The sequence below is a fragment of the Metopolophium dirhodum genome, chromosome 1, assembly GCF_019925205.1.
Source record: "Metopolophium dirhodum isolate CAU chromosome 1, ASM1992520v1, whole genome shotgun sequence".
NCBI lineage: Eukaryota > Metazoa > Arthropoda > Insecta > Hemiptera > Aphididae > Metopolophium > Metopolophium dirhodum.
The window spans coordinates 113,595,167-113,652,880 of NC_083560.1; the positions used below are offsets into that span (position 1 = coordinate 113,595,167).

General features: G+C 30.9%; 2 protein-coding genes and 3 pseudogenes across 2 annotated transcripts; 2 read left to right on the plus strand and 3 right to left on the minus strand.

The window, feature by feature from the left end:
• Positions 1 to 7,184: 7,184 nt before the first annotated feature.
• Positions 7,185 to 8,052, minus strand: LOC132951683 (uncharacterized; annotated as a pseudogene).
• A 36-nt stretch (positions 8,053 to 8,088) lies between these two features.
• On the minus strand, positions 8,089 to 11,682 carry LOC132951685 (uncharacterized). The gene is made up of 5 exons (XM_061023546.1): positions 11,646 to 11,682; positions 11,017 to 11,202; positions 9,492 to 9,590; positions 8,955 to 9,415; positions 8,089 to 8,889 (listed from the first exon to the last, which is right to left on the minus strand). Exons 1-5 carry the CDS (start codon positions 11,680 to 11,682, stop codon positions 8,089 to 8,091), a joined length of 1,584 nt encoding a protein of 527 aa, XP_060879529.1.
• A 3,703-nt stretch (positions 11,683 to 15,385) lies between these two features.
• Positions 15,386 to 17,552, minus strand: LOC132951687 (uncharacterized). The gene is made up of 2 exons (XM_061023561.1): positions 17,082 to 17,552; positions 15,386 to 16,162 (listed from the first exon to the last, which is right to left on the minus strand). Exons 1-2 carry the CDS (start codon positions 17,550 to 17,552, stop codon positions 15,386 to 15,388), a joined length of 1,248 nt encoding a protein of 415 aa, XP_060879544.1.
• Positions 17,553 to 22,827: 5,275 nt separating this feature from the next.
• Positions 22,828 to 24,185, plus strand: LOC132951694 (uncharacterized; annotated as a pseudogene).
• Positions 24,186 to 24,234: 49 nt separating this feature from the next.
• Positions 24,235 to 25,244, plus strand: LOC132935840 (uncharacterized; annotated as a pseudogene).
• Positions 25,245 to 57,714: the final 32,470 nt, after the last annotated feature.

A 57,714-nucleotide genomic window follows, 5' to 3' on the forward strand; every position in this document is an offset into this window, starting at 1 on the left:
CGTCATTCATAAAATAAACTTGTAAATATTTATGATTTGTATTTGGTAAAGGCATTAACGATCCGGCTAAATGATACACTTGACCTCTTATTTTAAATGTAGGCATATAATTTTCGACAATAGTTTCTGCCACTCCAAATGAGGTCATATGAAATACATTATTATATTTATTAATATTTTCTAAAAAGTGTTTTGAAATATTTGTTGAATTTTCCAAAAGAGTTTTCATTGGTTCTGGTGGTTCATCGATATTTGGAATACGAACAGTTCCATTTGAACAACACATACCAGCAGATTCTCCTTTAATTAAGAAAATAATATAAAACGTTTTCAAAATTCTAAAAATGTATACACTAAGGTATAAGGTACCTTTAAATTTCATTGCATTGCAATATTGACAAATGACATCCATTCAGTGGCGGTTTTGGGGGTGAGGCAAGTGAGGCGCCGCCTAACCTAAAATTTTAAGTAAAAAATACTATTAAAGTTTTTTTTGGCCCACCGATAGCATATTCATATTTTGATATTAATTTTTAACGTTTTTATGATTTTATTTGAGAAAAAAATCTTCTTTGCCAAGTTTAACAATATAAATTATTATTTATTATATTGTAAATGGTAAATCATTATATTATATTTATTTAGTGTTTATTACCAAAAATAGTGATAAACCGATAAGAAATGTATGAAATAATTATTACGTAAACAAACGCTAGTGTTTCAACCGGCGGCAATGTTCCGATGACGTCAGTAAGCACCGTTTAACTCCGCCTCAGAGTATGTACTATTGTGTACATGAATTACACACACAAGCGTATGTACGCGAATGCACGCGACTATTAAATAACTGGAGTTGCGCATGCGCAATGATCATTGTGAGGCTCGACTAATATCGCCTTATGTACTAAAAATAGACTCGGTATACAGGAATATATAGTCAGCCGGCATTTCAACGTAAAAACACATTATCAATAATGATGTTATTGTTACAATCGAGACTCGGGACAGTTTTCCGTTGTAATATCTATTGATAATAATTTTATATTTATCATTAGTGATTTCTGTCTTGACGTCTTGTACGAATGGTCGCTTGTGTAGTTGTGTCTTACACTTTTTCGGTGATTCCGGTTCGTCTTAACGTCTACGTTAAAATATATGTGTGAGTGCTGCAGTTTTTTTTAATAAACATTATTAAATTAATTACTGTTGGAGTTATGACGTATCCAGTGACAGACGTGGTAGTTATGTTGTTGGAGACGCCGTTTCGACGATGGAATTCTGATAGTAAAAATGATTTAGTAAAAGTGGGTAAGCCTATTCCGATTTTGTCAGCTTTGGCTCCTGACAAGAAACTAAGTAAGGTATTCTGTAGGTCATTTAATCCAAATTTTTATCAACAACACTTGGTTATGTGGGAGTCATTATATACAAAAATTGTTTTGTTGGCCATGTTTGTTGTTGGGTAAAGTGAAGTCTGTTTGGATTTTTTTTATGTTTTTAAATTAGATTTATTGTGAATTCTAATTTTGTATGGGGGGGGGGGGGGGGGTGATACATAGGTTGCCTCACCAAAAAAATACTACCAGAACCGCCACTGCATCCATTACACCGATACAGGCATCATTGTCGTCATAATATGGATGCTTAGGTTGGTATAAATAGGCAGATTGGAATTTTACCCACTTGAACGGTATATTACCTAAAGTATATGCATTTATAATAATAAATGGTAGTGAAACATAGGCGAAGTATAATAAACAGATATGTCCAAGTTTCCGAGGGTTGTCTTTCTTTAATAAAAAAATAAATAAATAAACAGATATATTATTTAATAATGTATATACTATATATACCACATACCAAATAATGTGGGTTCAGCATTTGGTCTTAACCTCTTACGCTGTGTAGTAAAAAAACATATTGGTTTCAAAGTGACAATTGCACACTCTTAAGTTTTTATTATTCGTACGAATATTGGTTTCGCGTTCCAACAAATCGGTCCTGTTGCAACTATTAAGCCATTGTATTAACCTATAAATATTTAAATCATTAGGTGGGCACACTTTATAAAATTATTAATTAATAATTACAATTATTAAGTATTAGGTGTTATTAAATACCTCTCTCCTCCATTTGGAATTGCATACGATGAAATTGCCTGATTGCAATTTGAACGATTTTCACAATGTAAAACGATGCACCTCTTATTACTCATAATAATAATTATTATTATTGAAATAATTATATATTTAAATAACACTTGACAAAAAAAATAATGTATAGTTAGTATAATGCTATACGACAAACTACTGAACGATTGGAGTTGGAGCTGTCGATCTTATCGATCGAATAAATAAGGGAACGCGCATGCGTATTTTTTGTACATTATTATTGGTCAATGATTATAAAATAAATAAACAAAAAAAAAAAGAAACAATAGACATCGTTATTTGTGATTATATGAAAATAATTGCTAATCAGTTAATTATTATTATTATTATTATTATTATTATGAGGGTTCAAAACCGGTTTCCTTCGTCTCCAAAATCAAGTTAGATTCTTATTATATAGATTAACCTAGTATTTTATGCCGGTATTTTTAAAAATAAGTTGTTTTAATTCATGATAGTTTGAAAATGCACAAAACATGCAAAAGTATCCACTGTCCATTATATTAATCAATATAATAGCTATATTCGAATTAGTAAACCCGTGTATAAATTATTTTTATCATGTTTATAAACCTACTTATTTTTAATTTTTTCATTTCTAAAATTATAATATATTTTATGTATTTTTCAAAAATTATATAAACATTTAAGCATATTTCGATAATATTTAGTGCAACAAGTCCCGGACCTAAATTTATTTATATACGAAAACTTTAAAAAACTTGGTTTAATTTATATTTAACCCCCCCCCCCCCCATTTCATAATTCTGGGTACGCCACTGCTTCTAGTTGTAATATGCAATACAGTAATAGAGTTACTGTATTAATTTTTAAACTGTGAAAAAAATAGAATAACTTACCTACCCTTTCTCATAAAAAAATTAAAACTAAAACTTACTTCCTTTCGTTAATATTTTAGCTTATTTAATCCATTTTTCCATTTTATCATAGTATTTGATCCAATTTTTGTAGATTGTTTAGGATACACATTCGGACACATATATAATACATTGTCATCTTTGAAACAAACTGCCAACCATTCTAATATATTTAATATCAAATAATATAATGATAATTTATTTAGTTAAAATATCAATTAAAGAAGTATTACCTACTCAATATTTTTAATTTTTAATTAAATTCTGATAAATAACATGCAAATGTCGGAAGTCACCTTATATTATTTTAATTATATGCTAAAATTAGGAAAGATTGAATATGATGAAAATTAATAGCATTCCTTAACAAATAGTTCAGGTAGCTAATAAACAAGCCAAGTGAATTTCAAATTATTTTTATTATTTTCTGTGAGTTTTAATAAAATATAAATTACTATAGTAGATTTATTAGTAAAAAATTATTAGGTATACCTAGGCATTTAAAAAATATATAATATGTGTTATGTATAATGGACAGTTGTCCGCCTCCTTTAATAATTATTTTAATGCCTGCTGACACCCCGCAGTACCTACCTATGGCATAGTAATTAAAATATAGCAAAATTGGAAAATTTGTAATAATTTCGATTTAAAAGTTTAAATTATATAGTTAAATTATTAATATAGACTCAATGTTACAATACTATTACTATGTGTATATTATTATGCACACTTACCATGAATTTTGTCATTCGTTTTCGTAAGATTTTTACGTTTTTTTTCTTGTCAGCATCGTACTAATGAACGTAATAATAAAATTATCAAAGGTTAAACACTCACTTTCACAGTAAAAAAAAAAAACAATCAAATAGAAAATAGTATAATAAAGGGCAAAATATTTTAACACTCCGCAGTCTGCACAAGACAAGAGGCCAAATATGACTGAAAATGGAATACTGAATGTTATATTATACACCATCGAATTGGTTAACAATAACAACTTTTTTTTTAAATAATGAAATATATGTAAAACAATATAAATGTATAAGCATAGATTATAAAAAAAATATAGATATTATTTTGATTTGCATCGTTATCTTCATTAGTCGTCGACCAATCCACCATCGGTTTTAGGTTTGTCCTCACGACTCTTGTGCTGTTTATACCAACTAATATTATTATGAATAATATTATTTTTAAACTATTTTTCTGTTTTAAATAATTATGTATAGCTGTGTCTCCTATGTATCGTATAATATGTTTTAAAAATATCTCACAGCGTTCTTTCATTTTTATTTTTAATTTAACACTTTGTCTAGTAGTTGTATAATACTATTAAGAAGATCTCTTAACGTATTAATAATAAAACAATAAATCGTTAGCAGTTTTTGATATCTACAGGAATTGACTTGCACCCATGCTCAGATTTAAAAAAATGTCTACTTTAAAAAAAATATATCAGACCTCCGAATCATTGGTAGCAATGATAAAAAAACCTACTTAATTCTTAAAGACTAAGGAGACCTTCAACTAGAAATATTTAATTTGGTACCTAGGTGTTTTCCCGACCAAGCGTACCCCCGGTGAAACGAGGCTCACTTACGCCGAGCAGCTAGTACACTTTATGTCCTCACTCCACGTGTATTATATTATTTGTTCATTCTAACGCCGTGTCCAAACTGAATGCGTCCAATGCGTCGAAAAACAAAACGGCTTGTATTTCGCCGCATAGGATGCAATTGGAACAGCATGGTCAGAATAGAAATCGTTGGTATTAATTTTTCATGCATTGGATCTCACCACGTATACTTGTATTAATTTTATTAAACACACTTAGCAGTTGCTGTACCTATAATATTAATATTAAATGGATCTCGTAACGTACCAATGATAAAAACAATAAAAATTATATATTTTATATACCTTATTGTAAAAACCTTATGTTGCTTTTAAGAATACTGAATGTCCTCGTGTATTGTGTATAATGCATCTACATATCACCTATTTGATATTAATGCGTTATTATAATGTCCAAAAACACACACGGAGTTTACAGTTTATACAGATAATAACGGTATAGGTAGTAGGTACAGTATAAACTATACCTAGGTATTAGGTAATATATACATTATAACGGTTTGACTATTATATTAAAATGGTATCATTATTTAGAATAAACCATTATCAAGAGACACACAGCCATTGTGGTAATAACTAATATATAATATTATATCTAAACATAATATTACAACAGGTATTATAGGTATGTACATATCACGTATAACATTAAAATTTAACAATAAACTCAAACCATGGTGTATATTGTATAATATGAGATATTACGTGAAGGGCTCATTATTACATCATGGTATTAACTGTTATATTATAAGTGATCAGTGTAGGATATTGCAGCGTTGCCGTACTACAGGGTCTCGCAAAAGGCGTAAGTACCTATAATAGTGTGCGAACATTTAAACATTTTATTCTCACACAATCGATAGTGGCGCATTCTGCGTTGAACACTCCCATACTAGATACACACTAATTTCTTATTTTCCTAACTTTCCGAGATCCGCACAGTTTTTAATGGACTTTGCATTATATGACTTTTAGAGTCTATATTTAATGAAAACGTTTCGAGATCCGGCAAATTGGATCTCATAACGAAAAAAGATCTCGTAACGCTGCTCCATTTCCATGTGATGGATCTCGCTTCGTACTAAATGTAAACGCATACACACATACATACATACATACATACATACATACATAACGTATATTAGGAGATCCGTAAGTAAACCGGTACGTTATGGGATCCATAAGAAATATTAGGTATTAGGGCTTTGGACCAAATGCTAAAACTGTAAAATATATTTTTATATTTAATGTAATATTAATTTACACCATACACTCATGATAATGTAAGGAATTATTGAATCCTTCTGGGATCCAGTGTGTATAGGAAGAAATAACACACCATGTGGGATCCACAAGTTTGTTCATAGGTTGTAAAAGCACTTTGTTAGATCCACGAGTATGTTTATTGATTGTATAAGCAGTTTATTAGATCCATACAACGTTGCCAAACCGTGCAATAATAATTAATTATATAAATAATAAGTTTACCTACCATGTACAGTGTACACTATCAAGACTTTAATATTTCAAATATATTTTAATTTTTTTAAATAAACTTTACAGGAGAGCATAATAATTATACTAAGCAAATACTAACTTGTAACATAATTTTATATGAAACTTATTTCTTTAAATTTCTTAAAACCTGTAAAAGTAGTTGGGTAAGGGTATTATACTAACCAAAATCACGACTCAAAACTTAAATTATGAAAAATAAATTTAAGCCATTTAAGTTTTTCTAATGAATTATTTTTCACACATTTTGTTGATACCATTGCATAATAATATTAATATATTTTATTAAAAAGTAATTAATAAATAAAAATAATTTACCATTCTATAATTGCCATTTAATCTTCACAGTTAAAAGTATTGTCAGCTTCAGAAAAAATATGTTTTCTTTTATATTTTATTATTATGTATTTATAATATTACTTCAGACATCGTAGTACCTACTAAATAGCTACAAGGTTTTTTTAAAATTATATAGTTTTAAATTAATATTAACATTCATTATAAATACCTAATATATTACCTATATTCAGTACTCAAAACATGAGGGCACAAAGTACCTCTTCTTTCTTAGAAATATTTTAGAATACCCCTATGTAATATTATATCTTATTTAATTATATAATAATTATATTTGAGTAGGTATACAGATTGTTTTTAAACTTTTACACTCAATTCTATTTTTTTTCCAATTCAAGCACTGACTATATATTTTATAATCAATGATATTGATTACCTTTCAATTTTAACAACTAGGTAGTAAGATGGTAGTATTTTATAAACAAACAATTAATTTTAACTTTTTAAATTTATTATTAACTTCAATTTAATACAAAAAAAAAGTAACATCAGCAAAAAATGTTAAAAAGTAGTTAATCAACTAAATAGTTAATTATAAAAAGAAAGACTTTTTTTTTTTAAATAAAATTAATATTTTTAAAATAAAATTAATAAAAATTGAAAAGAGTAACAAAAGATTAAATATCTACTTATGGCTGTTGATGATGTTATGTATAAATGTTTTAATTTTTTTCCATGGTTTGTTTATCATTATTTCAGGAAATTGTTTCTTAAGGTTATCACACTCTTCTTTTTTTGGTACTTTGTTAAGTAAAATATGTTTTTGGAAGTATTCTGTTGTCACTTTCTTCTCTGCCTCTGTCCAAGGCACCCTTACAAACTTTTAAGAATCTGGAAGCAAATTTTTCTTAGGAAGAGGCACTGATTTAATTTTATTAGAGATTCTTTTTTTTATATGAACTTTTTCATCATTTTCAACTGTTTTATTTGCATCGTGACTTTCAAGTGGCTTATCTTCTTCTGATGAATAATCTTCAACATCAGATAGTAATGCATCAACATTTATATTAATTTCATCGAGATTTTTTCCACGAAATTCCTGACCTCGTCCATTCTCCAACATCAATAACAATCTGCTAACTTTAGCTACCTGAAAGGCGCTTTCTGACAACCTATAAAATTGCTTATGTACATCCTTGGAATGGCCAAGAAATGTGGATAATTGTTCAAGGTCACCATCAGATAAATTTAAAATTTGTGCGATTGGTAGCTACTTGCTTCCGTAGTTTAGTTGACGTGAGGTTTTCGGGATTTTTCGCTCCACTGTCGACACTTAGTTTTCGTATTGCGTCAGAACCTCTAATACAGTTTAATGAATGTGGCAGTGTGAATAAGTATGGGTTGTTTTTATCGATAAAATCAACTACTTCTCTAGTCTTGAGTAAAAATGTTATAGTGTTTTGTAATGTTGGAGTAAAAAGAATGGGTACTCCGCGACCTCTTTTTCCTCGTATGACGATTCTTTTTAATTGTTTGGTGAGCTGGCGTTCCATTTCGGATAAAGATGAATCAATTTCTTCTTGAGATATTTATGTTGGTGCTGTTAAATAAGTATTGATAAATAATCTCAGAACTTCTCCCGATCTTCTTCTATTAAGTAAAATAAGTTGAGCTACTATGCTCTCTAAATTTTTAAAAGACTTTTGATTATTAGGGTTATTTTTAAGCTCTTGTGTGCTTACATTTTGTACATGAATTAAATGGTTTCTAAATAATTGTATATCTGATGTTAATGGAAGAAAAGCAGGCTTGTTCCATTTTTTTTGTAATATCTCTTTAGAGGTGTTGGTTAAGACTTCATAAGACCATTGTTTTTCTATAATGGGCCTCATATTTATTATTACGTTTTGTGTACTGGATTGTGCTTCATCAAGTTTTAAATTATTACAATGTTTCAATAAAGTAAATTCAGCAATATCGCAGCATTGTTTTAACATATTTCCAATTGTTAAGACAACAGAAGGAGCTCCATATAAATCTTTTGAAATATCATATCCTGCAACAGTTTTAGTACATTTGACAATCAGGTCAAAATGTTTTGGTACGACACACTCTTGTAACGTTTTTATTGAAGGGTATTCTAACTGCATCTGAATTAGTAAACGTGCAAGCGTTCTCATTTTTTGAGTGACAACATGAACAAGGTGCTTTTCTCTGTGGTTTTTCAAGTATCTTGACCCAAATGCTTTGATAAATTCATCAGACTTTGCTACAAATGATATATTATCTACGGCCATTCTTGGAAATACTTTTGTCACTAAATCTTGGTCTGTATTTGAAAACGCGCGTAAAAGATTTTGAGCATTTGATTGGGCTCTATTTCTACCTAACTGTTTAGTCTTAGCACTTTTACATTTTTTTTCGTGACGGTACAAATATTTTTTTTTATACATACCATAGCAGTGTTTACATGGTAAATAGTTTGAGGCATCAGGAATTGTTTTAGAAAACTCATTTGGACGTCTGACTGGTTTGATAAATAACTTCTACCTCTCCAACATTGCATAAGTAAATTTTCAGCAAGTTCAGCTCTTTCATTTGAACCTTTAGGTAGTGAAAGGTACCGAGCAACTTCAAATTTCATAGAATGATTCCTTATAATATGCCTTGTAAAATTGGTTACATTTTTTTCACAATAAATACAATTTGTTGTTTTATCCCAAGACCTTTTATTACTTATTTGTTTGATTTTTGAAGTCTCAACTAAACCATTGAATCCATATCCCTTTTTAAGTATTTTAGTTGATTCTTTGACTTCATTATTGAGTATGTCTTTTTGATTTAATGTAGTATGTGAATTAGATGGCTGGGATATATCGGAATTATGAATGTCATTAAGCTGATCTATATTGAAGTCTGATTTATAAGAAATTTCATCACTTGACTCACAAGTCAAATTTATATTTGGTGGTAAATACAGAGTGCACCGAACTTTCTGAGTAAGATGATTGTTTCAAGACACAAGACTTTTTAGATCTAAGACCATATTTGGTTTTTGAACTTTGGTTACTTTCAGATGTTAAGATATCCACTAAAAAAACAAATTATATGTCATTAAATATTATTTTCCAAAATATAGTGAAATATTAATAATTGTTCAAGTTTTGTGGGGTTGATTATAAGTAAAAGATGATAATATAAAAATGTGATTATAAAAAATAATATTTATCCTTAAAAAAATAAAAAATGAGATGTCCTACAAACAATCTATTCTTTTAAGCTTAAGTACAAGAAAGCCATCATGTTTTTAGATCTATAAATGTATGTTCCTAACAAAACGCTTACTTATATAAATGCCCTACTACATGTTAGATCAGCAAGGTATCTTAAAAACATAATAATCTGTTAACATACAAAATAAATGCTAAAAAAAAAAAATAGGATACCATATTTAGATGCTATTATTAATTATTATATAATATAATATATAATATATTGTTACTTTATATTTATTTGTTATAATTTACCTATATAACTAACTTGTAGCATTAGGCATTGATACCTTTTTATTCATATTATATATTATCTATTTGAATAAAATATTATACCCCTATAAGCTAGATCAAACTTAAGAATAGTGACTAGAAAACTATATAAAAAAACATATTTGAGATCCATGTTTTTGTATTTATTAAATCCGAGTAAGCCAACTTAAGCAATGTGGATCTCACAGAGTATTTATTAGCTACCTTGTGTGTGAGAGATTGTTTATATGACATTTTTAAACAGATCTCGTAACGGATAATGTCGAAAAATAAATAATGTGGATCTCATAGAGTACTTTGGCTACCTAGTGTGTGTAAGATTGTGAATATTATAATATATTTAAACGGATCTCATAACAAATATCGAAAAATAAATCAATTAATATAATTTGTTTATAGTTATTCCTTTGGGGTGGGGGGGGGGGGGGGGGCAAACGTACGTGTGTAAACTGTAAGCTTGTTAATATGATAAGTGAAAAAAAGTGAATACTGAAAAGTGCGTATACGACAATAGATTAGTTACTCTGTTAGATTATATTGCCTATTAATGCTTGTAATAGCTAATTGTGTTACACGAAACAATTAACAAAATAATGTGATATAGGTAACTAAAATATTAAAACATTTATAATACTGTGAAAGTGTGAAAAATTGAGATGATAAGATTTATAAATTAAAATACCTATCTCATTTTCAATGTTGTACGGATCATTCTTCATTAGTTTATCAAAATTCCAGTCTTCAATGTTGATGATCTGTAAATAAATATAACATTCAAGAATGAATAGATAAATGTTAAAACATAAAAATAATTATACCTGTTTCACTTGGAGCTAAATCATATCTATTATTAAAATTGATCCAGTTTTTAAAAATTGGTTGAATAGCTAAAATAAAATTAAAAATATATTTTATTAAAAAAAAACCAAAAAATATTTTCTCAATTTAATTACACACTATTTTTTTAATTACCTTCAGTTTCAACGTTGTTCAGTAAATGTAAATCATCGGTGACAACCTTCTCGGACTCGTTTAATTTACTACTGTTTTCTATACTTGTCTTGGAAACATTTACTTCTTTATCAATTAAGGTGTCATCGTTCTTCAAAAGAAATGTCGACTGTCCTGAGTTTAAATAACCTTCCATATCATGTTTTGCTAAAAAATTATTAAATAAATTATTATTTAAAAATAGGTATTAACAACTTTCCTCCCATAAGGAATATTCTGTGGAAATCGCTAAATATCTTGATTGCAGAAACACCTTCTGGTATAAAAAGTAGCAATCAAGAACATAATATTTACTAGGTTAATTAATATACTAATACATTATAAACTTACTTCCTGTTTTTAAAACTTCTGCCAAATATTTATAACCGTCTTTCCATTTGACGTAATACTTTTGTCCAATAATAATTTTTTTTTTTTAAACTTTTTTCTGCACATAGTTGTAGAATATTGTCGTCAACAAAACGGACTACAATCCAATCTAAATTATAACAAATACTTTTTAAAAACATTGTTTTGCAGTAGTTAATTATTTCTAATTAAATAATAGTAAAACAATTTAAATTATAAATAAATAAATAAATAATGCTTACCTTGAGAATTGTTGATTTTTAATTTTCTTTTACCCATATTTGTGTATAAGTGTATGAGTCAATGCATAAAAAATTTAGTTTAATGTAAATATAAATGTGTTAAATCAATCAAGTATCAACATTCAACCGGATAGTGGCGAACGACGACGCTGGAGAGTTGTACGAGTCATGTCGTTCCCGTGCGAGAGCTGAGAGGACAATAATAATAATTATTATTGGACATGCTATATGAAGACGCAATAACAAAGAATAAAATATTAAATACGCGGGACTGTGAAACACTATATGCTTGTATGCAAGTGCAAGTTATACCAATGTGCCAATATAATTATGTGGTATCTGCAGTATGCACGAGTCTAGTAAATTAATAAAATAGCCTGAAAATGCCAAATTATAAATTGATAAGATAAGGAAATAATACCAATTCTGTACAATGAAATTACGATTTACGATCTATAAATAATATCCATTGCAGTGCACCGGGGTTTTAAAGCCTTGTTCGTGGTTGCCGCGGCCGGTCGTTAACGAGTGTCGGTTAACGCTAGAATTATATTTGCCCGTTGGGTGGATCTCACAATATAATGTTTTGTAGTGATTGTATGTTAGAAGTTAGAACATTGTTTACAAATTACAATTAATAATACGTTATGGGATCCAACGTACATTAATAATACACACATAATCTAAGTATGTCCTTGAATAATTTATCATTGGTAAGTTTATAAATAATCATTATCCATACCTATAGTAGTAAGGCCGCTCGCACGTGTCATAACCAATATCAGCCTGCAATCGAAATTCCGATAACGGATCTCCCTAAGTAGTACCTATGTTTGTAGGCAGTAGTTGATTCCTACAGACAAGTTGACGAAGACAATAAATTATTAAGGCTACATTACTATTTTATTAGGATCTCCCAATGTTGTACTTTAATATTTTATTCCAATGTTGTACAGTGTAGGCATACGATACGTCAATAGTAAGTACTCAATACACACCGGATCTCTGAACGATATTCTAAAATTTATATTATTTATATAAATCGCGGGTTTTCTGGTGATCGGCCTTATCGATCGAGTGTGACCGATCGTCGCCCGTATCCGGACGGATGTTATATAATAATTATTAATTTATCATATTGTATTGTGTGTGTGCGTACGCCGATCGGTCGGAAGACCCGCGTACGAATATTATATTGTAATTTGTTTTTCTTCTTAGTTGTAACTAAGATACGCGTTTCGACAACCGTTGCTGCCTACTGGCTCGCGGCGATGTAAAATAAAAGTACCTATAACTAAAATATTGTGTTTTATTCATAAAATAAGAATATCCTTTTTGGCCATCCTAAGGGTGATGTAATCTATTACATTATGTTAAGCTTTTCATACTACAACTTCAATCTTTATTATTTAATACTTATTAACATAAATACATAATATCATAGTGCCTATGGTAAGTTATATCGGTACTCTTGATACTCATATAGATATAGTTCATTCCTTTATTTTGTACAGTGAATCCCAATTCCCATAACGCCCATGATGTATGTTACAATATGGTATTATACTATATAGCATATTATAGCTTACACTTTTAAAAATATTTATTGGTGAATAATACGTTATCACTTATTAATTTTTTTTTTATAGTTATTAGTTATGAGGAACATATTATAGTTATATTTAATTTTTATTTATCTGACTAATTCACATTATTACCTATTAACCCTATTACTCTCCATGTATTATCTGATTACTGATAATATACACATTGCTAAGGACCTAACTACCCAAGATATATAAAAAAAAGCTCTAGGGGATATCAATTCCCAACGCCCACCCCATAACTACGCCACTATACAATAACTAGAGATTGGCTATTAATTATTTCTCATTCAGATATACCTCAAATAAACAGCTATTATGATTATATTATAATTTTAATGGCGGATCTCATAAGATGAGGTTCGTATGTTAGTGCGTAATTTTACATTTTAGTAGTCTTATAATGGTAAAAAAAATTATAATATCATGATTAATAAGAAATAATTCACGGATCTCTTTATGTCGTGTCTAATAGTACTCAAACACACAATTGCGACGTTGCCGTCATATGGATCCAACATAAGGTGTAATAAAAACATTCACCCAGACACCGAGTGTGTTTTAAATGCTTAAATTAACTAGCGGTGTACGTATAACGTGACCATACGTCCCGCTTTGGGCGGGACAGTCCCGCTTTCGAGCTAAAGCCGGGTTTACATTGGTAGAGTATTCGGTATAGTACGACGGTAGAGTGAGTACTCTACCGTTTCTAGCATAATGTAAACACTCAGGAATAGTATAGGTAGAGTACTAAAGATAGTAATCGGTATAGTAGAGTAGTTAACCACTGTGGTAAAGTACACTCTACTTGCTTTTACCCCCACCATCGTTTTTACTGTACTCTACCACCACTCTACTGGTGTAAACAGTCTATTTTTGGTATAGTAAAGTAAAATATTGTTGATATCGCCTGAACCGGCACATGGATTATATTTATTTTTAAACTTTGTAAACATTTTTAATTTTGTTTAATGTTTTTAAACCTTATAATATAATACTATTCTACATTTCTGATCGTATTGTATTACATCATTTTACTTCATTATAAAAAAGGTTTTAATAATTTTTAAAAATGAAGTGGTCTGAAAGTGACACGATAGCGCTGGTGGAATTGTATGAAAAGCATGAGTGTATATGGAATATTGGTTCTAAAGATTATAGAAATAAATTAATGAGAGACGCTGCCTACGAAGATATCGTCAAGACACTTAAAAAAGATAATTTTGGCGTGACTGAATTGAAACAAAAAATAAAAAACTTAAGGTGTACTTACAACCAAGAACTATTAAAAATAAAAAAATCACAGAAGTCTGGTAGTGGTGTTGATGATCTATATGTTCCAAATATAAAATGGTTCAAATTGATGGATTCATTCATGAAAAATGTCAAGTCTGTGAAAATTGGTTGTACACAGGACAATGCAGAAAGTGGAGGTAAGTAATATTTATTTTATTGATATTACTTAACTGATTTTCCTCTTTAATTTGAGTTTAATTGTTAATGTAACTTGAAGTACAGTCAATTTTACAAATTATGACTATTTTACCAAAATATGCTGTTAAAACAACTAGTTTTAAAGTTTTCATTGAATTAAATAAGTATAAATATTTAGACATATTATAAATGTATAATATAACTAACAGTATTTAGTTATAGTTTTAAGAAGATGAATGTTAAAATATTGGAAATACTAAAATTTTTAGAAATGGTACCGTTAACCAGGCCAACATGGGGCAGTTTTGAAATTCTATTATAAATAACTTTAAGTTTAATTATTCTAGAGGTATTTTCAATATAACATTTTTTTTAGGTAAGGTTTGATTTATTAATTTCTGTTGCATTTAAACTATACAAATTATTCCTTCTATGTGTTTTTTTTATTTTTCTGCTTGCCCCATGTTGTACCGAATATTTTTTCAGATGGTATAATACATAATATAATTGAAAATTAAATTAATTAAACAGATACTACTAGTAAAAACAGTTAGTTATTTATTAATTAATTAGTTTAATTACTTACAATAAGCCAATGCATTTTGGTACAATTTTTTCAAAATATTATAACATATTATAATATAATTAAACTAATTAAATTAACTAAACAGATACTATTAGTCTAGACTCTATACATATTTATTAGTATATATGCCTATATTGCCAAGGTACAGCTCCTTCATTTACAAAATAATTTTTCAAATTATCGCGTATTTTGTTGGCCAAGTCTGATGCTCTTCTTTCCCTATGACTTTCCAAATTTCGAAGCTCAATTATTTCCGTTCTCCAGCGACCTTCTCTCATTAAACCACTCGATATATCTTCTTCATCAATAGAGCCAGGTGGTAGGTATGTAGAGGAAGATTTTCGTAGAAAGTTATGAAGAGCGCACGCAGCTAGTACAAGTTTGTTCACTGTTTTTAAATTGCAATATATTTTTTTATCAAATACTCGAAATCTGCTAACCAAAATGCCAAAAGCATTTTCTACAATACGTCTTGCTCTGCTTAAGCGATAATTAAAAATTTTTTGAGGTACAGTTAGAGCTGTTCTGTAACATTTATATGGTTTCATCATATAATGTCGCAACGGAAATGCATCATCGGCTACAACGCAATATCCTAATGGAAGCAGATCTTTTTGCAAAAGTTGTCCAAGTTCACAATTTTGGAGAATACCACCGTCCGATGCTGACCCCTTGCTGCCGATTGATACATAAGTAAAACAATAGTTATGGTCAACCAGTGCCATCAACACTACACTGTTAGTCCCCTTATAGTTGTAATATTCACTTCCACAGTTAGGAGGTGCCATTATCAACACATGTTTGCCGTCAATTGCTCCGCAGCATTTAGGAAAATTCCATGTATCTTCAAAGCCTTTCGCAATGCTTTTCCATTCTTCATAAGTTTTTGGCATCTAAATATTTAATTATTATATTATTATTTGAATAATTACCATACAATGTAATACAACTGTGTACATTTATTTATTTTTGTTTTTTTAATTAACCAAGGTAACGAAGGAGGGCTGTTGGAAAATGTAACAGGTGAATACACAGAAATGTCTACAACGCCGGTGACAACAACTGTAGTTGCTGGAAACCCACAAGTGCCTACAACACCAACTGCAAAAACTCCAATAGTTACAAAAACATCAGCTAAAAAAAGGAAGCTACATCATTTTACAACAGCAATTACAGAATTGCGTAATATTCAAAATGATTTAAATAAAATGGATTCCACTGAAATAAGTGATAATGATGCTTTTGGCCAGTACGTTATTGCAGCACTTAATAAGTTGTCACCAAGGCAAGCTATTTTGGCTCAAAGTGATATACAGTCTCTTTTGACCAAGTATCGATTAGCAGAACAGTCTGGGTCAAACAGTTTTCATTCTACGTCACCACAATCTTTTTATGCAACTGATGAAGATACATCTACACAATACAATATAGCAACTGATCAAGATACATCTACACAATACAATATAGCAACTGATCAAGATACATCTACCCAATACACTCTACTATCAGCCAACACAGGCAACAAACATGATGAAGATAACAGGGACAATATCATCGCAAAAGCCTGGTCATTGATTTAAATTTAATTTTCCCCAAATGGGATTTTTTTTGTTTATCTAATTTTTCACTCCATAATGTTAAAATGTTTTGAACTTAAAAAGAATAAAAATCATTTTTATTGTAGTTGGTATTAGTTATAGTCTTAACATTGTCTCATTTTCAACTAATATAATATTGTAAATGTTCTATATTTTGTTAATATATAATAAAATATATTGTACCTATGTACGAAATAATTTTAAAGAAAAATACCTTAATATATTGTTCCAGGGCTTGATAAATGGCGTCACAAACTTCTGGTAAAAATTTAGATATTGCGGGAATTGACACTCTAAAGAAATGTTGTAGGGTTCGGTAACTATTACCAGTCGCTAAATAATTCAATGTTATTTGTAGCTTAATGCGCGCTGGTAGTGCATCTCGAAGAATAGTGTCCTGTTTTTGAATAGTTGGTGATACCAAATTCAATAATTGTTCAAAATTTTCATTTGTCATTCTTAAACACAGCCTGTACTCTTCTGGATCCTCTAAAGCTAGTTCAGTAAGAAGATTTTCTGATGCACCAAGTACTGTTCTTCTTTTTATCCACTCTCGAACCCAAATTCGTTTTTCTTCATTACTCTCATCAATGAATTCTAAAATATCGTTTACTAACGCAGTTGTAACCACTCGAAGGCATTTCTTTAATAATTTTCGACAATGACGACGACGTACGATATCCATATTTGTTTATTTGATGTTTTGAAGTTGATCAAACCTAACCGTGACGGCGTGAGTTTACACATCAACTGCACTCTCTTCTAGTACTAAATACTAGCTTCGTGTAAACAGTTACTCTACTAAAACTAGTAGAGTAGAGTGAGTAGACAAAATAGTAGGCTAGTGTACTCTACCAAATACTCTACCAATGTAAACCCGGCTTAAGTGTCCCGCTGTCCCCAAAGAACCTAAAAATGTCCCGCTTTAAGAAAAATCGACTTGTGGTAAGTATTTATTGATCACAAATCACAATCATACATTATTTATACATTTATACTGTATAGACGTATAGTATAACTACGTAATAAATATATATTATGTACTACGTAAAACACTAAAACCCATAGTCCATAGTACATAGATAAAAATGGTACAAAAATAACTAGGTACCTTATTGTTATTGTCGCTGCCACCAGGTCCGTTACCCCAGTACCACCAAACTAAAAATCAAAGTCAAAATGTATCCTATCAATTGTTATTTCATTCGTACACATTTGTAATCCTAATCAAAACATTTGTACACCTCCCCAAACTCTGGAAAATCAATTTTCCGTTGGCGGTACTGGCGTAACGTTACTCCAGTACCGCCATCGGCTTGTATTGGTCCCACCGACTCCAAACTAGTATCAACGATTGTTATTTCATTCGTACACATTTGTAATCCTAATTTTAAAATGTGTGTAACTGTTACACTAATTCCATGGTTATTATACAATCATTTTATCGACTCTAAAATGGTTCCGAAAATGGTCAGATGCAATTTTATAAAAATTAAAGGTACAAGAAAAATATTTTTTAATATTACAATATTATCACAAAATGTCTTAAGAGGACGTGATATCCGTAATATTTAGTGGTAAAAACAGGTCTACGAAAAACAAACGAAACGCTATTAACAAATAGTCTTAGAGCTAAAATACCTATTATGAAATTTATAGAGAACAATATTTAGGAGACAACCTCATATGCGTTTTTAGAAATATGAATTATTAAAAAAGTTACAGTTGATTAAAAAATGTAAAAAAATTGGTTTTTGTGCCGTTTATAACGAGCTGTATATTTAAAATAGAACAAAACCCATATGAGGTTGTCTCTGAAATATTGTTCTCTATAAATTTCATATTTGGTATTTTTTCTCGAAAATCACTTTTTAATGCTGTTTTGTTTGTTTTCCGTAAACATGTTTATGCGAATTAATTTTCATTGCCGTAATGTGCTGCCACCTGCCTGCCGCTGCGACATCGGACGCAATATTTTCCCCCACTACTCCAAAAACTGAATTTCCGATACGACGATCGCGCGGTGACGGTCTGTCGATGGTTATCGGACGTTTCCAGAAATAGACTGAACTAATATATAGACAATATCATTATAAGCTAATAACCTCGGTATAATGTAATAAGAATTATTTATATTTTTATTATAATAATCGGCATTGATGATTGACAGCATTCCACATACGATCTACCAACTCTTATTTGTATTATTATTTTAATTATATTATTACTATTATTATTATTATGTATTACGGACATAATAATATTTTCAGATGATAGGTACTAGGTACCTACTTCAAAAGTTCAAAGTATGCATTATTTGTAGTAATTCAAGTATATATTACCTACAAAAAAATCTGTGTTTTCCTACAGAATTTAGTTATAAATTATAATGGTATATTGCTGGTAAAAAATATATCTTTATATCAAAAATGGTCAAATATGCACTTATAAATTAAATATGATCAGATATGTAAAATATGCAGCAATACATTATGATTATAAGCTCGTATTGCTATGAAACAAATTTCTATAATACTCAACTATGTTTTGAATGATTATTGAACTCCTAGAAGTCCCTAGCCCTAGACTCATTACGAATTATGATAGCGAAAGTCATAATATGAGACTAATTATAGTATAGTTATATTTTCAATAATTTGTACAAAAATAAACATTCATTTTATTTTTAATTTACTTATGAAACATATTACACAACCGTCACAACCATTCCTCCTGGGTATGTGATCATTTCTTCGGGATTTCTGTGTCATCGTATTCAAATTCTTATTGTGAATTTTGTGTTTTAAATAATTATTTTCCATTTTTTTGACAATGGCAAATAAAGAAAATAATCTAAAACGGAAACGGTCATCTAAAAAAAAAATCTCAAATTCTCTGGTACTACGACGATACAAAAAAATAAAGTAAGTACCTATAATTAATATGAATTATATTAGAAATTTAAATACTTAATTTGTCTGTTTAAACGTTTATAGTAAATTAAAATAAAATAATAATATTTTGGGCTCTACCCATTCAATAATTAAATCAAAATAATTCTTTTATCCTTTACAAAAAACAATTCTGTTGGGGTGGATTAACTCCTCCGCCACTACAGATGTCAATATATATAAGTATATTTACTGATTATAATTATTACCAGTAGACACTCTTGTTTTCATAAAAATAATACCTTGAAAATAAATAATTTTGTTTTTAGTACCCCCCAGGCCCCAGGAAAATGTGGAAAATGTGCACTGACGGCGAAGATCTGTCAGCCTAAGATATTTTATATTGGGTATATTTACCTTTTTATATCTTCTATTTTTAAATTAGGAAAGGTTGTTGATTGCATACTGCAGGTTAAAATAATATAAAAATATTATAAAAATCTCATTGTCAATAATTCAGTTAAAATATGTACTTCAAATTAGGTTTCGGGGTGCCACGTGAATTTGGCACCCCAATGCTATGTTTGTCTGTAGCACCGTAAAAAATGTGTTGCAAATTTTTTAATGAGCGTTGCAAATTGTTGCAAAATGGTTGCAAAAAAATGATGTTGATTGGATTCTGATCGAAGAATGTCGGGGTGCCAACTTCACGTACGTCTTCAAATTTATATAAAAAAATGTGCGAATATGTATTTTATATATATTTTAATTAAAGTCAGAACAACTTATGTGAATTCGTTAACCGTACCTAGTAAACTTTCAAGTACATTGGCTGTTCATAAACATTTATAAAAAAAATCGATTACTTCAAAATACTTATATAAATAGTTTATAAATAAACGAAATATTTTGAAAAATATATACTTTGTAAAGAGAATACAAATTTAAATAACTTTAAAAAAAGATCTTAAACTAGATTCCATGGTTCATACTGTAAAAAAAATCTAAAAAATATATATGCACAACTTTTTTTACAGTTATTTTAAGTTCAGATTTGTACGAATTATTATTATTAAAACCAAGAATAACGATTTTAGCTATTTCGTTGTAATTTAAAAATGTTATTTGATAGGCACTGATATTTTTTCATTCCAACCGATTTTTTTCACAGATTTCCGCTGATGTGGTTACAACTAAATTTAAACCTAGCCTAACCGTGTTATACTAATATAAATATCATATCAAAAATTTCCTAGGCTGACAAACCGTCTCCATTCAGACACGGTTTTCGTACAAAATAATATTATTATATAGGTATAAGTATAGGTATACTTGTCACCTTTTTTTATTTTAGTTTTGAAGTTTTACTTCTAGGTACCTAAGTCTTATTATTTTAAAAACTTAAAAATTGAATTATAATTATAGCTCAAACACTATTTTACCCGATTTGAGTGTTGAAATAAATGTTCCACCAAATGATGTTGGTAATGATTCAGGAATTGTGTTGAGTAACTCAAATACTCCAGAATGTTCAACCTCAGTAAAGTAAGTCTTATTGTTTTAAAAGTCTTTGTTATTGATAAAAATTTAAAAATTGAATTATAGTTCAAACGCTATTTTGTCTGATTTTAGTGTTGAAATCAATATTCCGGCAAATTATGTTTTGAATGACTCAGGTATTGTATTGAGTAACTCAAATACTCCAGAATGTTCAACTTCAGTAAAGTAAGTCTTATTATTTTAAAAGTCTTTGTTATTGGTTAAAATTTTAAAATCGAATTATTATTTTAGCTCAAACCCTATTATGCCCGATTTAAATGTTATTTTTGAAAGAAATATTGATGTTATTGAAAGCGAAAGAATATCTCATGAAATTGTGGAAAACAAGTAAGTAATAAATTAAAGACTTTAAAATTTACCTCTTAAGTCTAAAGTAGGTTGTAACTGGTGTTATTTTTTATTTTTAGTGTTGGAGGTCGAAGAATAGTTGATGTAATGCATATTTTTGACCAAATTAAAAATGGTAATCATGGCATAGGATTGGGTTGCACTTTTATTGATTGTGAATTTTTAAAAGAGGTTCGTTCAGGGTATTTTTCTTCGTGGATATTTAAGTGTAAAATGTGTAATATGTTGACTAAAATTGAATCGGAAAAAAATGACCTGGGGTGTATTCCAATTAATAAGGCAGTGGTCAGTGGTACATATGCGATAGGAATAGGACACACTCAAGTGGCCGAATTTTCAGCAAGTATAGATATTCCATGTATGACACACACAACATACATGAAAATAGCTGAAACTTTGAGCGATGAAGTGAAAGAGACTGCTTGGAATGCAATGAAACTTGCCGGAATAGAAGAAAGGCGATTAGCATTAGAAGCAGGTGACGTAGATGAAGATGGTATACCCATGTGCCCAGTTAAAGCTGATGGTCAATGGAGCAAACGTAGCTATAAGACCAAGTACGACGCATTTTCAGGAGCGGTAAGTAAAGTTATGGTTGTAAACATTGGCCCCAGGGAAAGGGGGAACTGGGGAAGTATCTTGGGCGTAATTTGGAGGGAGTAAAAGTTGTGCATACATGTGCATTATGCGTCTTAACTAGAGAAAGGACTTTATTATAATTTAAATATTTTATCTAATAATTATTTTTCATATTTTTACATAGGTATTTGGTTACAAATGCATTTTTTACTTTCTATGTATGTATATTGTATATGCTGTTTCTTATTGCTACACTTAAAAATTACAATAGATTTATAATTTTAATAATTGTACTACATATTATTTTTTTGATTTGTATATTACGAACAAATCCGTTTCCTAGACCCTAATAATAAATTGTCATAATTAATTTATAAAAACAATTTTAAATATAAATTGATATTTTTTATTCCCTTAGCCCCTTTCCATATTTAAATTTTTACTGTTTTTTATTTTTAAAATATTAGGTATATTATAATTATTATATTATTGTAGGCTACAATTATTGGTTTTCGGACAAAGAAAATTTTATTTGTGGGAATTCGTAATCGATATTGTGTTGTCTGTGAAAGAGCCAAAAATATGGGCCAAAGTTCAAAAGCTCATAAATGTTTTATGAACTGGTCTAAAGGCGCAACCAGCATTGAAGCAGACGCAATAGCTGAAGGATTTTTAAGTAGCGTAAAATTGCATGGATTGAAGTATAATAAATTGATTGGTAAGTATGAAAATTATATAAATATTTATTTAATTTTATAATTAATATGTATTATTGTTGCATAATTTAAGGTGATGGTGACAGTAGTGTCACTAAACGTTTGAATGAAATATTGCCGTATGGATCACGTATGTTGGTAGAAAAAATAGAATGCAGGAATCATATATTGAGGAATTATGGGCAAAAATTAATGGCACTTACCAAAAAAACCTCTTATCCATGTTACATTCGAAAATTCATTAGAAGAAATATTATTAGATTTCGTACGGCAATTACAAAATCCATACAATATCGTAAAAAGTTAAATCAGTCTCTTTATGAACAAACTGAAGGTATTTATTAGTTTATATAGGTATATATTGTTTGTTAATGAAACATAAATTTTATATTTATTCTTTACTTATTTTTAGGTTTACGAAAAGATATTATAAATGGGCCGTATCATATTTTTGGACAGCATACATTGTGTGAAAAATATTTTTGTCGTGGGCCAAAAGAGTTCGAAAAAAATTTAGTTCCAGAAATAGTGAAATGCGGTCTCATGAATGAAATGTCAGCTATTCTTCGTCGTGTAATCGATAATGCACGTAGTTTATTATTTGATGTTGACATTAACTACTGTGAGCAATTTAATAGCGTCATCAACAAATATATTGCTGGTAAACGAATAAATTTCACCTAAAAGCAATCATACAATACTAGGGTACATGCAGCTATTGTATCATTCAATTCGGGTGGTCAATTTATTCGCGAAATCCATAAAAAAATTACGAAAAAAAGTCCAGGTACCTATATAATTTTGTTCACAATATAGGTAGTTAAAGTAATTTCATAATATTTTGAAATACTCTGTAAAATATTTTGTCTATTTTATTTAACTATAACTATATTATAAATTATTTATTATTTAACTAAACTATTTTTTTTATGCTTTAGGAATCATTGGGAAAAAAATTTTAAAATATACTAGAGACAAAACAAAAAGTCTGAAATATCGAAGAGCTCTCTTTGTTTCAAAAGGTGATAAACAAAAAAAAAAAAAAAATTCAAACGGGCCAGATGAAAATTATGGATTGGCCGAGCCATTAAATGACTTTTTATCTGACGAAGAATTTAAAATTAAAAAGCTTGAATTTATACAGTCGATAACTCTTTTGGAGGCATCTAAAGTACAGTTAGAGTTAGAAACTAGGAACCAAGCAAAAAATCAAAGGTGGTTTGAGGAACGAAGAAAACGATTATCGGCGTCAAATTTTGGAAGGGTGTGCAAAATGAGACCTTACACTTCATGTAAAGTAACTGTACATAATATACTTTATGGTTGTACAAACACCAGTGCTACAGAATATGGTATTCAAACTGAACAACAAGCACTTATGCAACTACAAATGAAAATTAAAAAAAAAATTAATAAATGTGGTCTATTTGTCGACAAAAATATTCCATTTTTGGCAGCAACTCCGGGTGAGATTGTTTATAATTTAGTTTATTATGGAGTTTAATTTAATGTTATGGAAAATAATAAATATTAATTTGAGCCTTTATGAATACATATTTTATTAATATATACCTTGGATCAGCATCGATTTCACATGCTCTATTGGATATATAACTAAATAAATATTTTTCAATTGCAGATGGTTTAATATAAGACGATAAACTATGTGAAATCAAATGCCCTTATTCTGTTAAAGATTATTGTAGTCTAGAAAAAGCTATTTCGGACAAAAAGGTAATGTATATGCATTTATTAAAACTTAAATAATTAACGGATTAGAATAATATAAATAATTTATTCTTTGGAAATAACTATAAAACAAATAATTATTATGTAATATACATTTATATATTCCCATTTCAGCTTCCTTATATGAAAATTAAAAATAAGTTACCAACTTTGAAAGAAGAAAGTCATTATTTTTACCAGATCCAAGGCCAATTACATGTGACTGGACGTAACATTTGTTATTTCTTTATATACACACCAAAATGGAATCACTTAGAAATAATAAAATATGATGACGAATTTTGGTCCTCAAAAATGGAATCAAGCCTAAAGTTGTAAGTTGTACTTACAGAATAATTATGGTCTATTCGTCTAATTAATTTATCTGAATTTTAAAATTTACTTATATTATTTTAATTTAGATTTTACGAAGAGTGCTTGTTAAGAGAGCTAATTGACCCTCAGTTCATTAAACGTATGTTGAAAAATGATATAATTGAACCTCCACATATCATACAAAATATTGAAGAATTCAAAAAAAAAATCAATAATTAATCAATACTAAATTCTAAAATTCAAATCTATATTATCTTTATCTATTTCGTTAATAATAAAAATAAATTAAATTATTTCTAATAAATTACGCTGTATTTATTTATTTTATTTAGATATTATAAAACTATATTTTACTATAGCCTATAGGTAGGTATTAGGTATATTTCAAAAAGTAATAATGCAATAAATACAAATCAAGCTAAGTTATAATAAAGTATATACGATCTCTATATTGGTACATATATTTAGATAAGCAGTGACTTAAATTATAATCGTTAGTTTATAGGTACGTGCGGAGATTTAAAATATTACTGCAGTAATTACGCGAATGAATTTTATAATGACGCGAAGGTCTTTAGACGAACGTTTATACAATAATAAACGGCGCTCCCGAACGAGACTCGTCGACCGGTCGCCGACTACGAGGAATGGGCGTAGCTTAAACGCCGCGTGCATGCGGATCGCGAAAACACTTAACAGCGCATTCTCTTAGCCGTTTTATACGTTTCACTTTGGGTATCACGTCCTCTTAAGTAAATATTTTATAAAATATGTACTATCATTATATTTCATAATGATAATGGTAATGATTAAATACTGTTAGATAAATAGTAAATAGAGTATTAACTTTTCAAATATTAATAGTATTAAGTATTAACTATTTGATACATTAGACACCACGACTCTTACCCCGAGTCTACTACTGTGTTCTTAATCATAATAATAATAGCTACCTACTTATTAGTATTATTTCTCAGTTTCTCAAATAATGGTGATTTTGTACATAGTGCATTGCCTTTGATCCAAACGCATGTGGTCATAAATCATAGGTACTATGGCGTATTACGTACCCATTAACGACGGTTTTTAGAACAAATTTTAAATAATTATTATAATATAATATTATTATGCATATTATGCGCTATTCGAGCCTGTCATTGCTTCGACAAAAATATATAACAATTATAATTTGTATAGACCTTTTAACAATAATTAAGGGTACGATAAAAAGTATTTTTTTAATATTTTAATATAATCACAAAATTTCTTAAGTATATATTTCATAAAATAAGTACTATTATTATTATATTTGTAATCCTAATTGTACCCATGATTGTTATTTTATTTGTAGCAATTTGTATAACAGGAAAAATTTATATAATACCATTTAATAATACCTTTAAAAGTGTTTAATTTATTTTTTAAAATAAAATTATAATTATTCAAATAATTTTAGTTAACATTAGCCTTTGTTAATAAATGATATTACACTTACCTATTTGATTCAATTCCTTTTGAATATTTTTTGTAATATTTTATAATTTAAATTGGTTGAAAAAAATAAAGTTAAAAATTATAAACATCAAATTGTATAAATTAAAAATTCTACATCGTATTCTTGTTTAGTTGATTGAACTGTTGTTTTCATATCGTCATAGGTTTCCCATTTCCCGTTGCTTCGAAAAGCGCTGGCAGTATAGTGGCCTGTGGCTGACCGAAGCCCTCGACGTTCACCACCATGGAAATTAATTACCCCACGTAGGTAATACATTTCCGAAATAGCTGTTAGGTTCTTCTCTATTTTGCATAATTTTATATTGTTTGGTTTCGCAAAATTTTGTTTCACCAATGTTACCGAAGATTTCTCAATATTAACTGTACTGGTCGATGCTTCTAAATCTAAAGGAAAATGTATTATATTATGTATTTTTGCACGACACGGAAAAAAATATAGATCATACATTTTTATAATATTTTCTATTTACCTTCGGGCAGTGAAATCAGCTCAATCAAAATATGTGTAGTAGGATTGACGCGGCTACGCCGGTGGTGGCGGGTGAATCCGCGGTGAGCCGGTCGGTGGTTGGTTATCAACTTATAATTTATAACAAACACAATTTGATAATGGTGGCGTTTATTTTCCTTTTTTTTGTTTATGACAGAAAAACAAAATATGAAAAAAAACTGAACAACGGACGGAACGGTGTATAATATGATATGATATCTTAGTGGTCGTGGTATCTTCGCACGGCGCATGGAAGGCTGTCAAAGGGGACAAGGGTTTACTTCCAAGTCTTCCAACTGACTAGTTTACGACGGCCGGTACTCGTTCTACGCGACTCGCCTTCCCGTCCCACCTTGTGCCTTTGTGGCGCGGTGGGGGAGTTGGCGTTGTCGATTTCGATGATGGTACCAAACCTAATTCTTCAAGTAGTTTTCCTCCATCACGGCATACTCGCATACGCACTGATCCAGGCGTTACTTTATCAATAAGACCCACACTAAGATTGTCCGCAATTTTTTTCCAAACGTCGGCATTTATACCAGCTATTTCTGAAGTAAGTAATAGGAGAATAAAATATAACTAATACTAAAGGTTTGATATGGAGTTACTGTAAGGTGACTGGCAGTTTTATGTGGAATTAACAAAAAAGTTAAGTATTCTAGGAAGGTCTTTATATATATTATTTATTTATTTGTAAATTAGTGTACTTACCACAGAACAAACAGAAGGGAATCATATTTCATTTAACATAGGCTCTTATGGGAGATGATAAAACCACGTCCGACATTTCTAGAATTTAAATGTGCTGCCACGTCCCGGGAATTTCCCTTTTTTTCTTTATATCGTACAGCACTGTTTATTCGTTCAAATTTCTAGTATATTATTATATTCAAACAATCAAACCGATTTTTTTTTAATAAATTGCATTTTTACCATTTATCTAAGTACAGAATCTAAGAAAAACAAAAACTATACATATTTTATTTATCATTATTTAGTAGATGAATGAACAAAAATGCATAGGTACACAGAAGATTACAAAACAAATTACGTACACTAATTTTAAATAATCTAAGCAGTACTAATTTTATTTTTTTTTTAAATAAAACAAATAACAGCAAATAAGAACAAATAACAGCAAATCCAAAAAACGTTTGGACTTAGGAGCGCAAAAAAATCGAAACGTAACCGTGATGGAGTACGAAAATCGACAGACGTGCTAGCCATGTGTTGTTGTTGTTGTTGTTGTTGTTGTTATGAGTGGAATTGCAGATTAACAGTGTAGCCACAAACCACAGAAAACTTAAAAAAAGAGAATTTCTCGGTACGTGGCAGCACGTTTAAAATCTAGAAATGCCGGACGGTATTTCGATAAGCCTTAGGATTCCCTTCTGTTTGTTCTGTGTACTTACTTTGACTATTTTGGCAAATGATTTCATCCTTGTATTTAATTATCTCGTTATTAATTATTGAACCTTTTACCTTCGGTTTTCTTCCCATTTTGATCTAAGATCCAGAGTATTTTATATGAAAATTAAATATATAATATATCGTACGATGATTGAAAATCTTATAAAAGTTATTGTATAGGTACCAGAAATTTTAACGAAAATACATTATCAATAAATGCCTAGTTTCACTCTTTCACTCAGAATCTTAATAATTATAGAATATACCATTATATTTAATATACTTATACGAATCTATTCATAATCTTACTGTTGGATAACTATAATGATGTCTATACCTACTGGGCACTGGCTAATTCATGCGCTGAAAGGTTCGGTTCCAAATGACAAATAATAGAATCATTTATAACTGTGGTAATTAATTTTGTACTATTTTTGATAGAGTCGATGTCGTCGACGATAATGTTCATATTTATTATTGATAATACTTATATTATGTTTATATTTAATTTTTATTATTAGTTTGTCTCTATGGTCTATACCTATGTACTGTCGACCGTCGACGTATGCCGATCGCGCAGCTTCGTGCTCTATTAATAGAATGACGATTAATTATTTTACGCCATGTATGATTTTATTATTTGTTTTCATTCCTTCGAACGGGGCCATCACCACATCATAAACAAATTATGTGAAATAAAAATATTTCCTTACCTTCTAAAACCAAACATTAAATAAAGACCCATAAAAAAATTACGCCCGGGGATCAATCCCCGGCTACCCCCCCCCCCCCCTCTAGTTCCACCAATGGTAGTCAGTACCAAAAGAACTAGGAATTTGTTAATATCAATATCATGTTAAATCGAAAAAATACAACAATATTCATAGGAAATGTATTATTTTCTTATGCATAATACTTGGATATTTATAAGCTGCATACGCCCACGATAGAAAATCGGGTTTGACTTATAATATGGTTACTTAAGAATAATTAGTTGGTACTAAAAATAGTTTCATGATTATTCAATTTGCCGATCTTGTACGATAAAAAAAAAAATTTTAATTAAAATGTATTTCAAAGATTTTTAGTGCAATAAGTACAATATTATCATGTTTATTTTGTTATCAAAACTCGATCGATGAACACCGAGTACCATTAGGCAAAAAAAAACCATGTTTTTACGTTCGATTTTTTTCTTTTGTAGAATGATGGCCTCCGAATAATAGGTAGGCACGTCATGTCTTTTATCCAACAGTAAATTATCATACAGTAATGAATAATATCAAATTAATAAACAAATGTAATTTTTACTTACCTCAGGTAGTTGTGTTTAAAATAAACTATAAACTCCTTTGATATTGTCTAAGAATAAAAATGAATACACGTTACAACCATTCGGTTCTAGACGTGACGGTAAAATGACGTAAATTTCTCAGTCCAATTATAAATTAATATTAGTATTAATCATAAACTATTGAGGGATAATTTTATTATTAGCTATTAGCTAACAATAACTATTTTGTATACAAGCTGTATCATCCTACATCGCCCAGGAATTCCAAAAGGCTGCTATTGCCATAGCCTGTTTTCCCATTAAAGTCCGTAAAATACGATCAAAATTACACACCACATATCATAACAGCAATAGCTGGTCTTATACACGTAATCACCTTTATTAATAATTGTTTTATTTGTGTATGTATTGAATATAATATCTTGTACAGTTGTACTCTTGTGAGTTGTATGTTATATATGTAGGTATCTACATTTGGACGGTTTTTATGAGAAGGGGCACAAGTCATTTTTTGACATTTTTTTTTTTATACGTTAATTTTGTGTGACATTTTACGCCCAATCGAATGGTAGCACTGTTGTGGTCGCACGAGGATTTGTTATCACAGTATTTTAAAATGCGATACGACACAAGTCAAAATTAACGATTTTTTTTTTATTCAAAAGGGCACAAGTCATATTATATTAAATTTTAACTCTTAATATAATGTTATTGTATTAGTTTATATTGTTTATAATCTTTTTTATTAGCTAACACAATGTCTAAAAGAACACTAAATTATTGTCTCGTGTTACAAGTGAGTATCTTTATATTATTATCTATCTATATTAGTTCTGTTATACCAATAACTAATTCAGAATAATAATGTAATTTAAAGCTTCAAAAACTAATCTGAAATACTCTGCAAAAAGGAAACTAGATTTTAATGGTCTTCCACAGCAGGAAATCCAAGTAATTAACAATCTAAATCCTAGAATTATTATATTATAATTAAAATTAAAAATATTAAATTGGCTCTTTATAAAATATATAGAAAAATACTATATTATGTTAATAAATATTTATGTAATACAAGTAAAAACACTTGTCATTGTAGACATAGATAACTGAATTATTTATATTATATTATATGAATTACAAGTTTGCTAAAATAAAATTGTGTATTGCTTCTATTAATTATTTAAGTTATCAAGTACCTATTATTAGATTTTTTTTCTTTTTACTTTTTGTTTAAATTATTGTATTTTATTATATCTTACTATATCAGTTATTATTTTTATAAACGTAAATAGATTAGGTATGTTTTAAACTAGTCTTAAGTATATTATACTTATTTATATTTCATCTATAATAGTGTAAAAATTCATGCTCTTTCGCATGGGTTTCCTCAGTGGGGATGACGCGGTCCCGCGTAATAGCTGTTTGAATTCAAATAGCCTTTTACGCGGAAAGCCGCGCTACGCTTCTCAAACAAACCGCCAATCGACGACGGACGACGCCGGCGCGCGACACCCGCGCTGTGAACCGTCGGCCGGCCGTTGGGTGAACCGGATTGTCATGTTATGAGTTTTCACCGACGACCCGCACGAGACTGACACACACGTCCCCGGCCAATCGTCTTTTTTTTTTTTCTCTTCTTTTGTTTTCCGTTTGATTTGTTTTTGTTCAGTGACCGACAGGGCCACAAACGCATTTCTGTTTTGTTCATCCGTGAAATAAATTTAACCCTCACATCGCAAAATTTGTGTTTTTCTTTTTTCGTTTTGTCGTGTGAACCTTCTACCTCAACATCACCGCACCCACGCGGCCTTCACTAGGCCCGCATCAACTGGCTCCCCGTACAGGAACCACCGGTAAGTGAGAACTTATTAACTTACCCCTTACTACCACCATCGTATACCCTTCCCGTTGCGCGACTTGGAAAAAAGTCCCCGACGCGATCCGACAAAAACGTGGTTAGCTGGCGAAAACGGAAAAACCGGCGTTACGTAATATATTACATAAGGACGTAACGACCAGCCGCGCCGCCCGATTTACGGACGCACCGACTACACCGCGCGCGACGCTCCAAAGTCCACACACACACGACGTAGGTAGGTAGGAACGCAAGAGCGCTTGAGGGCCACACCACCACCGCCCAGCACCACCACCGATAACGTCAACACGCGATTACCTGGGACGGAAATACCACATAATCGGACTGCCGCCGCCGCCGCCGCTCAAAGCGACAGCCGCCGTCTTTCTTAATCGCAGTAGTGGGCCGGATAACGCACACACGCGCATCCGCGACAACACTCCGCGAAAACCGGTTACTGTGATCGCCCGGCAAGCGCAATAACAAAACAATAACAACCCACTGACCTACATTCCGTACGCAAATAAACACCGATAAACGGTCAACACAGCTGATCGAAGGAACGCGACGATCGTTCCACCGACAACAGCCACATTTTATATTTTCCCGTAAACAACACCGGAAAAACAACCGGACGTCATGCCGGGAAAATATATTAATGAGTTGACTGCCGCGGAGTTGCGCTACGAATGCAGGCAGCGCGAGTTGTCGGATACATGCGCGAAGGATGATCTTGAAATCCGGTTGATACAACATTTCACGGACCTGAACCTACAGGCCAATGAAGTCCGGTTTCCGCCTATGGAACCCGCCGGACATACCGGAAACAACCTGACAACAGGTCAGATGCTTGACGCCGGACAAAGGGAAAACCAACCGGTCGAATCATCACCCGCCCAGCCACCGAACATCACCACCAATAAACCACCCACACCCACACACCAACAGGCTATGGATATGATTCAAGCGAGTCGTTCCATAATTAAGGAGGTACGGCAAGCGGCGGAAAACTCGGCGCATGGGCACAGTCTGGAATCGCGACTGACCATGCTCGAGGACTGCATGGCCCGCTTTGGCGACGACCAACGTCGCATTGCAGAGACAATGCGACGCCTTGAAATGGGTATGGCACGCCAAGCACCGGAACACCAACCGGAAGGGACAGCACCGACCCGCCCCCAACACAATGTGTCATCGAACAACACGGAATACGGTACGAGGTACTCCGCGGCACGCGAACCGCCGTCCGCGGGTAACCAACACGCCGAACGTTCGGTACGGTTCGATGACACGCCAAATTTATACCATGCCCCCTCCTCCACACACACCTATGCGTCACAACAATCGACGCTGATACCATACGACGACGTATGTGCAGCGAAACATTCGCTGCCGGAGTTCCTCGGAACAACGCCGAGGACCCGGTACGATTCATACACAAGGCGGAATCGATATTGTACCAAACGCGTATAGATAGGTCGGCCTGGACTAATATTGTCACGCAGCAGCTGAAGGGTGCAGCCAGTACATGGTGGAACACCATCAGACTACTGGACCTCACCTGGGATGAGTTCCGCGCCGAATTTTTAGAAAAATTCGACAACGTGGAAATACAATCACGACTGCGGGCCGAGATAGTATCCGTCCGACAAACACAAACGCAATCGCTTACGGAGTTCGTGACACAAAAAAACCAACTCGCGCGCCGCGTCAATACCGGGCTATCTGAAACACAGCTAGTCGGTACGATAGCTGGTCTAACGCGCAACGAATACCGCACGCATATCCGATTGCAGAGACCAGTGACTTTCGGAGACCTCCGCCGGGTCGCTGGAATCCTGGAATACACACCAGACGAAACGCCCACACAACAGCAGTAGAAACCGGCGTACAAATCACATTCCCAAACCCACCCGCCCCAACCGAAGCTGCAACCGCGTACACGGGACGGTACTGCAGGTAAAACGCAACCGCCCAACCCGTGCAGGTACTGTGGAGGTCCTCACTGGAACAGTGACTGCCCCGGGAACACGCCGCGTTCGGGAAACGGGAAATGAGTCGACGGACAATTGTCCACGCCGCCGCCTCAAACACACACACACACACAACCACGCCACCACACACAACGCTCGGCAATACAGACGGGGATATAACTATCAAACGCGCATCGATAAACTCGGCGTCATCAGATATATCACCCATCAAAAACATTAAAATTCCGTTAAGTAGCAGGTCATCATCACCACACACAACGACCCCTACTACGGAATTAACACGTACTCATACGGTACACACCCATAGCACAGAGGTAACCGAAACGGATGCTCTGGTAATGGCGGTGCAAACCGCCCCCCATAGTACCGATAACGCGGTTAAGAACCAGTTACCCAGCTATGCATCACAACCACCGTCGAATAACGCTAAACGTGTATGCCCCGACAAAATTCCGACCCCCGCGGTCGAACTCGAATTTAGGTCAGGCCCCGTAACAGCTCTACTCGACTCACAAGCACAAAAATCGTATGTAAGCCCGAACATAGCACATAAATATAGCACACCCCCACACGGACAACCAACTCAGGTACGAATGGCGGACGGACATACCACAATGACAAGTGGTACCTCCACATTCGTAGCCAGAATCGGAGACCTCACGGTCACCTTCAACGCAGCCATTCTGGAAAATTTGTACTGCGACATGCTCCTAGGTCACGACTTTTTCGTACAAAACGAAGTCACCTGGGACTAAACAACGAGCACTATCCATTTAGGTTCGGATAGGAGAACAACAGCGTGCTGGAAAGGGCGGACACCCACCCCAACCCCAGCACTAGATGTCGACAAATTAACAATAAACGGTGACCACCACACACGCGCGAAACTCGCCGAAGTAGTACACAACTACCCGGACGTATTCAACGGTAGGGTAGGACGCACCAGGTTAATTGAACACGACATCCTCCTCAAAAACCAAACACCCATAGCACTCAAACCATATCCCTACCCACCGGTAAAACAGGCCACAATCGACACCATGATACGGGACATGGAAGAGCAGGGACTGGTAGAACAGAGCACATCCCCGTGGGCCGCACCCATCGTCCTAGCCAAAAAGGGCGACGAGCGGCGAACCCGCAACCGCAATGCGGCTCAATAGGTCGCGCAGCCCCAGACGGGTGACCCGACCGACGGCCACGGCACGACCGGCGATCCGAACACGACCGGCGCCACCAACGACAACAAGTCGGGCGCCTGCGAGACTGCCACCCCCACCCACTGATGAAGAGCCCGGTACCAGCGCCAAGGACGTCGACCATCCCGCCATCAGGAACGCCCGTCAACCCGCTGCCAATAAGGGACACCACCACCGACACAACACCACCGGCCTCACTCAACGCCCGCCAGCGCCGGAACAAACAGCGGATGCGGGAATACAAGGCGAAGCAGACGTCCCAGCAACACCGCCTGGAAAAACCGGCGCCAACACCAGCCCCCGTCCCGCCACAGCCAGAGCCTGCGACACCAGACCTCACCGTGGTCACAGTACCGGAAATGACTAACACTACCGGAGCAACCGGAACCGCGGAAAAACTAACAGCCGCGAACCCTCAAACCGCGGATATGGAAATATCCCCGGAAAAGGAGGCGGACCTGCTAGGTGAGACGGACGCAGGCATGGCTGGAACTGAAGACATGGAGGTCAGCCTCATGTACTTCAGTCCCCCCACGTCCCCCCAACATGCCTAGACACCACCAGGGCCACGCCCGCTGAACACAGCTGGAAAAGCGTACCCACGGACAGGTGTCTACCACAACCACCCTCCACACACACCCTTTGACGACACCGGCAACGGCCGGAACACCACCGCCGTTGGCGGTTTGGGGGGGGAGTATGACGCGGTCCCGCGTAATAGCTGTTTGAATTCAAATAGCCTTTTACGCGGAAAGCCGCGCTACGCTTCTCAAACAAACCGCCAATCGACGACGGACGACGCCGGCGCGCGACACCCGCGCTGTGAACCGTCGGCCGGCCGTTGGGTGAACCGGATTGTCATGTTATGAGTTTTCACCGACGACCCGCACGAGACTGACACACACGTCCCCGGCCAATCGTCTTTTTTTTTTTTTTCTCTTCTTTTGTTTTCCGTTTGATTTGTTTTTGTTCAGTGACCGACAGGGCCACAAACGCATTTCTGTTTTGTTCATCCGTGAAATAAATTTAACCCTCACATCGCAAAATTTGTGTTTTTCTTTTTTCGTTTTGTCGTGTGAACCTTCTACCTCAACATCACCGCACCCACGCGGCCTTCACTAGGTCCGCATCAGGGATAATTAAAATATAAACAAACCAACTAATAGTTGACTACCTTATAGCTATTAATATTGACACATAGAAATAAAATATTAATTATTATTTTACTTTAATGTATAATATTAATTGTGAATTAAGAATATGTAATTTTATAAGTTAAATAATTAATTGAATTCTACAGGAATGGGTGAATGTCTCACAGAATCATACAAATAATAATGAGTTAGAAGTATATAATAAATTAGTAAGTACTTTATAAAATAAAACAATTATGTTCAATTTATAGAATTTGGTAGTTAGGTACCTAATTATTTTTATAAAACTTGTTCAAACAGTCAACTCAGGAACCAAAAGATAACATTATACATTTGAATGGAAATGATTTTGAAGTTATAACTGAAGATGAATATATGTATAATAATAATTGTTCACTAAATGAGCCTGAAAAGCTAGTATATGAGTATAACAATCATGAGAAATTACATGCATTTGTGTCCAAAGTGATTAACTTATTTTATTAATTTTAATAATTATTAAAATTGTAACTTTTATAGCAATAATGTTATGAAGAATACATTTTTTTAATTTCAGTAGAGCTTATATTTGTATTTAAAATAGTATTTTTTGTCTATTCAAATAATAATTTTCATTTAATCTCAACTTTAGGCTGTGAGTAGTGAAGACCGGTATGAAGAGTATTCTAATCATTCGGACGATATAAGTATTATTCCTGGCACCCCAGAAGATACGTCCTTATTGCAGATCAACAATGATATTCCTGGCACTCCAGAAGATACATTATTGTTGGTTAACAATGAACAAGAGGCTAATCCGGTTATTGGCAGGAAAGCCAGAGTTAGCATAAAAGGTGAGACTGTTCAGTATCGAAATTACATAAAGACAAACAGGAATTCTGGTAACAAATATTGCACTAATAAAGGTAAAACTGTTGAAAGTAGATGCTCAAAAGAACTACCAAACTGTAGAGCAAAATGTAATTCAAAAATTGACGATGAATTACGTGAGAAATTATTTGCTACATATTGGTCAATGAAAAACCACAATAGAAGAACTTCATATATTTCTGGATTAGTAACTTTTCACAACACAAAAGTAAACCGGAAACGTAGATTGACACCGGAAAAACAAAATAACAGGAATATAACTATGAATTATTTTATTCCTATTAATAATAAACTCTTTGTTCAGGGTTGCAAGGGCTGCTTTTTAAAAATTTTTGGCGAAACTACTAAATTTCTGCGCAATGTTTGCAATAAAAAATTGGAATCTAGTGCTAATAATGTGACACCTGATAAAAGGGGTCACACAGAGCCAAAAAATAAAAGAACCCCTGAGGACATACAAGCTGTAAAAGATCATATTAAGAAACTCCTAACATATGAAAGTCATTATTGTCGAAAAGTTACCAGTAAAAAGTATCTACCTCCTTATTTTACACTCCAAGCTGCTTACAACGAATATACAAAAACTGTCCCAACTCCTGTTTGTAGAAGCATTTATGAAAAACATTTTAAACTATCAGGGTTGAAAGTGAAAAATCCAAAAAAAGATACCTGTGCTCAATGTGACAGGATCAAAATGCAACTATCCAACAGTGGGTGTTCATGTGAAAAAAGAAACGAATTAAACATTGAAAAAAAAAAACCATCAGGATGATGCCGAAGAAGCATATTCTTCAAAAAGAATTGATTCTTCTACATCTACTAACAATAAATGCGTTTTATCATTTGATCTCCAGCAGTGCCTCCCAACTCCACTTTTAGAGTCTTCGGTTGCATTTTACAAGCGCCAGTTATGGACATATAATTTAACTGTTCATAATATAAATACTTCAACAGCATCATGTTTCATATGGAGTGAACCTATTGCAAAGAGGGGAGGGAATGATATTGGTTCTTGTGTTTTTAATTATTTAAAATGTCTCTCAACAAAAATTAACCTTGTAGTCATGTATAGTGACTGTTGCTCTGGCCAAAACAAGAACAGTATTATGATGGCAATGGTTCTTTGGTTTATGGAGCATCAAGATATTGTCACTATAATTGATCACAAATTTTTAGTTCCGGGTCACACACGAATGGAGTGTGACTCGGATCATGCACGTATTGAAAAAGGACGCAAACGATACCCTTTACCCATAAACCACCCTTATGATTGGACTCAAATGATTCGCTGGGTGGGAAGAGAAAAGTTTGATGTAATTGATATGAAGCAAAGCAATTTTTATGATTTTAACAGTTTGTTAAAAACCAAGTACCAAAAAAATACAAAAAATACAAATGGAGAAAAATTTGTATTCCGTGATGTGAAATGGATGCGTTACGTTAAAGACCAAAAGAATACAGTTCTTTACAAGACATCACTAAAAGATGAAGCTGAATTTTTTGAACTAGATTTGACCCGTAAAAATAGTGATGTAAGTAGCTTACCTTTGGCCTATGACGAAGAACTACCAATTACAGTTGAAAAAAAAAAGATCTTATATCACTACTACCACTGATTCCAGATGTGTTCCATGAGTTTTATACAAATTTAAAAACAAAGAAAAATTTAAATGACCCAGTACTATCCGATGATGAGTAACGTTTAAATGGAGTTACCCTTACAGCTATATTTTATTGTTATGGTGTTTAATATTATTATATATTTAAACTGACTGATGTTTATTAATTTTTAATCAGTATACTTAGTCACCAAAAATAGTGTGCAATATTATTAAATATTTTTATTGATTTTTATTATTTTTTTAAACAGTATATAGTCACCAAAGAAGGTGTGCAATATTATTAAAATACTAAAATACAATATTAATACACTAAAATACAATGTATATATATATATATAGAACTATTGGTACATTATGCATGAAAAAGTAATATTTTTCATATATTATTTGATATACAATCTTAAATAAAATTTAATATTTAAAATGTTTTTATTCTGATTTCACATTTTTACTATAAGTACCTACTATAATATGTATAATTTTTAATTTAGTCAAGTTCAACTCAGACAATATGTAATGTTATCCAGAGTGAAGCTAAACCTGAAGGAATAACAGAATCTGTATTAGACGAGGTAAGACATTAAGATACAATGAATATATATAGGTATATATAGGATTATTGGTATATTATATTTATTTGCACCAGCTTTTGGAGGATTTCCTGGAAATATTAAGGTATGATTAGAATAAAGTTACGTCCCTGTTACGTAATTAATTGTATTAATATTAACTTTTAGGAAGTTAAAGTATAAAAAAATTGATGAGTGAATTAATGATCTATATATTGTATTATTTTTTACCTGTACTACATAATGAACATTTGCTCTTTGGGATAAATAACATGTCCTCAAAGTTATAGTCTGCCAAGGCTTCTTCAGAATCTATTAACGACTTATGGTTACGATGTATGGCATGGTCTTCATCTTCTTTGTATGCTTTTGAAACTGGATATGACGTCGGTGGTTTATTTACAGTTGCATCTTCTTTCATTTCTTCCAAAGCTGGCAATGAAATCAACTCTTCGTTATTATCTTCAATATTTGAGTAAAACATTGGTGTGTGGTATTTGGCTGCTCGCAACATAGAGGAACTTTTTAGTGACATGATATGATTTTCCAAGAATGTTTCTATGTTTGTTGGCAGATCTATATGTTTTAATGTCACAGTCTTGAGTTTTTTAAAGCTCGATTCTACAGCTGCTGAGCTTGATACCTCTTCTCCATAACCAAAAATTGGTACCATAACTCCCGACCACAGCGGTAATAGCTTAGTACATCTTATTAGAAGTGGAACTAAATTAGGTAAATATAATGGGTTGATTCCGGTTCCTTCTACAATCAACATCTTACTTTCATTGTATATCTCATTCGCCCATAGTTGAAATGGATTTTCAAATGAATCCAATCCTTCATTTTGTCGTTCATATTCCTCTTCGACAATTTGTCTTGCATCATCCTCAGATTCCGTCATGGCTATCAATTCATCAAACTGAGTTTGAAAATCAACAAAACCAAATGATGAAGCTGAAATTAAATTGTTTCTATGTTTTTCACATGGAGTGTCTTCGCCATGAATATCAGTGCCGTCAGTTCCATTGGTAAAGACTACAAACAATGATAGAAAAATTGATCTCATTTCTGTCAGAGACTGACTTTTAATTAAAAATCCCATTGCTCGAAGAATAACTTCTCGAGCTCTTCGAACAACAGATTTTAATGGTATCCATTTGCTAATAGTTTTTATGAAATGTGCAATATCTACTCGTACAAAACATCGGGGGACCCAATAAGATTCTAATGGAACATCACTATGTAGTAGACTTGCACATGCTCTAACATAATCTTGAAGCGTGGAGTACTGTGTAAAACTTTTAACAATGGCGGATAAGAGGGCTAGAGATTGATCACAAACTGTTAGTTTTGGAGCAGGTACATCAGTATTCAACCAATTCATAAGCCAATTTGAAATTGCTACGTTTGTATGCCTTTCGCTCAACATATTTGTAGCAGTAAAACTATATTTTTTTTGTTCGTCATAAACAAGACCTTCATATAGAAAAATTACATTAGTTTTTTCAGAGTTCAGTTTCTTAAATGGTTTTACTACTGAACCAGTTGCATCTATGATTAATTTTGGATATTTCAGACTGCGGCAATATTGTCTGTAAATATTAATTTGTTCAGAACAGTAGTAATGCAAAAAAAATGGATTACATCCAATATCATGTAAAACATTATTAAAATCTTCTTCTTTTTGCATAAGAACTAAGGAAGTTAAAGTATCTTCATGTCTTCGTTCAGATGCTAACTTTCTAGATTTCAAAGCTCTCAATGCGTTTCCACTGGGAATTATAGGTGGTTCACAATCACCTAAATATATTTAAAAGTATAAAGTGTAATATATTATAAAATATATAATTATTTTTGCTTTACACTTTAACTTTTATACTTTATAAATATTATAAAAGAAGCAAATTTTAATTAAAAAAGCCTAGTTGAATAAAAATATGCTATTAGAATAAAGTTGAATAAAAAAATCTATATTTTATAAAAAAAAAACTTGTTCGGAAGAAAACAAATTCGAACTTCAAACATTCATAAAAGTTTAATTTGACTTTCTAGCAGATATTTTTTTTGTAAACTTATAAGGAATCTTGTGTTACATTTTAAAATCTTAGATTTAAAAAGAAAAATTTTTTTGAATTTTTATTTTTTTTTATTATTTTTGTGACTTTCATGTATTTCTTCAATATTTGAACTTTAAATGTTTATAAAAAAAATGTATGCATATGTATTTTGAATATTTTTCAATTGTTATTGTAACAATATATCAGAAGTCTTCTATTAAATTTTCAAGCTCTTTTACCCAACAAATAAATTTTTGACATTCATAGAAAAAAAAAACTAAAAATATTGAAAGCTGAATATATCCGTAAATAGTGCAAAACAAATCAAAATATTTTGAAAATGTTATCGTGTATTGAAAATTTAAACAAACATTTAGTAAAAATGTCATGTATCTGATTGTTTGTTTTAAAGTTACACCAAAAACTAAAATCGATTTTGTCAAAAATCGTAAAAATTCTCATTTTTTCTTAATTTTTCCCTGCGCTTTTGAAAACTATTGGGAATTTTAAATTTTGACCACCCCAATGCATCTATTTGATTCATTGTTCCATCGAAAAAAATACTGTTGAAGAAAATAAATCGTTACATTATTTCGACTACTTACTGTGTACATAGACACAAAAATAAAAAAAAACATTGTAATATCAATACGTGCATTAGAATCTCAAAATCTTAATAAAAAAATCTATATTTTATAAAAAAATTTTGTTCGGAATAAAACAAATCTATATTATTTTGATTAAAAATATCAATTCAATAGTTATAAAAATCTAAATGAAATAAAACAAATCGAATTAGAAATAAAATAAAACAGATCGAAATAGAGACAAAAAAAAAATCTTTTTTCAATAAAACAAATATATATTTGATTAAAAATGTGTATATAATAAAAAATATGTAAATGTTAAATGTTAACCTATTCAATAAATAAAGTTGTTTTTGTACTCACCCATTTTCATTAAACGAGCTGCTTCTCGTTCTCGGGTGGTTTCACATGATATGCCTTCCTTAACAATGGATGTTGTGTACTTACGTATCATAGGTCCTAGCATCCGTCGCTTTCGTGATATTTTATGTTCATCGTTATAATTTCCAGTGTAAATACAGCTCATTAATACTCTGAAATTGTCGATAATTACCAACATTAGACATTTAAAGTTAATAGGAAAATGTTGTTCTCGATAACAAAATAGTACCTAGAGTTTTCCGATGGCCTTTCAGCTATAGTCCCTTTAAAATGTGATTTACAAATAGTGCATCTTGCAACAACTACTACGTAGTTAAATCCATCAGGAGTAACTTTTGCTCTTTTAAACGACAAGCAACATGGTAAACTAGTGTGTTCCCAAAAATGTTCAGCCATAATTGGAGTCCAATCAGATTTTGGCAAAACATAATACAATCTAAAACAAAAAATTTACTTACATTCCTTAAAATTTAAAAAAAAACATTTTAAAAACCTGGAGTTTTGCATAGGTCTTGTTTTGTCAATCATTTTATATTTAATTTCTTGTGGCTGAATTATTTTCCATTCGTCCACCGAAAAAGTAAAAACGAAATTTTTAGATGGCATTTCAGAGTAATCGCTACTATCGCTGCTACTAATATCACTTTCTGTAATTCATAGATATTAATAATATTATCATCATTTTATGAATAATACGTAACTCGTTATCTGCGTATTATTTATTATAGCTGCCATATTATGCTTTACTTACTTGATTCATTTAAGACTTGACGAGGTATATTTATTTCTGAAGTAGATTTTGGAATAGAAAATCCTAGTTTTTCCTTAATAGAGTATCTTCCTTCAAAAACAAATGTGTGTATAGCCTTTCCAGACATACGATTATCAAGTTGTGCACTTATTTCATTCCAAACGCAATTACTAGCAAATACAATTTCTAAAAAATAAATTCATATAGTCCAAGTAAATAATGTTTCTGATGCTAAAATGTATGTAAACTTTTTTACTATTTCAAATCATATACCTTCAAATGGTTATTATATTATTGAAATGTAACGATTTTCTTATTTTGTTGTAATTAAAAAACAAATGACTGTACATACTTTAAAATTTCACTGAATGTTTATATTAGCATTTTCTATACACGATATATCGTTCTAATAGCAGTTGAAAAATATTAAAAATACATAGAAACAATTTTTTTTTATAAGCATTTAAAGTTCAAAGAATTTTTATTTATAGATTTTTGATATTTTGTTGTAATTTAGAAACGAATAACTCAAAACACTCAGTGTTCACAGTTAAAATTTTCAATTTATTTTGACACATTTTGAGCTATTTATAGCCATGAGAATTTTTTTAAATATAATTTAATTATCAGTTAAAATTCATGAGCACGGTGAAAAACAAAAAAAATGAAGGAAAACCCGGAGTTTTTACGCAAAATCAATTTTTGACAAAATCGATTTTGGTTTTTGGTGTTACTCTATAACAAATGACCTGCATAGATTCATGCAATTTTCACTGGTTGTTTATACTAGCGTTTTCTATACACAATACATTTTCAAAAAATATTGATTTGTTTTTAACTGTTTCCGGACATTTTCAGTTTCCAAATTTTTATCTTTTTTATTTGAATGTCAATAAAATGTTATTTGTTGAGTAAAAAAGTTTGAAAATTTAATACAAAGTCTGATATATTGTTACTTTAGCAGTTGAATTTGTGTGTGTTATTTAGGTCTTCAACATCCTAATTCTAGTTATAACACTTGATTTATTTTGTTTTTTTTTCGTTTTTTTTCTTACATAATTATTCCGATATCATAATTGTTATTTTAATTATTATTGTAATAATAATTTATTCAAACGATTATAATATAATTATTATATGAAATGTAATTTGTAATAATCGTTACATATTTGTATACAATATACTATAATATACACTAAATGGAATAACATTTGATTTAATTTTGATTTGTTTCTTATATACCTAGTTATTATTTATTCCGATATCGTAATAATTAATATTTTTTATTATACCCAAATAGTTCGATAATTCAAGTAATACGGCTTATTGAAGCGGTTTACAGCAAAACTAACTATAATAAAAATTGTAGAGCAGAATCTTTTCTAACAATTTTAAGAAGCACGTTATGATATTTTAATTAATTAGTTAAATAATTAATTGATCAAAAGTAAGAAGATAACTTGTTAATTTACCATGCGATATATTAGACTATTGGAATACGATATCAAAAATCGAATTCCTTACGATTATTAAAAAAGTTCTCCTCTACAATATTTATAAAAGGTATTTTTACTGTAAACCGCTTCAATAAGCCGTATTCCATGAAGAACAAAAGTATAGTTTTTATTTGTATAAAATTCGGATACGAAGAGGCCGCACTATTGAACAAAATATGGCATAAAAACACGGTTTCGTAATTCCTGTAATACGGCTTATTGAAGCGGTTTACAGCAAAACTACCTATTATAAAAATTATAGAGAAGAATTTTTTTAACAATCGTAAGAAGCCTGAATTTCGATATTTTTATTAATTAGTTGAATAATTAATCGATAAAAAGTTAAAACCGTGTTAATTTACCATGTGATATTGGACGATTGGAATACGATATCAAAAATCGGATTTCCTACGATTGTTAAAAAAGTTCTCGTCTACAATTTTTATAATAGGTAGATTTATTTTAAACCGCTTCAATAAGCCGTATTACTTGAAGAACAAAAGTATAGTTTTTATTAGTAGGTATGAAATTCGGATACGAATACAAAATATAAAACCGAACAAAATTAAATAATATTTGTCATGAAATAATAATCATTTTCTTATCTGGGTTATTTATAAACTATGTACGGGCGCACGGCTGCGATAGAAAACCCGTTTTGACCTACGGTGCGGTACTGCTGTATCGCGCGCGGGGTGGTGGGCCTATAATGGGCGCAGCACACGACGAGCGTAATTAAATGTTTTTTACCGAAAAACATGGTTTTGTAATTCCAGGAATACGGCTTATTGAAGCGTTTTACAGTATAAATACCTATTACAATAATTGTAGAGGAGAATTTTTTCTAGAAACGTAAGAAGCCCGATTTTTGATATTTTATTTCAATCGTCCAATATTGCATGGTAAATTAACACGTTTTTTTAAACTTTTTATCAATTAATTATTTTACTAATTAATAAGAATATCGAAAATCGGGCCATTATAAGCCGTATTTCTGGAATTACGAAACAATGTTTTTATGCCATATTTTGTCTACTAGTGCGCCCTCTTAATAACTTACTTTTCTTTTATGCAGTTCTTACCATATCTACTACTTAGTAACTTACTAAGTTATAATATTACCTATGAACCTATTTGTAAATTACCTACCGTCGGTACTCGGTAGTAGGTACGTAGGTATACGACGGCTGAAACTCATTTAAGAATTTATTCTGCTCAAATCTGTGGTGTCGAATCTTCTTATTGTATGCACAGAAGAAAGTACTTATTTTAATATATTAATAATCACGAATTAAAATTTGAATAGTGGGTAAAACTAACAATTAATGTTCTTAGCACAGTAGGAATAAAACATAAATTATTTAAAATACAATTTTGTAGGAGCATGTTTTTTAAAATACTCTGGTTTATTAATCAAATTCAAATATCAAATTATTAAAATTTAAAACAAATTAAGTAGGGTACTTACTTGAAAATGTATTTCTAATTTTAATATAATCTATATAATTTACTTACTTTTTTCATCATTTTCACCAATTTGTACGATTCGTTCTTTATATTGTAAAACAATGTCTATAACTACTTTTGGTGCCACAGCAGGTTTTCTTCCACTCATTTTTAGAAATTATAAAAATTCTTCAATCAATTAACTAAAAACAAATCAACAAACAAACGAAATAGGGAACACTTCGACCGTGTCGAACGTCGTATTAGACAGCGAATGATGAATGTCTATAAATCTCCGTGGGTTTATTATATTTTGACAAAATGATAAAAAATAAGTAAACATTAATATTGTTATGGACTATTTATAAATTAAAACCTATAACTCCATCCTATTTAATTTATTCTTTAAATAATTTTAACGAATGCAGAACACGCCAATTATAAATAGACAAAATACAATTAACAAATAGCCGCACAATGTTGCCCAAAAATACCTAAAGTACCTATACATCGATTATCAAATGAGGCTTCGATAATAATAATTCTACTTTATCAGAGGTGGCTTAAAAAAATTATATTTAGAGGAGCGAGAGCAAGACATATGGACACATTATTGAATTAATTTGGTCTTCTGAAAATTATTTGAAAAATTTATTTATAACAGAATAATAAATTGTTATATTTCATACAATGTGTCATGTGGTGATTTACCCACTGCGATATCCCTAAAATAATTATAATACGTAAATTTGGGGTACACGTAACTGTATTAATTATATGCCATTGTTAAGATGTATCAAAATATTAATCTTTAACAATAAAATAAAAATCTGTGCTCTATAGAATATATAATATATATTAATACATATTATGTACATATATAATACCATTTAATCACATCCCTACAAAATAACAACGTTTTTAAGCATTATTGTAGTTGTAATATGTAGAGTGACAATGCAAAACTTTTGGTCTTCAACATATTTTCAAGGAGTCATTATAAAAGTGTGGTCAGGAATCCACAGGAATCGAGTACTAATTATTGGCGCAAAAAAAATTGGGAAAAGTTAAATTTGAAAGGTGGGCGGGGCTGGAGTAACGTTACCCCGGCCCCACCCGAGGAAAATTTGACTTTCCGGGAAAACCGTCAGAGCAGGAATTATAAAAGTGTGCTCAGGAATCCACAGGAATCGAGTACTAATTATTGGCGCAAAAAAATTGTTAATGTCAAATTGGGGGGGGGGGGGGGCTGGGGTAACGTACGTATAAAAAAGGAAAAGAAATATTTGGATCATTAAAAGTCGTTAACGATACCGCTGAACGCCATGTTAAGCTGATGGAAGAATTCAATTCGAAAATTACCAAAAATGAAGAACAAAAGCAGTTTTTGTTGCAAGTAAATACATTTTTTCAATAACTATTTAAGCTAATATTAAATTTCAAAATTTTTTACAGACAGTTCAAGATTATCGTAGAAAGTATCCTAATCACAACCGCGAAACGATGAGTAAACCATATCAATTATGAGTATAAATATTATTATTATTATTATTAAAATTTTTTTTTGTATTTTGTCTTTTAATATTTTTCTTGGAAAATAATGAATTTACGAAAAATTTTGTTTTATTACTTTTTATAGACATAGTTACGCTTTATATTTAAGTTTCTATACATTTTTATGCTAAGTACTATAGTTTTTTAATAAATTTGAAAAACAATTAAACTACCCTCTTTTGCCATTTTTCAACCCTAAATCGGCACCAGAAGGGGTTGAGTAATGTGTTCCAAATTTTACCCAAATCAATTTCTAATGTGACTTAATAAATCTATGAGTCGGCAAATTGATAGATATACACCCCCCCCCCCCCCCCCCCACCATGAAACTTAGTTCGGGACGGCCCTGAAACTAGCTCTATAATCTTATTGGCGAAACAAAAATAAGAATAACAATATCGGTTTCGTGACTTTCCGATGATTAGTTCTATAAATATTGAAAATAACATTTTATGAATAACTCTATTAAAACACTGTAGCCTTCGGCGAAAGATTATCAAATGCCCGTCGGCGGGCACGTGGCGGTCAACGTGTTAATTGAGATATTTTTCTAAATGTGTGATTAAGCTTACTATAATCTCATTGAATGAATTTAACTATCGAAATGATTATTAGGAATTACAATTTTGTATTACCTAGTAATTGACGAGGGATGGCGGGGGTGAAAATACTTTTTAGGGTGGATGGATTGGAATGTCTAAATGCATCTACGTAATTGCGACTATGTATTTTGTAAGTATGACTTTTGTGTCTTAATATTTTGATATGTACCTAAGCTGTATAATATGTTTGGTTGTGTGTGTGTGTGTGATGTTGTATGTATGAATATATGTACATAAACTAAATATATAGGAATACCGAATACTGCATAATATACATATATTTTAACAATACTTTAACCCTTTCAGTACTAGACCAGAATTTAATTTTAGTGTTATTTCCTACTAAACCACACATTTGTGTATACAAATCGTTATCGTTTTAAATCCTTATATTATTTTCTATTTTTGTATTTACTGAAAACTAACATGCACAAATGTGTGGTTTAGTTTTGTAAATTGATATAATTGAAACTAAATAAAATTGAGATTTCAGACCTATACAACACAATTGTGTAGGTAACAAACTATATTTGGAAAAAAAAAAGTAATAATGTCGAAATAAGCCGATAATGTTCTATTTATAATGAATTTTAATGGGTTTCTTTGGAACTACATATTTGTCGATAAGCCCAGACGTTTAATTATTTATCAATATTTATCAATATTATAACATTTTTATTTTAAATTATTAAGGTTTAATTTATTATTAATTATGAGACCGAAAACTATAACTGAGGGTGATATTTTATCATTTTTGTCTGATGAGTCAGAAATTGACGGATTTAGTGACGATTCCGATGCTGACAAAACATGGCAACCTCCAGTTATTAACAAAAATACTGCAGATAATGAAGACGACGACGAAGAAGAAGGAGATAATGGGTTTGAACAGGTTAGTGATCATGATTTTATTGAAGATACCTCGAAAACACTACCTACTTTACCACTACATAATCAACCACAAACTCCGATTATTGTAACAACTACTGGTTGGGCTCCAGTACCTTTTAATGGTATTCAATTACCAGATCAGCAATCAGGCGCGGATCCAAGGGGGGAGGGCATGGGAGCGCTGGCCCCCCGCAAATAACACGAAACGAAAAAAAAAAATCATCATATTTAAAATGGTGGATAAGTGGATGTCGCTCTGCTGTACAGTAGGTTACAAGTGGGTCACTGTAATGGATGGTGTTAAATTTGAATTCAATGATATAATATCATTGTATAAGAAAAACGATTCTGAGCGAAAACGGTCAGTCAGCCTATGATTTTACCAAGTATATTTGATGATATTATTGTGAATAAAGTAATTTATATATAACCTATTTACTCGGAGCCTTGTTTTAAATTTTCAATCTTTAGCCATAAAAGTTAAACATTTTATAATTTTTAACCACAAAATAATTAATAAATTATAAATTTGATAAATGTTGTCAAAATTTGAACTTTAAATGCTTATAAAAAAAAATTGTGACTATGTATTTTTAATATTTTTCAACTGCTATTAGAACGATATACCAGGAGCCTTATATTAAATTTTCACGCTTTTTTACCCAACAAATAAAAATTTATTGATATTTATAGAAAAAAAAAACTAAAGAAATTGAAAACTGACAATATCCGTAAACAGCTCAAAAAGAGTCAAAATATTTTCAACATTTTATGGTGTATAGAAAATGCTAATATGAACATTCAGTGAAATTTTCAAGTATCTACAGTCATTCGTTTTTTAATTACAATAAAATAAGAAAATTGTTACATGAGAAATCGAATAGATATCAATTGTTGTAAAAATATATATTTCAGACGCTCATAAAAATTTAATTTAAGTTTCTTCTAGACATTTTTTTTTTTTGATAAAGGTAGACAAACTTATGAATAATCTTGTATTACATTTTCAAATCTTAGATTTAAAAAGAAAAATTTTTATGAATTCTCATCAAAATAATTTGCTATTTTTCGTGATTTTTCCGTATTTTGTCAAAATTTGAACTTTAAATGCTTATAATTAAAAACTGTGACTAAGGATTTTTAATTTTTTTCATCTGCCTTTGAAACAATAACCTAGGAGCCTTCTATTAAATTTTCAAGCTTTTTTACTTAACAGATAAAATTTTATTGATATTCATAGAAAAAAAAAACTAAAAAAATTGAAAACTGACAATGGCCGTAAACAGCTCAAAAAGAGTCAAAATACTTTGTAAATTTTATGGTGTATAGAAAATGCTAATATAAACATTCAGTCAAAATTTCATGTCCCTACGGTCATTTGTTTTAGGGTTACACCAAAAACCAAAATCGATTTTCTCGGAAACAGATTTTGCGTAAAAATTCCCGTTTTTCCTTTGTTATTTTTCTTTTGTTTTTCACGTCGCTTGTGAAAACTACTGGGAAATTTTTACTTTTGACCCCCCAAAGTACCAACTAGATTCACTTTCCTATCAGAAAAGTTACTATTGAAGAAAATCCAAGCAATTTTACTGTCCTAAAAAGTGATGACAGACACAAAAATAAAAAAAAAATAAAAAACACACATCATTGTAAAATCAATACATTCATCGCTTCGCTCAGAATCTAAAATCATTGAATAAACAAATTCTAAATTAAATGAAAAAGGATATTGAATAATAAAATTAAAATAGAATAAAAAACTCTTAACTGAAATAAATAGTCTAGTTGATTAAATAATCTATTATAAATAAATTATAAATATAATTAATAAAAAGTTGAACATTTTATTAATCGTTTTCTTTTTATAATTTTTATTAATTTTAATTATTAATCATTAGCATCGAAAAAATAATTTCTTATAATGATTAATAAGAATAATAAAAAATAATTCCTGTCTCCATGATAAATGCGTATTAAAAGATGGGGTAGTTCAATTTTAGAAATTTGAAAAATTGTATATTAAATTATTATTTATATATAGTATATGGCCCTACTATTTCTAGACGTTTACATGGCAATAGCAAAATTGTATCAAACCTATTAAGTACCTAAACGAGATTTATTAATATGACAAATACTTAAAATTTCAAAAAAGGGGGACTCTCGTTTCCCCACTTTGTTTATTGGATAGCTCTGGGAGTTTTTGTGCACAAACGTCGGGACCTGGTGCACATTTCTGCACAAACGATGCACAAACGTTTGGCACCTTAAAAATTATTTTTTTGATCATTTACCTATGTTTGTCTATAAAGTTTGGAAATACTTTAAGAGTAAATTATATTATACTAATCATTTATCTTGCACTTTTTTAATTTACACACTCCAATTAAAACTTATTATTCTTTACCCTCTTTTTTAGATCTAATAAGTTGTATCCTCATTTTTTCTATATTTTCCACACTTCATGCATTTACAATTTTCTCAGTCTCTCCCTCTATAAAACATTCCCAAACCATATCAATATATTCTCTCTCATCTAGTCAAATATTTTTGCCACTCATATACTTTATAAACCCTAACATTAATTTGTTTTCTATAGTAACTCTACTCATTAATCTTAGCATTTGCATATCTTAAACACTCATCTTTTGTTATTTTATATACTAGGTACACTACATTTGAAACGTCAGAACTCATACAACATATTGCTGGCTTCATAACGTCATATTATACAATTTTATTTTTACCTTGATTTGGTATCGTTTAATTACACCAAAACATTTATAGCATACACACATATTTCTGCAATCTCCAATTATTGAATACACATACCTTTTTTTCTAGATATTATATCTTCGAACTGTGAAACTGTATCAACATTAATCATAAATGACTGCTGTGAATCTCGAATTGAAAACTTTATGATGGATTTTTGGCCTTTTTCATTACGAGTGGATTTATTTGCAGTAGGAATAAATACTGCGTGTAAAAGATGAAATATACAGGCATCACGGCCATCTGAAAAATAATAAATAATTTACAACATACACAATATTTAATGCTTAAAGAGAATACATACTTTCTAACAAATTCTTTTCGAGAATTTCATCTAGTAGTTTTAAACTTTGTGAATCTTTTATTTTTAATTTTAACAATTCCATAAGTTTGGATGATACATCTGGATAAATAGTCAATAAGTTTGATGCAGATGGATAGAGCATATTAAAATCAATATCAATCTAGCATTAAAAAATTAATTAATATAGGTAGATAAGGAATTAAATAAAAGTATTTATAGAATAATACTTCATATTTTTATACAGGTATTTTGTTTATAACAAACTAACAACTTTATATCGAAACTGGTTATAAATTATTAAAAGTATTACATTATATTCTAGGCTTTGTTTTTTCGATTAGATTATTTAATATAGCTTGTCATAAATTAAATATAATATAACATTTAACATAGTTCTATACAAATCTATTTATTATACAATTAATAAACTTTAAAGTTTAAATTATTATTATTATTATTATTATTATTATTATTTTATATTATAATAATTAAAATATTTCAATTCAAAATTTTTAATGATGTTTATACTTACTAATTTATAACCAGCTGGGAGTTTGTAACTGCTCCAATGTTTTAATGACTCAGTTGTACTCTGACTGTTTTTAATATAATTTAGCCTATACTTGACACTTGCCTTCCAAATAACCTCAATTTCATTGAATGTACAGTTATCATGATTCAGACTATTTAAATATTGATCTATATCAGTTTCAGAATCTACAAAGAAAAATAAGGGTAAATACCAATATTTTAATAGTTACAAAAATCAAAAACAAATTTTAATTCATCAAAATATTCACCAAAGTTAATCATGTTTATATAGAAAAATGTAGGAGGTAGGACAAGTGACACCATCGAGACACAAGGACAGGGACGGCCTGGGAGAAAAATTCAGGCCGGGAAAATTTATTACCCAGGCCACATATCAATGTTTACCTTAAAGCCTATAGGCATAACTATAGTGATGGTGGGGGGTAGGGGATGTCTGAGCTTATGTTTTACCCCCTCCCCACCAACACTACCAATTTGTTTTATAATTATTTATTTATCTAATTATATTATGTAAGAGGGCATTAAAAAAAATTGACCTTCAATCAGTATCAATATTTTAGTGAGACTGTTCATCTCAATTCAATTTCCTTGAAGCCTAAAGGCCTAGTCACACCTATTTCTATGACTCCTTGTATTATCTTTAAACAATTGAACAAAAAGTTAAATTAGCCACTATATGCTTGAATTTTTTACAACAAATTATATTTTATAAACGCTAATTAAAAAATCAAAATGAATATTCATTAAATTAAGCTTTTATAATTAATTTTATTAAATATAAATAATAAGTTATGACATTTTAAAGACATTTTGAAAGAAGCTTACTTTTTTGTGACAATAAATCAATTATTTGATCATTATCAATATTTATCAACATTTCTTTTACAACTGACATTAAGGGGGCTGGAGCAGGTACAAATTATCACGTAAAACAGGCCAAAAGCTAGACAAAACTGTGGGACTTGGGTTTGACGGATTTTAATTTTGAAAACCAATTGAAAATCTTCAACAACTCTTCTAAAGCATGGCCGTGGAAATTTATCATTATTACAAAAAATAATGGCGTACTTAAATATATAAAATACAAAAATTCTTATTTTTTTAAATTGTCAATATTTTATCGAAGAATTTTTATTAAGAAAATCCCCCCGACCATTCCCTTACTGACATAATGACTAATTAATATCCATTTTCAAAATAAAAATCCGTCTAATCCAACTCCCACAATTTTGTCTAGCTTTTTGGCATTTTTGTCATTTAAATAGTGTGGTGTTTATTTGACAAAATCTATAGCATTGACATGTGCCTGCGAGTGCGGAAATGTATCGGCTCGGCGAATTTGGCGATAGGTACTAATTGAAAATAAACTGCCATCATATTCCTGGAATATAATGTAAGATAAGAAAACGTGCGCCGGCGGCGGCGGCGGTGGGCACAATATAATAATAATTAATATCGTCTGGCTCAACTGTTTCGGTCCGCCACCGGTCGTTGGTACTTATTATTCTACGGGGAGTAAAGGTAATATTATAATTTTGATTTTCGAATTTCGAATTTCGATTAGTCAGACGTCTGCTGTTGTTTGAAACTAATGTGCAGTCCTTATAGTGAGAGTTTTTTTTTGTGAAATCAATATTTGACATCTTCGATACTATGGACAGTAAAAAAGACTGGCGTTATGGAAAAAAAAATAAAACTCTTTTATCCAAAAGAAAGAAGAAAGAAGAACAAAGGAAATATTAACTCCCTAAATAGATTTAAAAAAGTAAGTATAAAATATATTACAAATCTATTGTATTAATTAACTATTGGATGATATTATAATCATACTGAAAATTCTAAATATTAATTCAAAATATATGGTGATATTTGTATTTGGATTTTATATTTGAGTAATTAAATATTGATATAACTCCTGAGATGATGAACATGCTCTAATAATATTAGTTAATTCAGTTTTAGTATGTATTGATTTTACTATGTTGTGTGTTTTTTTTTATAAATGAAAATAAAATTTTATTCGTTGGGTAAAAAAGCTTCAAAATTTGATACAAGACTTCTAATATATTGTCACAATAGTAGTTAAAAAATATTAAAAATACATAGTCATAATTTTTTTTAATAAGTATTGAAAGGTCGAATTTTGACAAAATACGTAAAAATCACGAAAATTTGCAATTTATTTTGAGATAGAAATTCATAAAAATTTTTCTTTTTAAATCTAAGGTTTGAAAATTCTATACGAAATTCTTCATGAGTTTGTCTACTTAGAGTATAGAAAATGTCAGTATAAACAGTCAGTGAAAATTGCATGTAACTACGATAATTTTTTAGTCTTACACCGACACCCAAAATCGATTTTTCGTAAAAATTACCGTTTTTCCTTATTTTATTTTTTATTTTTTCTGGCGCTTTTGAAAACTACTGGAAAATTGAGATATTGACCTCTCAAATGCACCAATTATTACTTTAGGACATGTTTTACCTATTTCTCGTATCATGACTAAACAATTGACCTCATTGAATATAAGTACTACCTACATAGTAGTATAAAGTAGGTAGGTACTACGTACGTAATATAAATTTTCATTACAGTGCAATGCAAATGTAATTTAATTTGTAACTAATTTTTTTATTTAAACATTTTTTTGCACAGTATATAACAAATATAACTTCGTTTTTAATAATAATTTAAATTTATTTAATAATGCATTTTTTGAAAGGCTTTTTTTTATACTTTTACCGCATTTTTTAGAGTTTTTAGGTCATAAACGCATTTTTTTTAAAGAGATTTTTTTTATATTTTTAGAGCATTTAAATCTGAGCCCTATTTATTTCTTATACAGACATAGCCTAATAGTAAAATAAATAGGTAAAAATTGGTAATACAAATTGGCCGACAAACCGTCTTCGCTCAGAATTGTTTTAATATACAATGATATTATATCATTGAATTAAAATTGAATACCTTTCACTAAAATAACTAACTTATAACCTACTGTACAGCAGAACTATAGCCACGTATCGACATTTTTTATTCAATCAATATTTTATAAAGTTATAAATTGTTGTAATTGGCGAGATCGCCAATTACGATATCTCCTCACATCACAACACATCAATTTAAAAAACAAGCTACTATTATATAAACTCTTACTCAAACCGATCTGGACATACGGTATCCAACTCTGGGGTGCAGCCAAAAAGTCCAACTTAAACAAAATTCAAATCTTCCAATCAAAATGTCTCCGTCGAATAACTAAAGCTCCCTACTATGTATCTAACGACACTCTACATAAAGATCTAGCCATCCAATCAGTTCAAAATGTTGCAAAAACTTTCTACAAACGCACACACTCCAAGTTCCACAGCCATCACAACCCCCTGATTTCACAGCTATCCACCAACGCTATTCCTGGTGACCCCAGAAGGCGTCTAAAACGAACCTGGTGTCGCGACTTACTAATTTAAAATTGTTCATACCTCTACCTCCCCTAATCTTATAATCCTGCCCTCTCTTACTAGCAAATTAAAATCCTAGCCTAAAATCCTAACCTTAAGTGCCTCCAATGGGCGGCTTCTTATCTCCAGCCACTCAAGCCATTTCACCTCCATCACATGCACTTATTGTAAAACAACATTTATAGATTGTGTATATTTAAATAAACGATATAAAAAAAAAATAAATTGTTGTAGGTAAATTGTATTGGTCAAACGCCATCAACTTCTTCGAATACAACAAATTCACAAATTATACCGGAAGATAATTCCCAAAATAATGTGACATCAGTACTCTTAACTCCTCAAAAACAGCATGAAAATGACGAGTTGTGTAATGATGACCAATGGGCAAAATTAGAGGGCAGACGTATTGTAGATCTCAAACATATTTTTCAATCTTTACAGTCTATACAACACTTGGGATTTGATTGTTCATTTAGAGATTTAGAGTTTGTGAGAGAAAATAGAAAGGGATACTACAGTACATTTCAGTTTAATTGTAAAGTGTGTGGTTTAAAAGAACAAATAGATAGTGAAAATGTTAAAGGCGAAAATGTTAACATTAACATGGCAATAGTAAGTGCTACTGTAAATGCTGGTCAAGGGTACAGCCAACTCGACGAATTTTCTGCAACATTAAATATGCCAAATATGTCCAACCGATTATATCAAGAACTTCATTCGAAAATTTTTATGTATGTTCATGACATAGCCTGGAAAGAAATGGAATTAGCAGGGCAAGAAGAAAAAAGATTAGCGATCGAAAAAAATGCCCAGCAAGTGCCAAAGATATGACTCCAGAAGAAGGAATAAATAGTAAAAAAATAAAGAGTTGTAAAATATTAGATGACAAATTGCATTTGAAAAGAACAGATAATTACTATTATCAAGTGCAGGGTCAACTTCACATTACTCGCAGAATGTATTCTTATTTTTGTATTTGGACACCGAAAGGTATATAAGATATTTATTTACTAATTTATATAAATTACTTTATACTACTTAATTATATTTATTATTTTATAGGATTTTTATTCGAGATAATTAAAAGAGACGATAGTTTTTGGAATGAAAAAATGGCAACTCAGCTTACCACATTTTATATGGACTTTCTGTTAAAACAGTTAATAAAAGATGAATATTAAAGTAAAATACTATTATAGATTTAGTTTTAGAGGTAGGTACATTTATTTAAAAATGTCTTACCAATGATAAAATTACAATAATACCTATATTTAATCTATTGTCTTACAAAAATATAAGTGTAACGAGTTATGAAAGTTTATACCTAATAGATGTATAGAAATTAAATTTTTATAATTATTTTATAGTAATACATAAAATAATTTTATATTTTTTATAATGATAAATATTTTGTAAACCCGTTACTACTATATTGTATATTATCAGTTTTGTAAACATTAACTAAAAACAATCATATTGTATCCCTACTATAATATGCAAAATCAGTGAATCACTAATTGTAATCACAGATACCTGAAAAGTATCAGAATATAGAATATAGATTCTATATTCTATAGTCTATACTATTATCAGAGTAGGCCGTAAGTTCCGGGAATACGTAATGTGGTCGATATGCGGGCGGTGAGCCGCCCGGTGAAACGAGAACGCGATTATGAATTTTACGAATTACACACACTAATATTCATTTACTTCTCACACAGCAACACAGCTTAAATATAAATGCTATATGAAATGCCTAAATATTACTCCTTAAAACATATCACGCTCCAGCCACCTTAACATAAAAGCTTCAGTATTTTCATTACTAAGTTTACTTCTCAACCTATTTTTCATGT

Coding starts and splice junctions, on each gene's coding strand:
- LOC132951685 (XM_061023546.1), bottom strand. CDS start 11,682: ATGGGTAAAAGAAAATTAAAAATCAACAATTCTCAAG. Junction 9,591..11,016: donor GAACAACGTTGAAACTGAAG/GTAATTAAAAAA, acceptor TTGTTTTTTTAG/TGGATATCTTAACATCTGAA. Junction 9,416..9,491: donor ACAATCATCTTACTCAGAAA/GTTCGGTGCACT, acceptor CTTATAAATCAG/ACTTCAATATAGATCAGCTT.
- LOC132951687 (XM_061023561.1), bottom strand. CDS start 17,552: ATGGATATCGTACGTCGTCGTCATTGTCGAAAATTATTAAAGAAATGC. Junction 16,163..17,081: donor CCCTGGAACAATATATTAAG/GTATTTTTCTTT, acceptor TTAAATATTTAG/ATGCCAAAAACTTATGAAGA.